At 32.3% G+C, this 58,846-nt stretch overlaps 2 protein-coding genes across 3 annotated transcripts; both read left to right on the top strand.

Moving 5' to 3' along the window:
* The first annotated feature begins 3,669 nt into the window (after positions 1–3,669).
* LOC120336037 (atlastin-2-like) lies at positions 3,670–18,765 on the top strand. The gene is made up of 15 exons (XM_078110062.1): positions 3,670–3,816; positions 8,131–8,262; positions 9,417–9,616; positions 10,041–10,178; positions 10,398–10,553; positions 12,988–13,059; positions 13,169–13,394; positions 13,834–14,018; positions 14,312–14,383; positions 14,823–15,014; positions 15,283–15,354; positions 15,855–16,067; positions 16,609–16,677; positions 16,972–17,051; positions 17,143–18,765. Exons 2-14 carry the CDS (start codon positions 8,175–8,177, stop codon positions 17,035–17,037), a joined length of 1,749 nt encoding a protein of 582 aa, XP_077966188.1. The 5' UTR covers positions 3,670–3,816; positions 8,131–8,174; the 3' UTR covers positions 17,038–17,051; positions 17,143–18,765.
* LOC120335724 (uncharacterized) lies at positions 18,764–50,087 on the top strand. Of its 2 annotated transcripts, XM_078110059.1 has the most exons (44): positions 18,764–18,903; positions 19,226–19,413; positions 19,556–19,696; positions 20,134–20,289; positions 20,672–20,752; positions 21,025–21,250; positions 21,581–21,765; positions 22,169–22,240; positions 22,326–22,520; positions 23,277–23,357; positions 23,566–23,784; positions 24,053–24,124; positions 24,485–24,556; positions 24,642–24,836; positions 25,596–25,670; positions 25,879–26,097; positions 26,366–26,437; positions 26,565–26,756; positions 28,089–28,160; positions 28,756–28,859; positions 29,827–29,956; positions 30,294–30,365; positions 30,494–30,685; positions 31,639–31,710; positions 32,210–32,313; positions 32,819–32,948; positions 33,282–33,353; positions 33,478–33,669; positions 38,567–38,638; positions 39,157–39,260; positions 39,769–39,898; positions 40,235–40,306; positions 40,431–40,622; positions 41,901–41,972; positions 42,456–42,559; positions 43,073–43,202; positions 43,772–43,834; positions 44,240–44,337; positions 47,563–47,674; positions 48,063–48,116; positions 48,320–48,429; positions 48,829–48,943; positions 49,091–49,162; positions 49,558–50,086. In XM_078110059.1, exons 2-44 carry the CDS (start codon positions 19,228–19,230, stop codon positions 49,831–49,833), a joined length of 5,355 nt encoding a protein of 1,784 aa, XP_077966185.1. In that variant the 5' UTR covers positions 18,764–18,903; positions 19,226–19,227; the 3' UTR covers positions 49,834–50,086. The 2 variants fall into 2 exon arrangements, with proteins under 2 accessions (XP_077966185.1, XP_077966186.1); XM_078110060.1 differs by lacking the exons at positions 33,478–33,669; positions 38,567–38,638; positions 39,157–39,260; positions 39,769–39,898; positions 40,235–40,306 and having other exon boundaries at positions 49,558–50,087.
* Positions 50,088–58,846: the final 8,759 nt, after the last annotated feature.

Genomic DNA, 58,846 nt, shown 5'->3' with positions numbered 1-58,846 from the left:
TGTAGAAACGAAGTAACCTCAAATTCAGACTGAAAAAAAATAATTTTAAGAAGGCGGCAGCATTACATTTTATATCGGTCACAAAAGTATGTACTTTTCTTAAGGAATTTTAATATTCCTATACTAGAATATATTTTGAAATTTCAGTTTGACATTGTACTTCATCCAAAGCCATCCTACGGAAATTATTCTGTTTTGTCTCAATTCACTTCTCCTATTTATTACGCATTGAAATCCATTTGTAAATTTATCTGTGACCAACATCAAAATTTTTGCATTTGGAAATACTTTTACAATTCATGCAAGCAGGAAGGGAACTTTTATGTCGAGATATCGGTTTCACAGTTATCTGCTCTTCTGCGAATCAAATACATTGTATTCAAAACATAGGTATGGATTTAAAACAAGGCAAGGGTTGCAATTATGAAATGAACACCTAAAATGAAAAGCTGGTTAACACATTTTGCCTACAGGTCTTTCATTGAAACACTTTTCACGATTCTAGTTTTTCAGCCATCAACACACCTATTGCTAATGGTACGCCATTTCACCTGTATTTACCTCAGATAATTTATTAGTAACATCCACTCTAAAATAAATCATTCACCCTACAAACTTAAAAACAAAGTTGTATTGTGAATGCAACCTGCATCAAATTATTTCACTAGTAGTCGTTTGTTGCAGGTACAAAGCTAGCACAAACATAATATGCTATTTTTGTGAGTGTTGCAACTACGCCAAGAATAAAGCTACGACAGAAGTGGAAATTTCAACACAGAAATCCGAACTATTAATAAATTAGCCACCTATAAACTTTGTGTGTCGCCGGAGTGTGAACAATTTATGTAATATTACATTAATATTTGCATTTAAAACTAATATTTGGAGTAAATATTTAATCTGTAAATCAGTTATATTCGAATTGTTCACCTTGAAAGAATTGGCGCTTTTGAGTTTCTGTAGATGTGTTTAATTGTGAATTTGGAAATAACACGGAAAGAGATTCATATCAAACAAGAATAATGAATGTAATATTGAAATTCTCAGTGATGAATAACTTATATCAATAAAAATAAAATCGATTGCGGGGAACACTTCAATTAACTAAGCATTTGAAGAATGCTTTTACAACTCACGGCATGCTTACTAATAAACATTCAACACATCATTAGATTTGGTCGCCTAAAGTAATGGAATTTTTACCAGTTTTATTTCAAATAGGCAACCAATAACCTAACATCTAAACTAAATCATTATATTTAAAGGATTGGGAATTAGTTGCGCCATACAGATATTCTCCCATACATGTAGATTTATATGAACGCGAAAAAACGTGAATGTTTTTGCAACATTCATCCGTATAATTAATGATGTAGAATTTAAAGTTTTCAATCAAATTGGACCTCAAAAGGGGCGCTAGGGGCACCAATGTTTGATTTTTCAATTGTTGTTTATTAAATTTATCAATTTGTTTTTTATTAAGGGTTTCGCGTTCATATTTTATCAGCTCATCCCATTCGGCGACCTGTATGCTTCAAACGCCTTAACAATATGTGATGTATATATGTATATGTGTATTTGTGTCACACCGTTAAAACCGTAAATAAATGTACTCTACTAATGAATTTGTTTATGTTTTATATTTTGTTAAAAGATAATGAATGAAAAATAAAAAATAAGCGCCCGGAGACAAACAATATGGAATGGAAGTAACTAATTTTGTTAGTCCACTCTAAATGTGAAGGGAATGTAAGCTATGGACAGAGGAATAAGGAATAAAGGTATGGCTCAACTCTAACCCGGTACACATAGTGCAGGATCACCTGATTATAAGATATTTACAAGATAAAATATTATTATGTTCCGTAAATAGTGAGCTGAGTACGTCCTCATGCAGTCCTCCAATGGTTGCAATTACCTTTGCAGGCTCTGCTCCCTTGCTTTCTAAGGATCGGATTATCGTTGGCTGCAATATTTCATACAAATTAATTGCAATTATAACATGTTCAGTGTATATATCCGATCTCTATTGTAATAGTTAAAACATCAATATATATCGTAACATGCCTATGTAGCTAAAAGTATTTTGCGAATCTTAAAACGTCACATTACATTAAAACTCCATTTTTAATTCCTACTCTTAAATGTAATAATTCTGTCTGCACTTTTGTTTAATTTAGTTTTGGGAACTTCTGTAGAAAGCCTCCGCCACTAACAAAAAAAAATGCGAGGACATCGCCGCCACGCTTTATAATAACAAGATGTTAAATTCTCTAGTATGGGTTCGGGTTTGAAATAATTTAATTTATTATTCGGGGGTTTCGTGCGAAACAAATATCAAATATGCATTTGGGGGTGAAATTAAAACATAGCAATATTTTCTATTACGATGTTAAAAGTATTACAAACTTGGGTGATGAGTGTTAAGTATGACTGTTGCTTAATGCAGTGGTTTCAAACTTTTTCTCAAGCAACTCAAAAACCATGTAATGCTCACATACTATGGTATGTGATGCTTATGTTTTATATTGTCACAAAATCAATCAACCAACATTCGCACCTACAGCATCTGCTAAGTTTTATGCATTGTGCAATATTTGATACCAAATATTAAATTTACAATGGAATTTACTAAGATAATAATAGCAGTAATAGATTGTAATAGTAATAGATAGATAGTAATAGTAATAGATTTTTGTTAAAAAACAAACGACCAAAAGCAAATTTTATGCTAACCAAAGATTTATTCCCGAACTATATGTTAAAAAACATTGGCTCAATGCAATTGGTGCCTATATACCTGGCATGGGCAATCTACGGCCTGCTGGACAAATCCGGCCGTTGGTTGATTCAATCTGGCCCGTATGTTGCTTCCACAACCAAACTAAAATCAAATTTTGATGTTTTACTCATAAAATACCTCAAGAATATTGTTGAAGTTCAGATTTGATTCATTTTTGGCACGAGGCTTAATGTTCATTTCTGCTTTTGTAACACGGTAAATATTGTTCATCAAATTTTTACGCCACACTTACTTGGCCAAACATTCTAGGTGGGCAAACATCTTGCGCAACCTTGCTATATACCAAACGCCGCAACAAGATACTTGAATATTTCGAACTTATTCAATTTAATTGAGATTGATGTAAAAGCTTGTATAAGTTTGATTGTTCAAAGATTTCAGATAATTTTCATGACTGATCTATGCACAAAGACCTTTTTTTTACCTTATAAACTTTTTCACCCATTCACGTGATGATAAGATTAATTTCTTGGAATTCGATTATGCCTTAGGCGTGAATTACTAAATCCTCAAAGTGGCGCTATGGAACAGACGTCGAACCAATAATAATGTGCATTTTTCGTTAGTTTACTGTGAATTCGGAAAAGCATATTTCGAGATGTACAGGTAATTGGCATAGCCAAGATTTCATTCATAATGTATAAAGTTTTAGATTTTATTCTTTGGAGGGGGATATTGAGAGATAATGAAATGATTAGAGATGAGATTGTCTAAATTACAATTAATTACAGAATTGACTCCACTTCACCGATATAGATATGTAAGAATGGCCGTGATGAAATTTAATATGGAATGCGGGAAAATACTTAGCTGTTTCATTTTTGTATCTTATATTTTTCCAAATATTTTATTGTTTGACCAGATTATGTATTGAACTAATTTTGATACAAAAGGATGCTATAGAAAGTATATGGTTTTGATGCACTCCACAAATCAGAAGATTATAACTGTTGAATATTATAACATTTTTTATCTTCGTGTGATGGCCATAGGTTTACCCGATTCATATCAAGGTGAGAAATTTTTAAGTTTTAAATTTTGTTCGAGAAATATTTTTCAAATATACGAGATCTGAATCATTCACTTTTTGTTAGAAAGGCATATTCAATAGTGACATTTTGCTTAACGCAATTTGCAAATTATTCTATTAAAACGAATTCATATGTTGTATAATACTACTGGATTTACTGCTGTACTATATTATATGGTATCTGTGCAAATGTACGCATTGTTGGATAGTTAGATGCTCAACCAGACATACAACAACGGCCTTATCAGTGAGGATACTCGACTTTCGTGAATAAAACGTCTTTTGCTGACTATATTAGAACTTGGGTATATAATAAAACTAAAAATAAAATTAAGCATCGTGCATTAAAATCTGTTTGTTGAGATAATATTTTTAAGGCACATCATGAATTATCTGTATGTCGGATATACTTATTACAATCGTATCCATACGTTGTTATTAGGTCTAACCCGTGAGACTGAGACCCACCGGAAAACCTTACTCAATAAATTTTTTGGTTTTTTTGAATAGGTGCTCGATCATGATCGGATAGTAGGCAACGCAAGAATTACTATGATCATATTTTATCAGTTTTTTCATTCCTCGTAACAGTTGCTGTTTTTGAAAGACACTGGGGTTAAGAAAAATGCTACAATTGCCATTTTAATTGTTTTGTAATTGCGACACTTGTTTTGACAATGGCTTGGGCGGATATTATTACGGTGTCTTGAAGTACCCTTTTGTTTCTAAACAAAGCCAAGCAGCTGCCGAAAACAATTCCAATCTCATTGAAATTTTATGCAGCATTAATGCAAGTCAGCAAATATTTGGAATTATTTTATTCCTTTTCACTTCAAGAAATGTATTTCGAAAAAATTATAACAAATTATATTTTTCGGGATTGAAACTAACAGTAAAAAAATCGCTACAAACTGATTCTGAAGGGAAGTTGGGCGAAGTATAACCTTGTTATTCACCTTAAAAATGGTATTTTGTTTTTGCGACACTTGTTTCGACGATGGTACGAAGAAAATCTCGATGTATTAAGTTATCTCTAATAGTTTAACAAAGCAAAGACACAGCTAACGAAATTAAACCTAATCCGTATTGTGATTTGTATGTAGCATCTTGTCAGCAAGCATTTTTAATATATTTTTCGCCATGTTTGCCTTTTATAAAAAAAAAATAAAATATAAAATGAACTTTAATTGAAATATTCGTCATATATTAAAACAAAATTTTCAACAGTTGTTTTTACGATGACCCAGAATATGTCGTTCACCAGAATTTATCTGTCCCTGTCACAAATTGAATATACTTAGGAGTATCCACTGTCAAGTGGGCAAAATTTAAAAAAAAATTATGCTTTGCGCACGATTGTCATTTACAAGTTGTAATAGTGATAACAATAAAATTTTTATCTACATCTCTACAAAATAAATATATAATCTGATATTGTCCATTTTGACTATTCTGTTTCCCCCACACACTGTCTTGCGGCGATTTCAAGGAAACACTTAAATGTGGGTCTTTAATTACCCCTCTTTGTTTTAAAATAAAGCCCATGATATTGCAAGTAAATCCAGTTTATAGTAAGCATTATAGGTAGATTAACGAAAGATAATATTTGGTATTATTGTTCGCTTTTACAAAGTTTTTGTGCATACATTAAATAATAAAATGTAAATTTTCTTATCGTAAGGTAAAATTTTAAACTTCAAAAAACAATTTATTAACATAATATCATTAGAAAAATATTAAGAGCCAAACCTAGCTTGTATTTGGAAGTAAACATTTTTGTCAATAATTGAATTGTGTAAATCATCAGGTATTACATTGTTTGATAGTATAACAAGGTTACGGAAAATCGAATGCTACGAAGGTTATTATATATGGGGGGATGTTTGTCTCTGGTGACTATTGGTTGTGAAGATTGATAAAATTAAAACACGACGGAACAAACAATTATAATAGATTAACAATTTTCCTTTGTGGGAAGAATTCAAACCGATGAACAATAATATTTAGTTGAGTTCAGAGACGTTAATAACAACAAAAAGTATATTGAGACCACTTTATTTTTGAATCACTTCTTTGATGAAATTGTACATCTCGTAGAAATATGTGACAAAGTAATTTGAAATATATGAATTATTTAGTAAATATAACTTTGGAATAATAATAGGTATAAAAACTATCAAAAATTTGATCAAATGACCATTGAAAACTTCAGTATTATTCCGATCGGTAAACTTTATGTAAGTGCACATAGCACCCAATGTTGGGAAGTTATTGAAAGTGAGCGAATTGGGGTAGCGATTTCATGTGTATAAGTGTTTTCTCTTATTGACGATTATTTGGTTATATTTATATATGTCCGAACAACGTTTCATTATACGCAAGAAATATTATGTATAAATATATCTTATTTTATTCACACACCTCATGCTTTACCCTATGTCGATTTCAATGGACATCGGGACAAAGAATAATATCACAATTCTCATTTTGAATATTTTATAATAGGGATACGTAAACGAATATTTGAAATTATTTTATGATTTTTTAGAATGACTAATAATAATACAGTATCACTTGACGTAATAAGTACCTAAATTGAAGCCTAATGTAAATTTTTAAAAGGCATTTATGTATTTGACTGTAACTTTGAAATAAACTATTGACTCATACTTAGCTTTACTAGCATACAAACCATTACAATATTGGCATAAATTCAATGGGAAAACGAACTTGATTTATCCGAATCTTTGTATAAGTAAGAGATTGCCCGAATGCTTATAAAACGCATTTTTTGTGTATTGTGTTTTTCATTTACACATTTTATCTAGTTATACAGAATTTTTACAGCTGTGTATTGGATTTACCTTCACAGTTGCATAATGTATACAATTGTAAGAAATGATGAAAATTAGTGTTTATATTTATGCTTGCAATGATGACATTCAATAAGTTAGTATAGCGATATTACTGGGAGTAAGTACTGGTAGTGTAAACCTGTTTGTATTTATGACATTATTCATGTTTTTAATATTAGAATTCCACTGGACAATTCACTTGCTCTTAAAACATGCTTAATTTGTAATATTGGATGAATTGTATAGAAAAGAATTAACTGAATACTGTAAAAGTAGGTTTTATTGGTTAGGGGATTTTTGAGTTGGTCGGTTTTAGCGATTTCATTAACATACAGAATAAATAAATCCAATGCGCTTGAAGTTGTTATGTTCTACCAAACTAGATGATAGATAGAAAAAAATAATTCTCACCATGTAATAGCATATATTGATATCCCAATACTATTGGTTTGGTTTAGTTTACATATCCAGACAGTATACAATATTTGACATGCAATTATTTTAGTTTGTCACTTGTCCTTTCATTTCACAATGAGTATAATGTTATCGTGTTTCATATTTTAATTCAAGTTTTTTTTAATTAGTCTTAGTGACTCTTGTTTTGACGATGTCAATCGGAAAAATATTACGTGGCTTGAATTATTCATATCTGTTATAAGACAAAGCAAGCTTTGTTGTAATCAATTCCAATCTGCAACGTGCTTAATATGAAGTAGTATCGCTTCAGCAAAAATCTGGAAATATTTCATGCTTTGAGTTCGATTTCCCTTTACAAGTCGTTAACGTAATTATATCAATTTTTCCGTCCTAATATTGACTTCCATACCTGACATTTATAAGCATAGCAATATGATGACAGTTTTGAGAGCTTCTCTTCATATGTATTTATCCCATTATTTCATTAAAAAGTGTGTCTTATAATTTTTAAAAGAAGAGCATTTGTAAATATTATTGCCGATATTAGCTAGTGCATCGTCAGGTTATATTTTCCTCCTTCTTGTAAGATAATTAGATTAGATTATTTCTAAACTTTTACGAAAGTAGCAAATAATATGTGTAGAAATGAAATGGTAACATTTTATTTGTAATCTGAACAGTTATTGAATTAAATCTCACTAGTAAATGGCTGTTCATCCTAAGCTCTAATTGGTATAACGGATTGGAACTTACGAGTTACTATATTCCAAGAACAAGGTAATTGGAGATAATCTCGATTGATTGACCATATGACATTTCTGGGAAAATACCTACTTTGAATATTTCATTCTGATCGTAGTGTGCTATTTATACATATGCTTTTTTCAGTTTAAAAATGAATGCAGAAAATTAATGTTTTGTGTATTTATTTTATGAAAAGAAGAAGTAAAAGGCAGTATAATATTGAAAAATGTATCTTGTTAATTAAATAATCATTTGAAAATATAATATTTTGTTCTGTATAGATACAATTTGAGTTTGTGGATAATTGCAATGTTTATATGAGAAAATGGCATGTGCTGGCAAAACAATTTCAAGCAAGTTATATAATCGAGAAGATCTTAACAGAGCTCAGGGGTCTATTGACAGAAGACAAAGTGAGTTATATACATGAATTAAATAATAATGGATTATTTTGGTTGTTTAAATAAACAAATGAGACATTTCACAGAATCAATTAATTTTGTTTCAAAACACTATCTACATTCTACACAGTGTCTTAACGTATCCCAATCTAAACTAACGTTTCCCAAACTGTGTTCCGCGAGCGTCTCCGAGCGTTCAGAGAAAAATAAATCAAAAATAGGTCTAAATGGGTCGCCATGGCGATCTAGGGATTGTGAATATGTCGCCCAAATGACCGTTGAATATCGCGTCAACGTCGGCATAAAGCGAACTAACTAAGGTAGGGTAGTGGCATTTTCGTTAACCGTCGGCCTAGATTTTTGACTGTTAGATTCATTATCAAGTTTGCAGCAATCCTTTTGGTTTTGCTATAGAGGTATAGACAAACAAACAGGTCTAAAGATTAAGGCATACGGTCAACTCTTCTTTCGCCATCTCTGCCTGGTTTTACTTCGAAATGCTGAAAAAAGTACTCATGTTCGCTAAACTCGATTCAGCAGATAAATAAACTGCAGCTTACGAAGTTGCAGCAAGTACAATCTCTATTAGACGTGACATTAGAGGCAGACACTACGTAATTGAAAGTAAACGACATAGAACTGTAAAATAAATTATACAAAGCATTCAATGAAGGTACAATAAAACATTTATAATAAATGAAATATGTAAAATATTCAATCATATTTTAGGTATGTTTAACACAATTCTGTTAGTTTTCGCGGTGCATTTGGCAACTCTCCATGACGAATTCGTTGGCAACCGCTGCAATTACAACGTTTTTCTTTATCAATTTCACCCTTTCATTTTTTGGTGTTCTGTGGCCGAAAAAGTTTGGGAAACGCTGATCCCTAGACAGACAATGAAGTAACAATATAACATAAGCGTGGCCTTAAAGTTTGAAATCAGACATCACACTCTTTCAGTTCACCATTATCTGTACCATTATAACTATTTCTCCCAGTCATTAATATATTTGTGTTTCATATATCTTATATATGTTTATAACATTATTCGATTTGATCGAAAAATATCTTGACCATATTGAAGTGACTCTGGCTATCCAATTTCCCTTCACTGCATCTGCGATGCAATTAGCGATTTAAATATCACTCAATATATTCTACAGGTAATTCAGACCATAAGCTTATACCCATTGCATATGACGAAGATGGTCATTTACAATTAAATCTCGATGCCTTAAAAAGAATACTTTCAAACCCACTGATAGGTGATAAACCGATATCTATCATTTCTGTTGCTGGGCAATACAGAACAGGGAAGTCGTTTCTGCTGAATTTCTTCATTCGGTATCTGCGAAAAAACGGGGTAGGTTGTTACTTTTCAAATTTTGATTAGTTTGATTTTTCAGTCAGTACTTTATGTCAACTTCATTTAAAATATTATTTTTTTATCTCAGTCAATTTTGATAAAGAAGTGATATAATTTTTATGTGTTTGAATAACAACCCCAATTTTCTCCTATTTATTTTTCGATTAGGTATTTTCCGTGCTAGATTTCGCCTATTTTTGTTAAAATTAAATTGCTCAAATATCTAATTTATTTTGCAAAGGGTGAGGTTTTCTTTTATTTATTTTTTTGAAATATTATTTTTCGTGCTACATTTCGTCTATTTATTTCAAAATTCAATTGCATGAAATGAATGCAAAAAATGTTTTTGCTCACAATTATAACAGTCGACTCTAATCATTAGAGAGAAAAGCTGCTATCATTTTCAACTCTTTATTTTTAGTGGAAAAAGTGTGATTGGATTGGAGATGAATCAACCAAAGTTACAGATGGAATTGATTGGGAAAAAAGAACAGAAGCGCATACGAAAGGAATATTAATGTGGCCGGAAATTTTTGTTGTAGAAGATTGCGGAAATGACGTATGTAATATTTCCGTCATGTAATATTTAACAGAAGAACATTTTTAATACGACCAAATGATATAAAATAAAATTGAAAGTGTCTATTCATCGAAAAATTGAACAATTTAATGTAAGAGAAGAGAAGATCTTTGTTTGAATTGACCTAATTGTAAAATTCTTTTCTTTTGAGACGATAAAAGTAATCACCTGAATATTTTCTGTTTTATTCAATAACAGGTTGTTGTTCTTTTAATGGATACACAAGGATTGTTTGATACAGATACAGGATCGGACACAAATGCAAGAATTTTATCAGTCAGCACTTTGCTGAGTTCACACCAAATACTAAATATTATGAACAGAATTGAAGAAAGAGATCTGGAGCATTTGCAGGTTTGTTAATGTTTTTATTTAATTTATGCACGACCTCGAATTTGTAAGACTGATTGTCAAATACTTATCTCAGTCGTTCATATTAATGAAAACTAGCGAGAACACACTTATATTTTTAATTGGCAATTTATGGGAGCCTTTAAGCATAATTGCAGCAATGTGATTTCCGAATTTTCCAACAAATTTTCCAGCAAATTTTATGTTTTTAGGTTCAACTTTAACCTTCTTTATTGTTGTTTAACTATAAATATTGCATAGACATTCTATCCGTATCTCGAGTGTTTGCACGCATGCGCTGCGATCAAGCTTAAAATGGCTCTCACGAATTTTCAATATAAACGACTGAGACGAGTATTTACCATACGATTGGATTAGCTTGTTTCATTAGCACTGTTTATTAAAAAAGTGAAATATGTCATGTATTTTTTGTAAATGAGATCGGAATGGTCTAAATACAATTTCCTTAATCAAAAAGTGCCAGCTATAACTAAGTTAAGATAGTAATGTTTCGCGAGGTTAATACTGCGTTCAGGTGAACATGACACATAATTGAATCATGTATGTATTTTATGTGGTCTTTGTCTTAATTTAATGTAAGTTGAAAAAAGTAACCGGAATTCGCCATTTACGACGTTATGCAACATTTCGTCAAGCCGATCTACTGTCTGCGGTTTGTATGCCTCATGGTTCACTGGTTCTTGAAACCTGTGGTAAAAACAAGCATTTTCGACTAAATTCCAATCATCCATCACGGAAGGGATATTTTTTAGATAGCACAACAACACAATTTTTTTAAAACTTGTCAATGTGATTTGCTTTAGAAATGTATGTTTTTAAAATGCAAAGATCAACATCTTCAAAATGTGATATCCTTAACGAAGTGCAATACGCAATATCAAATATAGAGCCCTAGCTCAGGCGCTTACTTTAAGATATACGGACCAAATTTTTGTATAAACTTATATCACGAACGTTATTTGGTTTTATTAATATAAACGACTGATACAAGTATTTAACATACAATTGGATCACCATATTCTATCGGCATTGTTTATAAAAAAAAAGGAGGGAAACAAATTCTATATATTTCTGAAAATAAGAAAGCAATAATCTAAACACAATTTTCTTAAACAAAAATTACCTGAACTAGGTTGAAAATGCAAAGTTTAGCGAGATTATTGCCGCGTTGTGTTTAGGTAATTCATAATTGAATCATGTAGGCTATATGTCTATTACGTGGCCTTGTTCGAATATAATCTAAGACAAAAAGTTGTTGGAATTTCCCATTTCGTCAATGCATTATACTGTATGCGCGTACTGTTTATGTTCCATTGATCATGGCGTTCTTGGAACCCATAGTAAATACAAACAGTTTGGACAAAGATTCCAACCATCCATCATGGATGGGTAATATTTATTTTGCAGAACAACACATATTTTTTTTTTAACGTGCCAAGGAGATTTGGTTTCAACAAGTTTTTTTTTTCTAAGTAAGTAGACAACAACATCTTATGCACGTGGTATTCTTGAAATGGTCTGGTAAAGTTTATTTTGTGTATAATCAAAAATCTGTATAGCACTCATGAAACAACGATACCACGAGTCAACCATAATATTAAATGAAATCGCTGAGTATAATCATATTTAACATTCTTTTAAATGCAACCAGTTCAGGATAATTTTACTAAAACACAAAATTATGTCAACTTTTTTATATGTATTGTAAATATTCTTAAACCTACCTTTAACACAAAACACAAGTTTTGAGTAGCGATACACAAATGAAGCAAGGTAGAATTCAAAGCAATAATATCCAAACGTTAAACAAAACGTATTACCAATATGTAATACTAATGACATTTATTTAAATCATAATTTCAGCATGATTTCCGAAGACTCAGATTGATTTGGCGGGAAGTTTTTGATAAATATTGGACACGAAATACACCCATAAATGTTTTTTTTTGCGAATATTTGCTGTTGATGATGTTGTTATTAGTGTATTCAGTAATTGATTTTCCCCCAAAATACTGAACCTATTTTCAATGTTTTAAGATTATTGTTATAGCTGAAAGACTATTGATTTTAGTTATTTTAAAACTTCTTTGAGGATTTATGGTATTGGTTTTGGTTTGTAATGATCTCATCGAAATTTAAAAATAAGCACTGTGTGGTGTGGCGTTCCACGTTTGCGTTCCCGATCATAGCAATGGTCAGTCAGAAACGGGAAAACTACGGTATCGGTATTGCAAAAGACTTTGTTTTGGACTTCGAGTCTCATTATTTTAGCGTTGTTCTACTGTTTGTAATATTTTACCAAAAGATTACTTGTAGCAACATCAGAAACAATGATATTTAACGAAACAATCCTAGATGTGATAAAATACCACGCTGGAATTAATCACATGCAATAATTTTGTTTTATACGTTTTAGTTATGCAGTAATCACGCAAAAGCTGCGACAAGAGACGTAAGGAAAGAAATTGTTTGCAATAAGCCATTTCAGGTATGAAGTTTCATTAATATCAATTGCAGCCAAATAGTGTAGTCAATTGACTTTTTCTATAGAATTCCATTCATTGTAAAGATGAACACTACGTTGTCTCCTCTTGTAGACTTTGTCTTTCCTTGTTCGTGACTGGCAATATGAATTCGAGCACAAATATGGTGATGGCGGCATGGATTATCTCGATGGAATTTTGAATCGAACATCGAGATCAACTGAAGTAAACAACGTGAAAAAATCAGCACGAGAAGTTTTTAGTAACGTTCAATGTTTCCTGATGCCTCATCCAGGAGATGATGTGCTGACCAAAATTAAAATAAATGTTACAAATGAAGGTTTGACTTAAATGTTTCATTATTTTCAAAATCTTTGAAATTTAAATTATTAAGTAGCAGTTTTTTATTGTAGTGACGTGAAATAGGCTGTTCAAGTTGACAAATAAAATTAATAATTTAATTTTGGGCTCATTAAATATGCTTCACTTCATATTTACAAAGATAAATGAATAGTAAGTATAATCTTATTCAAATTTAATCTAACTTTAATTTTATTTGAACAAATTTCATACATGGTTGGGGCAAAATGGTCATCTAATCTATTTTTATTTATTTTAATTGAATATGTTCCTTCGAACTTTTCAAAAATTATTTTTCATAAAGCTGTTCAGCCATTAAACTCGGTTGACTGTGATCTATCACCCGTTTAATATACATATACCAGAATTTTGCATATTCCTGTTCCTGTATCTTTATCTTTTGTTTATTATTTAAATAGACCTTGATGAAGACTTCATGACCATGGTTCAGGAACTTGCCACAAAAGTTTTACATCCAAAAAATCTTGTCATCAAAAAACTTGAAGATGAAACGTTGACTGGAAATCAAATACTTGAACTGATGTCTACAGTTAGTCATTGCTTTAATCAGGGACAACTGCCAGAAATCAGGACATTATATGAGGTGATTAAATGGTTTCAATGTTGTATATTTAAATGAATCTTTGTCTTGATGAAAACGTGACTAGTTGGATTGACTATTTGGGTTAAAAATCTTCAGAAGAAGCTTATCTACTAGAATGAGAAAAAAATTTGAATTCATATTTTACAGTTTTAAACCATTAGATATTTTACGTAGAAAAAATATTGCGTTGATTTCAGAATTTATACAAATGAATTTTCCATCTACATTGATATAGTTTGATATTGATATTTTTCTCCAAATGTGAATTTTTTATACTTATTTTTATCACACAGGAAGCTGCTCATTCATTCAGCACAAAAGTAATGCAGGCATCTATTGAGAAGTATAAAGTTGAAATTGAAAAGGTAAGTTAGGGCCTTAATTCGGTTTTATCCCCCAATAAATCTTAGCACGATATTATTGGACATGCGGTGAGCATATTGATAGTTTTACTTAATTATCGTCTTTACTGTTGTGTTTATGCAAATCTACGAAAAGTAAGAAGCTACTATTTTTCCGGTGCGCATTGCCTATTCAATTTATTCACCTCGTGGAAAAAGGGAATGCTCACGAATATTGTGTTTCTCGGCATATACCAGGACAATACATTTGAAATATTTATTAATTGAAAATTGAAGAACGGTCCCTACAACGCTGTTCCAAATTTTGTTTTTCACTTTGTTTAGTTTAGGCCTATGCAACCCGAAATTTTTTCCAACTAATGTCTGTTGTAGCTTGAGTCATTAAATATTTGCAATTGGTTAGTTATATTGTTCTAACATACTATTCTAATCTGTATATTAGAGTTGCAAGCAAGCTATCCTGGAGTGGAAACTGGAAAATTATCACGAGAAAGCAATAAAAAACGCAAAACGAAATTTTCAACAAAATGCAACATTCGGAAGTGATGATATCGAAATCAATTATTTGAGACAAACTGAATTAACCTGCAATGAGTATTTGTCAGAGATGAAGATTCGAAATTCAAGTTTATTGGTAAGATAAAAACAACATTCCGAAAAACATAGTGCTTTGAACTCAACATTGAGCCAACGATTAAAATACACGAGATAACACTTTTGCACCACTTTTCTATTATCCTAACCACTACTTTATTGTGACTTCATTCTGAAATCTTTTTACACACCACTAATCAAAATTTTATACCTTTGGCATGTTGGTCGTTGCAAACAACGTTAAAAAGCTAAATACGTTTCCCTTATTCATTGCAGTTTGTTCATGTTATTTATCTCACTGTTTGCAGAGAAAACAAACTGAGGTCGTGTCAGGGGCTAAAGAAAGATGTCTGTCTGACTATCAAAGTAACATGAACAAGGTATCTTCTTAGTAGAACTCCCTTGGAATTTTATATTATCTTTTACTATTTTTTTCATATTTGCAAATAATGTTGACACATCAATTAAATCGTAACAGTTTTTTAGGAGCCAGGGTAATCTGATAAGTACAATATGTCATTTCAGAGTGCAGAAATTTAATCCAAATAATCCTGTAGGTTTCAAAATGCGATACGCTGATACACGGTTTTGAAAGCCAGTTTGGGAAATAGATACTAAACTAAAAACATTAATGTTTCATGTTGCACCCTATTTCTATTTATTTTTGTTTTCAAATTATTCTATCTATTTTGGCGAAAATAAATTGCATGACTCCGATGTATTATCCGTTCACTAAACACATATGCGCTTGAGTGCAAACATTTTATTTGTACGATTTTACTGACATACAAAACAATTGATTAGCAATTCAGATCTAGTGCCATCTCGTGGAATAGAATTAAATATTTATAATATAATAGTACAAATTATATTATTTCAGGATTTCAGAGATGAAGCATTGTCTCATCGCGAGCTTCAAATGTTTCATGACAAGCATCGTGAAGCAGCTCCGCAATTACTACGACGTGAAGTTGCATCTTTAAATTCTGATCATGATCAGATCTTGAAATATGATAAGGATCTTGAAAACAAAATAAAACAAAAATATCACGAGTTTCAATTGGAGAATCAGAGAAACCTCGACCTGAAAAGGGTGATATACCCTACCAATCATTTACAGATAACATTTATTCTAGGAAACAATATCCGTAAATAATCTTTAATCTGATATTAAAAATCAGTATCAGTACCAAGTATACATATGAAATACGTGGACTGGAGTAATGGGTTCCCGTTAACCGCTATCATAACTCGTTTAAAATAAGAAATAAAGATAAAAAAAAAGATGCTCAAATGTAATGGCACGAAAAAAAAGGCCAACGACCACAAAGCCCACGTCGTAGGTGGCCACGCTTGGCGACAATGTTCTCGTGAATTCAATAAAATAGAAACCTTTCTGTTGAAAATCCACCGAGTACTGAAAAAAATTTTAAATTTTAAAATCGATTTTTCTTTTACTCACATTGAAATCCAATTTTTTAACAACAAAAATGTCGCCTCTACAACCAATGCCATTTAGCAAAACAGCCCATGTGGCCACTTTATTCCAGTAAGCCCAGCAAAATCTGAGAATAAATCTTATTTTATATCTTGACTTTGAAACACATCTTATATTAGATTATACTTTATTGTAGCGACAACAAGAATTGACTTTTAATGAACATGAACAGACGGTAGAAGAATTTTTACAATCGATTTGTGGGGTAAGTTTCGGTTATTCATTAAGACAAAATATATTCGATTATCTGAGGCTGATCACGTGATAAAGGGGGGGGGGGGGGGGGGGGGGGACTCGGGCACGTCATCAACAAACCGCCAGAGAGACAAGGCTCAGTGATAGACGCGATTTTGGGTTCGCACTTGCAAATTGAATGGCCCGCTAATCGACTTGGCTTGCGACTCGGGGGTTACTTACAGTCCACCACTGTAACTTAATAGACGTTGAGTTGTTATTATCATAGTTATTATCACACGTGTAATTTTTTGTTAATACACAGTATTATCAAAGTGACCTGGCAGAGTGGGAAAGACACATAAAACATCAATTTAATCGGAATTTATAGAAAAAAATGAAGCGGTATGTATATATATAACTCTATTTTAGTCTAGTGTTACAGTGACTTTTCTTCTTTGGTAATGTTAATGCAAGCATATATATATAATTTCAGTTCAACTCCACGACGCACGAAGTGGTCGAACTTTCTCTTCCATTTATGTGGATACTGCTCACCAAGATGATATGAGAATAAACAATATATATATGTTATAATTTCAAACAGATAATTTTAAACAACTAAATTCTACAAGTTTAAGCCCTAAACAATCTCATATAGGTGCACGTAACAGGTAGTTTACCCGTTTTGCGCATTTAACATTCCTACAAGCGCTGAAGCGTCTATCTAATTTGCTTTCTATTGGTTCTCTATCACACGCGCCCCTTTTTAAAGCAAGGTCAGGAGCACACACTAAAATACAAATAAAAAGAATACCTGAGCGATAATACCAGCAATCACTGAAGTGTAAAAAACAACAGACACTATAAAGAAATATAGACATATAAACTACGTGTTAACAAATCCCGATTGACGTAAGCATATATGCAGTTAAGGTCATAACAGCAGTAAAACAGATATAATGTGTGCTACAAAACTAGAAAAACTTCCGGTTTAGAGTTATTGTTTTCTGGATAGAAGTCCGACGATAACATATGGAAGCCTATAATCAATTGAATGTCATGAGCTGATAATTTTTTGTAGTTACAAATGTTGAACGTTTCGAAAAAATACACCTAATTTTTACATCTGTAAATATACCATGCAACACTTAGACAAAATATTGAGCTAAATTTTTGATCAAGTCATTTGCTACATTTTTTTCTATCTATCATTGTTCGTGCACTTTATATTATTAAATTTTACTTTGGAGATTAAATTATTTCTCCCCCAAACAGCGGTCACTAATAATTAAGTAGCTATGCTATTCGGAAACGGTTAAATATTTTAATTCTGAATTTGGCATTGCCTACCCAATTATTCTCATTTCGGGAAAAATGATAAACATTTCTTTCAAATTATGGATCGTTAAATCAGTGGTGTCAAAATTGCAAGATTTATTACTCTTCTCACTGGCCCCATGTTGTCGGCTTTTATACAAATTCGTTCATTCTATTCGGCAGCTTTACATCTGAATGCAGCTCATTTTACTTTATCTTTTAAGTTAAAACTAATTTTATTATTTTGCGCTGATTGTATTTTATAAGACTTTATATACATAAATATGTATACTTTAAAACTACAATTCGTGCATAAGCTCAACTTTAAAAACATATTTTTTCCATTTATACTTTTTGTATATTGTTTTTACGGCGCTCCAGTTGTACAGGTACCAATATGGAGATAACTAATTTCGTTCACCTATTTTAAATCAATTTGTGTAAAGGGACTGAAACCCATGGACAGGAGGTATATTCACTTGGCTAACACAGACAGTCCAGACTAGTAATAGAACTAAAACAAGGAAAATCGGAATAAACTTAAGGCCTAATCCCAACCTGGTACACATACTACGGGAGCACCGTTTTCATTAAACATAACTTCTATTTCAATTTATATAATTCATAGCATATTTTCCAACATTTCACATGAGTTTAAAAATCATAGCATCTGTATAGTTGATGTTCAATTTTTTTCTCCAAACATAGGTTAAATTGGTCACAGTTATGTAGTAAAGTATTACGCAATACTCTGATTATGCGATATTCATTGCAATCTAACTTGTATTATTGTTTTCAGTTTCCAGGTTTACTTTTCATATATTCTAGTAATGGTTAGAAGTTTTTTTGATTGGTGAACATTCAGTTGACGTTAAGTACAACCAGGCGTTTGATCAAATTCTACGACTTTGCAAACTTCCGTTTTTGATTTCAATAGGTATGTAATTTCAGAATAAAATCACCACAATCATCTCTTACAATTACCTAACAAATTCGACTAATTTCAATTCTAAGATATGATTGCTGATGTTCGATAAATACAAATATCTACAGCTATCAAAAGCTGCATGAAAAGATTTTTTGCTTTACATATGTGTCTTTGGGCAAGCTCAATGGCACTTAGCTGATGAATGCTTAAATGATATTATATTGCTAATATTCTCCATTTTCTTTCATAGGCTTCCCATATAACTCTATCATTTACAATATTTAAGCTCACTAATTTTTTTAGTTAACCATACTCACTTTATTTCATACAGAAATGGAACCCGTAGCTATTGCCCGAATAACAGATCAGGGAAAATTTATTGTTGATAATGATAAACTGGTTGAAATATTCGGGTCACTTAAAGATAAAGATCTATCAATCATTTCTGTCGCTGGTTCATACAGAACTGGAAAATCCTTCATGCTGAACTTTTTTATCCGATATCTTCGTGAACACGGGGTGAGTGCAAATACGTACGTTCACTATAAGAAGACTATCACAAAATGTTTTGCAAAATTGAGATTAAAAAAAATAAATTTACCCATGTAGTAAAGAAAAAACTGCAAAAGTTTCACTTTTATTAATTTTAATCATTTTCAAGTGGGAAAATAGCAATTGGCTAGGATCTGATGATAAAAAATTACAAGATGGATTTGATTGGAAACGAGGTTCACATCCTCATAGAAATGGAATCAATGTTTGGCCAGAGATATTTGACGTTCCTTTGGAAAATGGAAAAAAGGTAGATTATCATTTAAAATAATAAATTGTTTTATCACACATTTTTAGTAGAGGGTTAATAAAAATTGATAGTTTTTTGTCATTAAATGAGCAGGTTATATTTAATTGCTTTAAAGTGTTATACACTTTGAACCACTCCCACTGGAATATCTATAATTTAGAAAATTCAAATTCACCTTGAATTTCTATGCCTGAGCATGTTAAGGATTAATCCACTTAACAATGTCGGATAACTTAAAATCCCGACCGAAACCTGATTCTGTATCTATAGCCATTGAAAGACACAGTTTTAATATCCTCTTTAGCTTTACCACTTTTTCAATTTTCTAAGACTGCATGTATAACAATGAATTAAACTACATTTTTGCATGACCAAGTTGAAAATGTTATTTTTCAAGCAAATTTGTTTTATTTTTTCATTTGATCATTTTTGAACAGATTTCGGTGATGATTGTGTACACTCAAGGTCTGTTTGACAATAATAACACGCCAGACACTAATGCTAAGATCATGTCAATCAGCACTTTACTTTGCTCGCATCAGATTCTGAACATTCAAAACCGGCTCCAGGAAAGAGATCTGGAACATTTGCAGGTAAATTAAAGTAAATTGTGCTTCAGTTAAACAGAATTAAATTAGAAGATCCTGTGTGGCTTTCGATATTTTGAACCTTATAGAAATGGTTGTCCAGAAATTTGCACAACTTTTCGTTGTCTAGTATTCACTGACTTGAAATCCGAGAGACGCTATGAGTTGCGAGGCAATAAGATAACATGATGAACTACTTACCTTCTTACTATCTACCAGTAGCTATTTACCTGATCTACTTGATTGAATATAATTTTTACAAACATCTGTACGCAATATCCGTTCAGTCAATGGATCATGGCCTATAAACCTGTTGCTAATTCAGATTTAATATGTCATTTTTTTGTCATTACATTGCAAAGTTATTGCAATGTCTGTAAATTTTCAGCTTTCTGTAGAATACGCCTGTGTCGCTGTTGGCCTCCAGGAAGGAAGAGATGAAAGAGGAAAACAAAAAACAACGTTTCAGGTCTTTATAAATTATAAACATATTTTTCATTACCCTACTTTGCTCTATAATATTTTTCTGCTCAGGCGTTATCACACACCACCAAAATTACTATAGAAAATGTTACATGATATGGCGATATAACGATGAGCAAAACAACGTTAGAATTCCATATACGTCTTTGTAGTTTAGTACACTACACACTGTTCATTACCATATTGTAGTATTAACATGATATCTTTGATATGGAACAAGACTAAGTTATTGTTAAACTTTGTGATTTTTTTTGATAGAAATTGACATTTTTGATACGAGACTGGGTTAATGATGATGAATACCAATATGGGAATGGAGGTGACGAGTACTTGGATAGAATATTAAAAGTCAAATCAAAATCAAAAACCGTGAATCAAGTGAAAGAGTCAGGGCATCGCGCTTTTAACGAAGTCAAAGGTTTTCTCATGCCGCCACCAGGAAAAGGAGTTTACAAAGGAGAAAAGTCTACCCTTACAAATGCAGGTGGGATTTCTACTTGCTATGTAGGGTTGTATTTAATAAAACCTTTATTTAATACCATTTGCTATTTATAATGTCATGAATAACAAACGTAGTGGCTTAACGGTATAATACAGCTGTATGTGTGCCACATGTCTAAAAAAATGCATATTTTCTTATTCTATTTGCTATAGAATAGATAACATGAAGCATATTTAGTAATAAAGAAACAATAATTTCAAAGAAATTTGAGAATAGTACCCGTTAAAACAGTTAATTATCAGAGGTATATAATATTATTTTTATCAGTCATGCTCCTAGTAATTCCTTATAATAATTTTTTTTTTTAAAAAGATATTAAACCCATTTTCCGTGAGTACACAATGCAACTCACTGAGACCGCATTGCATCCAAGGAATCTGATTTCGAAACAAATGTTTGGAAAGCCTATCTCTGCAAGTGCGTTGACGAATCTTCTTGCAGCAGTCAGTAAATCATTTAGAGATAGAAAACTTCCAGAAATCGGAACAATGCTCGAAGTATGCATTACAGTAAATAAATATATGATTTACAACACAATCGAAAGCCGTTAAAGAGAATGTAATTAATCCAAAATATGGAAAAAACATTTTAAACTTTACAGATTGAATCAAAGCAATCAACTGTAATGATGCTGTTTACCACTTTGCATTTGCCTTGAGCTAAGTTTTTAGAATATCACTAGTAATCGATTAATAGTAAATGTTTTGTTCCAAAGATAAATAAATTCAAACAACACTCTATTATAACCGAATGGTCGTTTTTATCTGTCATCTTTGCAATACAAATTAATACATAAAGGTAATCAAGTGTTTATAACGTCGTGCATAGTACTTCTGTAATGTAATTCAAACTCAGCAAATAAATGAAACTATAAATATTGCAAAATTTGTAATCTTTCAGAACACAGTTCGAGCTTATAATGATGAAGCTGTTCAAAGAGCTGTACGCAGATACAAAGAAGTGATGACAGAGGTAATAGAAATGTCTGATAATCCAATTGGGAACCAATAATATATAAAAATAGTAATGCAATTGTTAACTGTTACCGCGTTTTTAGCTTGTTCACGAAGAAATTGCCGACACCGATGTTCTCCGTGAATTTCACGATAATGCAGTTGGCGAAGCCACGATAACATTTTATGAAATATCAACATTGGGAGAAGAGAGTGACAGAGATAAAGCACATCAACATGCAATAAAAGAATGTGAAGATTATTATAGAATTGTGGAGCAGGAGAATGAAACAAGAAAGGTGCTAAATTCAATTTTCATTACTTTTTTATCTTAGAAAAAAGGTTCTAGTGAATCGACTATGTTATGTATTTTTTAATTTTTTATTTTGATTGTTTTTTTATGTATTTACTATGGTAATACAACATACAGATCTACTTTTGAAAAAACGTGTGGCATTGTGAGGTCACATGATGATTGTTGATACCGTACCCGAAACTGAATACGTATTCAAAAAACTTTGTTCTATTCTATCTTGTATCAGGCGTAATATTTAGAATGGTTTCTAAAATGAATTTATAAAAAAAATAATTTTTTTTTCAATTTATCATACCATTTCTGTAAGTTGAGTGGAATACGACAGAATGTTTTTGACAGTTTCTCTATTGAATCAATATTGCCAAGATTAGATTTCAAATACCGACCTTTGATTTGATTTTTCTTTAGACTTTGGTCAAAGCGTAAGCCCCGATCTTGGGGTTAAACATTGTTTGGGAAGGGAAATTTGTTTTAAATTCATACCTACCCGATCGCCCAAGTTGTAACAAATTGGTTAGAAAATGTCAAAAAGAAACATTGGGTATTTCCAAAATATTAGAAACATACGCTTGAATGACTGCCAATACATAGCCTTGGTATTTCTATTTATTTCATTTCACAGTCACAAATATAAAGAATAATATACTTTTTATAAATATCAGTGGTTTATCAAGATTTATTTATTATTGATGATTAAAATCATTTGATTTTGAATAAAAAAATTTCTGTTGTAATACAGTCCAACTCCAAAGTAATAGAAGAAATCAACAACTTATCATCCGCCACGGAAACTCAGTACATAGAAACAATGAGAGAACATGTGAGTAGCGAATATGGCGATTGCCAATTAAAATTTTATGATATTCTTGATGTTATTTTTAATCTATTGTCACTGAGTGACACAAAATAATGCATAATACATTTAATACGCGGTATAAACACCATCTGATAACTCATTAGTAATGTCGTGTTATCTAATAACCTTTAATCAAGGATAAACATTGCTATAAAGTAAGTTTTCAATTCAGGATCTCACGAAACTCTCGAAAAAGGATCTTGAAAGAATAAACAAGACATTGAGTGATTCAATAGTGCTGGAATTTGATAGGCAAACTAAAGACTGGATACGAGTGATGCCGAGTGTGATCAAAAACAAACGGAAAGATTTAGAACAACGTTTATCTACTAATTACAAAATATTTGAAAAGAGAAGATTATACGCGGAAGAAAAGAAAGAATTGGAAAAGGTATGATGCGTTATTAAAATATCAATTTATTCTAGCTCGAATCTTGTCAGCATAGATTAACCTAATTACTCGACTCCGCCGCATTGGGGCATTTTACTATCGGCGTGGGTGAAAATGTGTAACTAAATTGCACAAGTATATATTTGCGCAAACTCGGCATCACCTTTGAAAAAGATTGATGATTTTTAATCGAATCACATATTTACAATACATCATAGTTACATATTTGTTGAAAATACATTAACATACATGTCTCCATATTTTTCAGCGAATTGATAAACTTAATATCAACGAAAAAGCAAGTGACGTTTTGTCCAAGTTTCAAGAAACGTTTTCTCAGGTAAGTGTTTTGCTTGGTGCTTCAGAAATTTAAAAAAAATACTAAAAAAAATCGAAAAAGAAATAAATAACAAACGTAGACAAATCTCTAAATCCTAAATTTTTGGAACATTTTATATTTTTTCAAGTATGCAAACGCTTACTGCATGGACATTGAAAATCTTCAATAATAATAAATAAATAAATTCAAACAACACTCTATTATAACCGAATGGTCGTTTTTATCTGTCATCTTTTCAATTCAAATTAATACATAAAGGTAATCAAGTGTTTATAACGTCGTGCATAGTACTTCTGTAATGTAATTCAAACTCAGCAAATAAATGAAACTATAAATATTGCAAAATTTGTAATCTTTCAGAACACAGTTCGAGCTAATAATGATGAAGCTGTTCAAAGAGCTGTACGCAGATACAAAGAAGTGATGACAGAGGTAATAGAAATGTCTGATAATCCAATTGGGAACCAATAATATATAAAAATAGTAATGCAATTGTTAACTGTTACCTCGTTTTTAGATTGTTCACGAAGAAATTGCCGACACCGATGTTCTCCGTGAATTTCACGATAATGCAGTTGGCGAAGCCACGATAACATTTTATGAAATATCAACATTGGGAGAAGAGAGTGACAGAGATAAAGCACATCAACATGCAATAAAAGAATGTGAAGATTATTATAGAATTGTGGAGCAGGAGAATGAAACAAGAAAGGTGCTAAATTCGATTTTCATTACTTTTTTTTATCTTAGAAAAAAGGTTCTAGTGAATCGACTATGTTATGTATTTTTTAATTTTTTATTTTGATTGTTTTTTTATATATTTACTATGGTAATACAACATACAGATCTACTTTTGAAAACACGTGTGGCATTGTGAGCTCACATGATGATTGTTGATACCGTACCCGAAACTGAATACGTATTCAAAAAACTTTGTTCTATTCTATCTTGTATCAGGCGTAATATTTAGAATGGTTTCTAAAATGAATTTATAAAAAAAAATAATTTTTTTTTCAATTTATCATACCATTTCTGTAAGTTGAGTGGAATACAACAGAATGTTTTTGACAGTTTCTCTATTGAATCAATATTGCCAAGATTAGATTTCAAATACCGACCTTTGATTCGATTTTTCTTTAGACTTTGGTCAAAGCGTAAGCCCCGATCTTGGGGTTAAACATTGTTTGGGAAGAGAAATTTGTTTTAAATTCATACCTACCCGATCGCCCAAGTTGTAACAAATTGGTTAGAAAATGTCAAAAAGAAACATTGGGTATTTCCAAAATATTGGAAACATACGCTTGAATGACTGCCAATACATAGCCTTGGTATTTCTATTTATTTCATTTCACAGTCCCAAATATAAAGAATAATATACTTTTTATAAATATCAGTGGTTTTTCAAGATTTATTTATTAATGATGATTAAAATCATTTGATTTTGAATAAAAAAATTTCTGTTGTAATACAGTCCAAAGTAATAGAAGAAATCAATAACTTATCATCCGCCATGGTAACTCAGTACATAGGAACAATGGGAGAACATGTGAGTAGCGAATATGGCGATTGCCAATTAAAATTTTATGATATTCTTGATGTTATTTTTAATCTATTGTCACTGAGTGACACAAAATAATGCATAATACATTTAATACGCGGTATAAACACCATCTGATAACTCATTAGTAATGTCGTGTTATCCAATAACCTTTAATCAAGGATAAACAGTGCTATAAAGTAAGTTTTCAATTCAGGATCTCACGAAACTCTCGAAAAAGGATCTTGAAAGAATAAACAAGACATTGAGTGATTCCATATTGCTGGAATTTGATAGGCAAACTAAAGACTGGCTACGAGTGATGCCGAGTGTGATCAAAAACAAACGGAAAGCTTTAGAACAACGTTTATCTACTAATTACAAAATATTTGAAAAGAGAAGATTATACGCGGAAGAAAAGAAAGAATTGGAAAAGGTATGATGCATTATTAAAATATCAATTTATTCTAGCTCGGATCTTGTCAGCATGGATTAACCTAATAACTCGACTCCGCCGCATTGGGGCATTTTACTATCGGCGTGGGTGAAAATGTGTAACTAAATTGCACAAGTATATATTTGCGCAAACTCGGCATCACCTTTGAAAAAGATTGATGATTTTTAATCGAATCACATATTTACAATACATCATAGTTACATATTTGTTGAAAATACATTAACATACATGTCTCCATATTTTTCAGCGAATTGATAAACTTAGTATCAACGAAAAAGCAAGTGACGTTTTGTCCAAGTTTCAAGAAACGTTTTCTCAGGTAAGTGTTTTGCTTGGTGCTTCAAAAATTCTAAAAAAATACTAAAAAAAATCGAAAAAGAAATAATTAACAAACGTAGACAAATCTCTAAATCCTAAATTTTTGAAATATTTTATATTTTTTTAAGTATGCAAACGAATACTGCATGGACATTGAAAATCTTCAAAAGACCGAGTACAAAAAAGGCTTGAGACAGTATGATTCACTAACCAGGAAATATGATGACGTTGCTACAGTGAAAAATACTCGTGAAAAATTGTCTAGAAACATGGAACAGTACTTTACAGATCATGTGAAGCGTTTTAATGAAAACAACAAGGTATTGAAAATTAGGAAATTAATATTTGTTTTTCTACATACATGTCATTTTTAAAATCTCATTGTAAATTTCGATTATGTTTGAGTTTTCAAATTAATTTTAACGTAAAGAAACACAAATATACAAATAAATTATCTGAACCTCAATCTGAATCTATTACTTTACCCTAATTTGAACCATCGTATATCACTTTCCTGTTTCAGACATATTGTTCAATCCAGTGCTTCTCAAACGTACTTCTTTCGTGGCCCATTCTCATTACGCCGAAATTCTTGTGGCCCGTTGCCTTTTTAATATAAGGAGTAAAACTACAAGAAAAATCAAAATGTTTCTGCGAAAATATAGATACTTTCCTTTTAATAATTAAAATGAAAATTACCCTTCAGTAGTAAAAAACAGCATCATTAATCATTGGTGCTACAATCGAAATTAGGGATAGTGATTGTCTCTCTGTTTGTCTGTCTGTCTGTTTGTCTGTTTTTCTGTTCGTCTGTTCGTCTGTTCGTCTGTTCGTCTGTTCGTCTGTTCGTCTGTTCGTCTGTTCGTCTGTTCGTCTGTTCGTCTGTTCGTCTGTTCGTCTGTTCGTCTGTTCGTCTGTTCGTCTGTTCGTCTGTTCGTCTGTTCGTCTGTTCGTCTGTTCGTCTGTTCGTCTGTTCGTCTGTTCGTCTGTTCGTCTGTTCGTCTGTTCGTCTGTTCGTCTGTTCGTCTGTTCGTCTGTTTGTCTGTTTGTCTGTTTGTCTGTTTGTCTGTTTGTCTGTTTGTCTGTTTGTCTGTTTGTCTGTTTGTCTGTTTGTCTGTTTGTCTGTTTGTCTGTTTGTCTGTCTGTCTGTTTGTCTGTCTGTTTGTCTGTATGTTAGATGCACGCGATATCTCACGGAGGCGTGGTTGAATCTGCTTCAAATTTGCATGTGCATTCATCATATCTCGGACCAGAAACCTATTGATTTTAGATAAATTATGTCGTATAATTAGCGAGTTATCAATTAATTAGTGATGGGACACGCAGTGTCACTATAAGGTCATGAATCGAAACCGCAGTTTGGATCGATAAGTCTTCGGTCTCCGACCAATTTTCTCGTTTTAATATTAGAGTGTATCTAAGCTGTTTGCAATCTGTTTTGAAATTTGTGAATTTGTGTAGTATTGCATATATTATCAACATTCTGGTGATGAACATAAAGTATTATTGCTACTAAAATTAAGTGTGATATGCCTGGATGTAATTTCAACATTTTTGTTAATTTTATATTTATTGTTGTTGACAGAACAAAGTTTGATAAAAATAGTTTATTGTAAATATAACTGAATTATAACCTATTTTATTTTTTCTAGAGAGACTTAGGATTGAAATATGAACAACACGTTGAAATAGCAGTGAATGAATATGATCGACTGATGAAACAGGTAATTTAAACACAGATTCAGATATGAATGGTCACTTTTAAAAAGAAAAAATGTCACACACAGAGTCGTATTTTCCAAAATAATATTTGCATCATGCTTTGAAATCGTCCTGTCGCGCTCTCTACTTCCACCCCCAGTCTAGTTTTTAAGAATTGGTAACAAGGTAACAGATATGTAAAAAAAATTAATTGGCTGATACATGAATTGTTCTAGGTTAAGTGTGGCTGCATCAATATATTCTGAATATATTGAAATTTTTAAAATCTTGGTTGAATAACCTTCGAATTGAAAATTTGTTATTTGTACAAAATTTTAATAGAAAAAAAAAAAAAAAGACGAAGATGGAAATTTTGATAGTGTTTGTTTGTATTTATTATTCGTGTTGTTCATTATTTGTTTAAAAAAAAATTGTATGTTAGTGTGAACTCAACCTTTCTATTAATTATGATTATTTTCTTATGATATATTCGAATAGAAATATCACATTAAACTCGAGATTTATGTATCAAAGATGCCTAAAACTGATGAAAATCTTGTGAGCAGTTTTTTTTTCATTTGAAATTTTTTGTGAACTATAACATTTGATGTATTTCAGATTACTTCAGATGGTAAATGGGAAATGAATAATGACTTCATACGCAAACATAAAGGATACAAGGAAGAAGCTGCGAAAGGCTTCAATAGATTAATTGCAAATTTGTAAGTTTAATGGTTGTGGACAAGATATCGTATCTTTATCAGAATGCAATGAAATCTATTTGGGAAATAAAAATGGCAGTAAAAAATAATTTTGTTAACTTTTTAGGGCGTATACTAAAGTTCTATTCCGCGAGATGGCGCCAAAGAGCGCGTTCCCAATCTTATTTGCGATATGCGTCCCAATGACCAAAAATTTGTAGAAAGCAATTTTGTACTTTAGGGTTGTTGTGTTTAGCGGAGGGTTAAGCACTAATTATTGCTAATTGATATTATGTTTATCGTTTTCTTCCGTTATTTTTCAATAAAATAACACCACGACCAATTTTGTAGCTTCAATAGTTACCGAGACATTCTTAATTGTATTTACGGAATTTGCAAAATCAACACTTCACTTAACGATTTCATGACTTCACGCCCTAAATATTTATGCATAAAAACTTTGAAAAGAATTGCCGACTATATTAGGCGCAGCAAAGCGACCTCCGCCATGCATGGTGGAGAAAAATATTCACATTTTTAAAAACAATATTGTGCAAAGGATGTGGTGGATTACTAAAAATACATTCTAAGCAAACTTAAACTCATTTATAAGAATTCACGGCTGTCATTTAATTATTATTAATTTTATTTATTTGTTATTATTAAGTGATTCATACCAGCTTTCAAAGTTCAACACTTCGATGCTATTTATATTCCGGACAGTTTCTGACGATGCTAATTTGTTTACTTGTTTGTGTTAACTACAAACGTGTACGATAAGGATATACTTATAAGATAATAGCTTTTATTAACCATTCAAATTGAAATCATACATTAATAAACAAACACCTTTAAATACGGATCCTTTAGTTTTAATCTGATAAATCTACGCTCAACCAAAGCTGAATTATATATACCTGCGTTTACTTATGAAACGTCATTGCCTAAATACTTGTTCATTTTTGTACAACTTTAAATACTGATTCAGAAATCCAAGTCTTCCTCACGAAGATGTGCAAGAGTACAGACAAAAATTAGATGATAAAATTAAAAAGAGATTCAACGGCATTCACAAGCAAAGCAATGACAATAACAGACATTTACAAGAAGTGAAGGAGGTAGAACATTTTTTATTTAAAAATTTATCCACTGGGTAAAATTCAAAGAAATACACTAATTGTGTATCATAATTTTGTAGCAAACAATCAATATTGAATGGCACATCATTTATTGAACGATGTCATATATCATTAGTATAATTGTGACATAAGAAGGGTAACTATAACAATTGCATACTCCTGCACTTATGTCATCGTATATTTCCTCATTTAGGAATTCCAAAAACAAACAGAAACACTGAATGAAAATGAATCAACATAATTACCCAATTCAACCGCACAGGGGCACTTTTACTATCGGTGTCGATTTTAACATGAATGTCCTAATATTTTTCAGCAAATGGATAAACTGGGAATTAATCAAGAAGCGAGTGAAGTTATGACCAAGTTTCAAGAAGCGTTTTCCCAGGTAAGTGTTATGCTTAATGCTGCAAATAAAAATATAATGATCAACTCACAAGCGCAGGGACATCTCGAAATCCCCAAATTAATAGGTTTAGCGAAGATAAAAATAACATTTATCATATTTTTTTCAAGTATGAAGACGAATACTGCATGGACATTGAAAGTCTTCGAAAGACCGAGTACAAAAAATGCTTGGAACAGTTTGATGCAGAAATAGCAAAATATGATGATTATGCTACAGTGAAAAATACTCGTGAAAAATTGTCTACAAACATGGAACAGTACTTTACGGAAAATGTAAAGCGTGTGAATGAAAACAACAAGGTATTGAAAATTAAGAAATTCATATTTGTTTTTACAGATACATATCATGGGTCATACGTTATGTATAACTAACTCACTCAAGTTTTAAAAAAAAATTTTCAACAAACAATACCCCAACGGTTATTATAGCTAAAACCATTACCGAGTAATTCACAATTTTGTTTAAAGAGTTTGCAAATTTCATACTTCACTTGACGATGTTGATAATATCTCCACTGACACTACTATAATGCTTTAAAATACAACGAATGCAATCATATTCTATAAAAATAGGCGCGGCATTTCGTAAAGAGCCAGTGTACGTTGTTAGAACGTAATTGTTTTACGTTCTACTCTTGTTTACAATTTAACATTCTACCGGCCATGCATGGTTGAGTAGGATGTTTACATTTTCGAATCATTACTTGTTCATGGGGCGTATCCAGAAATTTTCAAAGAGGGGGGGGGGGGCTGAAATTTTTATTTGTCAAGTTAGATCAAAACAGGTCGCGGGTCCGATCGAACGCTGGAATACGCGTGTTTTAGCAGTCTTGGGGGTCTAAAAAGCATTACATGCTACGGAAAATTGCTATCTATGATACAGAAAAAATAATTTTATTTTTTTAATTACATGTCACCGGGCATACGAGATTTGAAATCAGGTAAATTTTTATTTAAAATACCTTATTTGGTTTGACGTTTCTAAATTTACGAAATGGTCCGTGCGTTATTTGCAAAATAGGGAATGAAACGATTCGTAATACGTCAAATAAAATAATAAAAAATCACCATAACCCAAAGACAACGACTTCTCAAATGTGTCTGTTTTGGTCTGTTCGCGAACGCTGAGGGTGAATTTTCAGCAATTTCAACCCTTTCTTTGTACTTATATTATTCTTGTTGACAGCCCAAAGTTTGATACAACTGGTTTATTGGAAGTATAATTGAGTTATATTCTATTTAATTTGATTCAGAGACATTTAGGATTGAAATATGAACAACACGTTGAAAATGCAGTGAATGAATACGATCGGCTGATGAAACAGGTAACTTAAACAAAGATCAAACCAGTTATGATAGTTAAATTTTGGAAATAGGTAAAGACAGAACTGTAGTCGTAATATTCAACTTAATATCTGCATTATGCTGTAAGTTCAAAATCTTACTGATGCGCTCTTTACCCCCGCTAGCTGTCCCGTTCATTTCAGTAATTGCTAACAATCTATATGTTCCAGATTCGAGGACCTAGATATTGTAACAAAGATTTAATTGGCCACTAGGTGAACTGTTCTAGACCTCAAAAATGTTGAGTTTGATTGTATCAAAAGAATCTGAATCTTAATATTGGAAAAAATAATAATTTAATAGATGAAATTGTATTGAGATAAAAGTTTCGATAGAGTTTGTTTGTAGTTGTTATTCGGGTCGTTCGTTATTCAAATATTCATAAAAAAAACTTTTCCAAGTAAGTGTCAACTCATCTTTTACAATAAATGATTCTTATTTGAACTTTTTAATAAACTATTACATGTGATTTTATTTTAGATTACTTCAGATGGTAAATGGGGGAAAAATATTGATTTCATTCAAAAACATGACGAATACAGAAAAAAAGCTGCGGAGGACTTCAATAGATTAATTACAAATTTGTGAGATTAAATGGATGTAGACAACATATAGTAGTTTTAGCAGAATGCAAGAATATTTTGGTCATAAAAATAAAAAATAGAAAAATGTTTTTAAATTAGTCATCCCGATATAGTTGCCGCTGGCAGTAAATGGGCGAGATATTCCAGATGTTTAATTTGTGATGTTATGTTTTGAACTCTACAAAGCCGAGTGTACTAATTCAATTTCGTATTGTCACTTTACAATTAGTTTTTCATCGTCAACCAATAAGCCCTAAAACGTCACTCATAGCTTTATAAAATCGTATGCTAAAGTTCCATTCAGCGTATTCAACGAGGTGATGCTAAAGGGCACGTCTCCACTCCTAATTTAGATATGCGACCTAATGCCCTAAAATTTGTAGAAAACAACCTTTTACTCAAGTGTTATTGTTGCCAATAAAGGGTTAAAGACTAATTATAATCAATCAATATTATATTTATTATTAGTATTAGTAACATTCGGGCTCTTTAAATACTGTTTCAGAAGTCCAAGTCTTCCATCTGAGGATGTGCAAGAGTACAGACAAAAATTGGATAATAAAATGGAAGAGAGATTCAATAGCATTCACAAGCAAAGCAATGACAATAACATACATTTACAAGAAGTGAAGGAGGTAGAACATTTTTAATTTAAAAATTTATTCATTGAGTAAAATTTGAAGAAATTCATTAGTTGTGTATCATAATTTTGTTGCAAACAATCAATATTGAATGGCACATCATTCATTGAACGATGTCATATATCATTATTATATTCGTGACGTAAGACGGGTAACTATAACAATGGCATACTCCTGTACCTCTGTCATCAAAAATCCTCATTTAGGATTTAAAAAAAAAAAAAAATAGTGAAAAAAAATGAATCAACATAATTACACAATTCAACCGCATAGGGGCACTTTTACTAACGGTGTCGATTTTAACATGAATGTCCTAATATTTTCCAGCAAATGGATAAACTTGGAATTAATCAAGAAGCGAGTCAAGTTATGACCAAGTTTCAAGAAGCGTTTTCTCAGGTAAGTGTTATGCTTAGTGCTGCAAATAAAAATATAATGATTAACTCACAAGCGCAGGGACATCTCTAAATCCTCAAGTTAATAGGTTTAACGAAGATATATAACATTTATCACACTTTTTTAGTATGGAGACGAATACTGCATGGACATTGAAAGTCTTCGAAAGAGCGAGTACGAAAAATGCTTGGAAGAGTATGATACAGAAATAGCGAAATATGATGATTATGCTACAGTGAAAAATACTCGTGAAAAATTGTCTACAAACATGGAACAGTACTTTACAGAAAATGTAAAGCGTGTGAATGAAAACAACAAGGTATTGAAAATTAGGAAATTCATTTTGGTTTTTACAGATACATTTTCAACAAAACAATACCCCAACGGTTATTATAGCTAAAATCATTACCGAGTAATTCACAATTTTGTTTAAAGAGTTTGCAAATTTCATACTTCTCTTGACGATGTTGATAAAGTCACGGCTGACACTACTATAATGCTTTAAAATACAACGAATGCAATCATATTCAATAAAAATAGGTGCGACATTTTGTAAATGAGCCAGTGTATACGTTATTACAACGTAATTGTTTTACGTTCTGCTCTTGTTTACAATTTTAACACTCCCACTCAATCATGCATGGTTGAGTAAGATGTTCACATTTTCGAAATATCGAAACATTTCTTGGTCAAGGATGGAAGGACCTTTGCAGAGCTTATAGAAAGTACATTGAAGGGAGCATGGCTTGTCATTTCCTATCCGGTTACAACTCAATAAGTGTTTTTCACACTCATGTAACTAATACCAGCTTTTGAAAAAACTTTGACTGGTCATTTTGAAATCGATGCTATTTATATAACTCTAATTTTCTGATGATATAAAATCGCCTTTTCCAATGTATGATCGATCAAAACGTCATTTTAAATCCCAATTTAATAAATTTAATGTTCCGGTCATGCAAGAAACGGTTAATTACATATCACCGGGCATAGGAGGTTTGAAATCCAGTAAATTTAATTAAAATAACTCATCTGGTTTTACGCTTCTTAATTCACGGAATGTTCGGTTCGTTTTTTGCAAAATACGGAATGAAACGATAAGTTATACGTAAAATAAAAAAATAAAAACCCATAACGCAAAGACAACGACTTCTCATATGTGTCTGTTTTGGTCTGGCAGCGAACGCTGGGTGAATTCTTGCAATTCAAGACTGATTCAAAGACGCGCGAGTTCGTGTCCAAGAAAAGCGGCGCAGGTCATGTAATACCGGATATTCGAATATTTTTATATTCGATTTGCTATCCGTTATTCGAGTTGCTATTCGTTATTCGAGTAATTTTGCCAGCACTCTAAGAAATATTTACCGGCAATCGCCTGGCATTATATATTCAGGAATATAGTTGTGAAATTTTAATATGATTTTAGGGTAAAGATTACTCGAATTTTCGGTAAAAACGCTGTAGATCACCTGTGAATTTTACAGGGTACATCTAGTAATTCTTACATTTTTTTCCGGTAATTTTCACCGTCAATACGCAGTAATATTTACCGACGCTAACCTGTGAATTTACATTTCAAATTCGGTGAATTTATATTGAGAGCCTGGTAAAAATTACCGTAAATATCCTGGCTTTTTTACACTTTACAGGACAAGAACAGTAAAATCACAGACTATTTTATAGGTAACAAGATTTATTTATAAAATAAATCTGAACGGGAAATGAATGATAAAAGTTTGAAAAATGATAGAATATGGAAAATTGTATAGTGAAACTATAGAAACGCGAGGTAGGCAGGAACTTCTCGTTTAGAAGTTTTTGCTTGCAGGGTGTCCATTTACATAGCCACTTCAAACAAGTTTCTATTGACAGCCCCTGAAATCCAAGAAGAGAATGGTTTTCGCAGAAGAGGAGTTTTTTCGGGTTAGTGTTGTCCGTGCTGAACGTATTGCACTATTCCATTGCTTTCACAAAATCATGGCATTTTCTTCTTCATATCTTCAAGTTATCTGAAATGGAATGTACAAGAAGTTTCAATAAAAAAGGCAAAATTTGAAAATACTATTCGATTTGCGAATAAAATTCAACATTTTTTAGTATTCAATCAACCAATCCAGTCTTTTTGCAACTTCTGAAAATATTTAATAACGAGTACTAGCATTCATTACAATATCCAACCTTTCTGTAAACTTTCATATTTGTTTTTCTCCTTCAGTTGCCAAAAATCAAAGGCCAATCAATCGATACAGAGTTTTCCAGTAAATTGCATAACTTTGTAGATCAGATGGAAGCGGTATCTGGAATTATATTCAGAAGAAATCAACAATTTAATACTCCCTGAAATTACACCCCAAATACATATTCCCAAAGCAGATGACAAAGTATCTCTTTTTGCAATTTAGAATTAACATTATACCCAACCTCAAATATTTCTTTTTCCTTGAAATAACATGTTAGTAAATCCAATAATGTCAAATTTTTTGAAGCCTAAGCCTGGAGTTTCCCATAGTCAAGTGCTGTGGCAGACAATTTGTTCATGCCTTCCTAATTAGATTCTTCAGTTTTCTAAAGGGAAACCACTGTTGTTGGAAATGTATACATACCCAAACTTTATTATACTTGTATAATGAGTAATTTATGTGCATTTCTAATTTTACAAACTCAAAGCATGTATGTACCAGTAAATTGGGCGGGCCTAAATCAAATATCGGAATATCTAATTATTTCCAATAAAGCTTGAAACAATTTTTAAATATGTAATATAAAATATGCTCAAATTCTGTATATAAATCTAATCAGTAAATAAATATATAGGCATATAATTAATTGATACCTGTATATTTCAAAGCCATATTCTTCAAGCTACAGTCCATTAATGCTGCAATGCAGTAACAGATTAATGGTTTAACATCACCCCTTCTCCTAGTCTCTTGTTCCCCGTAGATCTGCGATCGACACGAAGCGTCTGTTGATATTTTCCCCTTATCTTAATTCCGTAATTAGATACCAAAAAAATCCAGAAAGCCTAGATCTGTATAGACTGAGCGAGGGAATACTGTATTTATATTTCTGCATTCTGGCATTTGTCAGTGTACTGCAGTAATGACAAAAATCGAGAATTGCTGGAAATACGAATCAAGTTTATGCTGTGTTATGTATCCATAGACATAACAGTGTAACATGGATGTAGCCTACTTACGTCAGTACGTACGTCGTACGATGGTCTAACCAAACTTGTACTGCTATACTGGCAGACTGCTGGACTGGTATAGCTTTAAAGCAGAATATATTAATTGGTACGGTAGATCATGCCCTACTACAATCACACTAAACAATACAATATTCAATACAATACAATATTCAACGCTAAACAACACATCTCCTACACTGACATTATTGACTCCAAGCTGCATTGCCTTACAGAAATACTGCCAACTCAGTAATAACAAAGGCAACTAAGGTATAACTGCTGTCGACTGACGTAAATATCGTCATATCAAAGTTCAATAGTCTGGTATTCGTCAATCGAACGGACAAATTATGGAGTAAAGCAGCGTTTCCCAACCTTTTTTGGTCGCGGACTATTTTCCCACCGGCGAAACCCTCTGCGGACTCAAGGTGCGTTTATTGCAACCGTATACTCTGTGTGAACAGGCAATAAAACCGAACACAACAGAATTTTAACGAATTTCAACAATGGCCTTTTCTGTCGCACAATATTCGATCCATGACAACGACGAGAATTTAAGATGTATTCCTATTTTAACTTAATTGTGTTCATGATAATTCGCGGTTGCGTTGAATTACGACAAGATGAAAGCATTACTTCTCTAAAATAAAAAAAATTCAATGGCAATCTGTGAACATAATAATGTGAGAATATATTGTTCGATTATATATACTTAGTTTTGATACATATTTTTTGCGATCTTGCGAATTTGTTATAACCGTTAGAAAAATCCTACTATCTGCTATAAATTTTTAGAAAGTACAACTTGATTTAGTACTTATTAAAAATATACTTAAGGTATATTAGTAAATCAAAAATACATATTAATCGCCATGGTTTATTATTAATTTTATTGTGATCATTTTAATCTGCGGTTGTGTTGACGAAATGAAAGCAATACTACTCAGAAAATATGATGACAATCCGTGAACACCAAAATGCGTGGTAAAGTGCCCGATTATATTTTGTTTTGATTCGTATTTTTGTGAATTTGTCAAATCTGAGCTGTTCGTACAACACCTACGCCAGTACTGTACGTACCAATGTGGAGGCAGTAAAGCAAAGAATCCTAAGGGAAATTGCCCTGGTACGGTAGCAGCCAAAATTTTGCGATTTGCAATGTCGAAAAAGCGTTTTTAATCGGTCGCGGACCATCATAAAACAAAACTTATCGTGTTCTTCGTTTTATTCTTAGTATTTTGTATTGCCGCTTTTCAATTTAGGAAATTTGGGTTGCCACCATTGACGTGTTTTCGTCGAAAATCCACAAGTGAGTTGTGAAATCCGGTTCTATTACATTTAAACCCACGTACATTTGAACCCACGACAATTGCACTTGTATACTATTGCACCTATGGAATTTTTTATGTTTTGTTTTACGAATATTTGAACCCATACTAACCCTAACCCATGGGTTTTAGCAACCGCATATAGATTGAACCCGCGGATATACACATGGCTTTTTATGTTTTGTGTACATTCTAACGTAAATCGCAAAGTGGCTGAATTTCTGGTTCGTTGCGGACTCATTCGAACGCTCCGCGGACTCATTTGAGACCGCGGACTCGGGTTGGGAAACACTGGAGTAAAGCAACAAAAAATCGCGCGTAATAATTTCCTCGTTTGAAATGTATCGTCTGATTGGCTGCTCTCCTTTACCATAGTTCGCGCGCAACATCGACTAACGCCACGCCTCCAATATCGGTGAATATTACCGACTTTAGTCGGTGAATCGGTTTACCGACACGATTCTTTAATTTTTTACCCCTAAAATGACAATAAAATTTACCGAGTGAATGCAGATATTATCGACAATAGGGTGATAAACATAAAGTAAAATTGAGCCAAAATTAATTGTGATAAGCCCGGATGCAATTTCAATCTTCTCGTTGTATTTTTTATATATTTTTTTGTTGACAGATCGAAGTCCGATATAACCGGTTTATCAGAAGTAAAATCGAATAATGACCTATTTAATTTTTTTCAGAGAGATTTAGGATTGAAATATGAACAACACGTTGAAAATGCAGTGGATGAATATGATCAAATGATGAGACAGGTAATTTAAACAAAAATCAAAACCAGTTATGATAGTTTAATTTCGGAAAAAGGCAAAGACAGAACTGTAATCGTATTATTCAACATAATATCTGCATTAAACTGTAAATTTAAAATCTCACTGTCGCACCCTTTACCCCCGCTAGCTGTCCCGTTCATTTCAGTAATTGCTAACAATGTATTTGTTCCAGATGCGAGGACCTAGATATTGAAAGAAAGATTTAATTGGTCACTAAGTGAACTGTTCTATAGGCCCCAAAAATGTTGAGTTTGGTTCTATTAATAGAATCTGAATTTTGATATTGGCAAAATAATATTTCAATAGATGAAATTGTATTGAATAAAAAAATTTCGAGAGTTTTTGTTTGTAGTTGTTATTCTCTTTGTTCGTTATTCAATTCATTAGATTCTTTAGGTTTTTTTCATTAAACTTTTCCAAGTAAGTGTCAACACATTTTTTTTAATAAATGATTTTTATTTGAATTTTTCGATAAATTATTACATATGATTTTATTTTAGATTACTTCAGATGGTAAATGGGAGAAAAATATTGATTTCATTCAAAAACATAACGAATACAGAGAAAAAGCTGCGGAAGACTTCAATAGATTAATTGCGAATATGTAAGATTGAATGGATGTAGACACATATAGTATTTTTAGCAGAATGCAAGAATATTTTGGTCATAAAAATAAAAAAAAGGAAAAAGGTTTTTAAATTAGTCATCCCGAAATAGTTGCCGCTGGCAGTAAATGGGCGAGATATTCCAGATGTTTAATTTGTGATGTTATGTTGTGATGAACTCTACAAAGCCGAGTGTACTAATTCAATTTCGTATTGTCACTTTACAATTAGTTTTTCATCGTCAACCAATAAGCCCTAAAACGTCACTCATAGCTTTATAAAATCGTATGCTAAAGTTCCATTCAGCGTATTCAACGAGGTAATGCTAAAGGGCACGTCTCCACTCTTAATTTAGATATGCGACCTAATGCCCTAAAATTTGTAGAAAACAACCTTTTACTCAAGTGTTATTGTTGCCAAAAAAGGGTTAAAGACTAATTATAATTCATCAATATTATATTTATTACTTGTATTAGTAACATTCGGGCTCTTTAAATACTGTTTCAGAAGTCCAAGTCTGCCACACGAGGATGTGCAAGAGTACAGACAAAAATTGGATAAAAAAATGGAAGCGAGATTCAATAGCATTCACAAGCAGAGCAATGACAATAACATACATTTACAAGAAGTGAAAGAGGTAGAACATTTTTAATTTAAAAATTTATTCATTGAGTAAAATTTGAAGAAATACACTTGTTGTGTATCATAATTTTGTAGCAAACAATCAATATTGAATGGCACATCATTCATTGAACGATGTCATATATCATTATTATATTTGTGAGGTTAGACGGGTAACTATAACGATGGCATACTCCCGTACCTCTGTCATCAAAAATCCTCATTTAGAACCCCCCCCCCAAAAAAAAAATAGTGAATAAAAATGAATCAACATAATTACCCAATTCAACCGCACGGGGGGCACTTTTACTATCGGTGTCGATTTTAACATGAATGTCCTAATATTTTTCAGCATATGGATAAACTGGGAATTAATCAAGAAGCGAGTGAAGTTATGACCAAGTTTCAAGAAGCGTTTTCCCAGGTAAGTGTTATGCTTAGTGCTGCAAATAAAAATATAATGATCAACTCACAAGCGCAGGGACATCTCTAAATCTTCAAATTAATATGTTTAACGAAGATATATAACATTTATCACACTTTTTTAGTATGGAGACGAATACTGCATGGACATTGAAAGTCTTCGAAAGACCGAGTACGAAAAATGCTTGGAAGAGTATGATACAGAAATAGCGAAATATGATGATTATGCTACAGTGAAAAATACTCGTGAAAAATTGTCTACAAACATGGAACAGTACTTTACAGAAAATGTAAAGCGTGTGAATGAAAACAACAAGGTATTGAAAATTAGGAAATTCATTTTGGTTTTTACAGATACATTTCATGGGTCATACGGTATGTATAGATAATTCCCTCGAGTTTTAACATTCTTTTTTCAACAAAACAATACCCCAACGGTTATTATAGCTAAAATCATTACGGAGTAATTCATAATTTTGTTTAAAGAGTTTGCAAATTTCATACTTCACTTGACGATATTGATAATGTCACGGCTGACACCACTATAATGCTTTAAAATACAACGAATGCAATCATATTCAATAAAAATAGATGCGACATTTCGTAAATGTGCCAGTGTACGTTGTTACAACGTAATTGTTTTACGTTCTGCTCTTGTTTACAATTTTAACACTCCACCAACCATGCATGGTTGAGTAAGATGTTCACATTTTCGAAATATCGAAACATTACTTGTTCAAGGCTGGAAGGACCTTTGCAGAGCTAATAGAAAGTACATTGAAGGGAGCATGGTTTGTCTTTTCTTATCCGGTTACAACTCAATAAGTGTTTTTCACACTCATGTAACTAATACCAGCTTTTAAAAAAAAAAACCTTGTCTGGTCATTTTGAAATCGATGCTATTTATATAACTCTGATTTTCTGATGACATAAAATCGCCTTTTCCAATGTATGATCTCTCGAAACGTCATTTTAAATCCCAATTTAATAAATTTAATGTCCCGGTCATGCAAGAAACGGTTAATTACATATCACCGGGCATAGGAGGTTTGAAATCTAGTAAATTTGATTAAAATACCTCATCTGGTTTTACGCTTCTTAACTTACGGAATTTTCGGTACGTTTTTTGCAAAATAGGGAATGAAACGATACGTTATACGAAAAATAAAATAAAAAAACTCCATAACGCAAAGACAACGACTTCTCATATGTGTCTGTTTTGGTCTGTCAGTGAACGCTAGATGAATTCTTGCAATTCACGACTGATTTATAAACGCGCGAGTTCGTGTCCGAGAAAAGCGGCGCAGGTCATGTAGTACCGGATATTCGAATATTTTAATATTCGATTTGCTATCCGTTATTCGAGTTTTTATTCGTTATTCGAGTATTTTTCCCAGCTCTAGTAGTAATGCAGATATTATCGACAATAGGGTGATAAACATAAAGTAAAATTGAGCCAAAATTAATTGTTACATGCCCGGATGCAATTTCAATCCTCTCGTTGTATTTATATTTTTGTTGTTGACAGATCGAAATCCGATATAACCGGTTTTTCAGTAGTAAAACTTAATAATGACCTATTTAATTTTTTTCAGAGAGATTTAGGATTGAAATATGAACAACACGTTGAAAATGCAGTGAATGAATATGATCAACTGATGAGACAGGTAATTTAAACAAAGATCAAGACCAGTTATAATAGTTTAATTTCGGAAAAAGTCAAAGACAGAACTGTAGTCGTATTATTCAACATAATATCTGCCTTATACTGTAAATTTAAAATCTCACTGTCGCGCTCTTTACCCCCGCTAGCTGTCCTGTTCATTTCAGTAATTGCTTACAATGTATTTGTTCCAGATGCGAGGACCTAGATATTGAGAGAAAGATTTAATTGGCCACTAAGTGTACTGTTCTAGGCCCCAAAAATGTTGATTTTGGTTCTATTAATAGAATCCGAATCTTGATATTGGCAAAATAATAATGCAATAGATGAAATTGTATTGAGTAAAAAATTTCTATAGTGTTTGTTTGTAGTTGTGATTCAATTCATTTGATAAAAAACTTTTCCAAGTAAGTGTCAACACATTTTTTTTAATAAATGATTGTTATTTGAATTTTTCCATAAACTTTTACCTATGATTTCATCTCAGATTACTTCAGATGATAAATGGGAGAAAAATAATGATTTCATTCAAAAACATAACGAATACAGAGAAAAAGCTGCAAAAGACTTCAATGGATTAATTGCGAATATGTGAGATTAAATAGGTGTAGATGACGTATGCTATTTTCTACAGAATGCAAGGAAATTTAGGGCAAAAAAATGAAAAAAAATTGAAGAATGATTTTAATTAAGTCATTCCGATAAAGTTACCACTGCCAGTAAATGATATTTTGAGATATTTCAATGGCTTAATTTGTGATGTTATATTCTGAACTCTACAAAGCCGAGTTTACTCATTCAATTCTGTATTGTCACTTTAAAATTAGTTTTTCATCGTCAACCAATAAGCTCAAAAAGATCACTCATAGATTTATAAAATCGTATGCTAAAGTTCTATTCAGCGTATTCAACGATAGGATGCTATAGGGCACGTCTCCACTCGTAATTTAGATATGCGATCTAATACCTAAAAATTTGTAGAAAACAACCTTCAACTCGAGGGTTATTGTTGCCAATTGAGGGTTCAAAAACTAATTATAATCAATCAATAATATATTTATTATTAGTATTAGTAACATTCGGGCTCTTTAAATACTGTTTCAGAAATCCAAGTCTTCCATCTGAGAATGTGCAAGAGTACAGACAAAAATTGGATAATAAAATGGAAGAGAGATTCAATAGCATTTACAAGCAGAGCAATGACAATAACATACATTTGCAAGAAATGAGGAAGGTAGGAAATTTACAATTTCAAAAATTCATTCATTGAGTGAAATCTGATACACTAAGAATACACTAGTACACACTTACTAAAATGTGTAGCAAACAACCATGTAGATAAATCCTTATCTTTATTTATTACTTTTTTGGCAAGATGGTATATTTTTGACCAATCAAGAACTGGTTCGTTTCGTTTTTGATAAGATAAATTTTAGTTGAGCAAGATTAATATTATTGCCGGTTTATACCATCGGCGCAGTAATTAAGGTCAAATGTATTGTACATATATTGTAAAATAAATTGGAATGGCATAGATTTCGCAGGAATATCAATGATCTCATTGTCTCGAGAATATGAGATCATATTTTTATGCAGATAGAAAAAATACTTGTGTTCCTCCAAGGATTAAAATTCACATTCAACAATTAGTTCAGTACATATTCGATAATTTTGCAAAGTAACAATTGAAATTTTGTTACAAACAATGGCATACTCCCTTATTTCTGTCATCGTATATTTTTTCGATCAGGATTTTCAAAAAAAAACAAAAATAGTGAATAAACATTGTTTATTTATTTGCAGACAATGATATCTGGTCAATTTGTTCAGGAAGCATTAGATATTTATGAAACGGAAATGAACAAGGTAATCAATATCAATACGAAAGTATAAATTCAGTCATTTAACTTCTTGGCTGTTTACTATTTACTTTTTAACAAAGCTGCTCTCCTCTTGACTCATTGAGTTTCAACATGTGTTTAATCAAAGACATTTGAAAAATTAGACGATAATTTCTAAAAATATTTATTGTAAATTGTTTTTTTTTAGAGAAATGGAAAAATAATGAATCTGTAGTATTTTACAGACCTAAATAATATTACATGGCAACAGTAAAATATAAAAAAAAACAGCAATTATTTTTACAATACCTTTTTGAGAGCTATGTTGTTTCGCCATGTTCTCTTGTACAAGGTTCGTTTGCTGAAATAAAGTGCGACAACAAGTAATAGTTATGAATCACACTGTTTCATTCATTATAAAATAATTTAGCTTTTAATCAATGGTGCAAGCTGCGATAATCTACAAGCAGAAAACTCAAAATTCCAAAAGATGGCTAAAGACAAATTCAAGGAGCTTTGTTCAAGCATGTGAGTGGTGAATGAATTATTTTTATACGACTTATCCTCGCTTATGCTTTGAACAAGGCAGTGGTTCCCAACCTTTTTGCACTCGTGGCCCCCGTTCGCCATTCCAAAAAATACACGTGTTGAATAGTACTACAGACAAAAAGAGTTGAAGCTTTTTAAAAATATAATCATTGGAAATCTTGCACTTGGGACCAACTGACGACGTTTCTTATATTAGGCACCCCCTTTGATATAGCCTGACAAATTTCTCTGTCAACATCAAGACGGTTTCTGGATCTAGTTTCCTCTAAATCTAACTCGCTTGACAACCATGAAACTGATGTCAATGCCTTCTACCTGCTGGGGGCGATGTTTGTCGCGGTGGTTTTGGAGTTTAGATGGACGTAATGATTCATTGCTCATTACATACGAGCAATGCAAGTAATTCTCTCTCATCTCGATTTACTTATTTAAAATCAACATAACCGTAGTTTCATTTTCGTATTTTGGGCATTAGGACTTTACATTTGGATTTGTGCGTCTATAATACGATTCTGAAGATTGTCTCGCAGTCTAGCGAAACCGTCCATCTGCAGGTTAGACGGCCTACCCGTGAACTATTTTGATTGGGAGACGTTAAATTCCCTTATGATCAAACAATTCAGAAACAGAATACACCCTGTGATCACAAATAATCTATTCAGGTAATAAAACTGCGGTGAACGCCTGAACGGGACTAGCCTTGTGCCGAAGCCCCCCTTGAACTGCTTCGTGGTCCCCTTTAGGGGCCACCGGTCTCCGTTTGAGAACCACCGCTCTATAGTCAATAACAGCCATTGTTGGAAAACAATATGGAGAAATATCGGTTGGTGATATTGAAGCTACAACCAGTGTTCGACGAGAGGCGGTAGTTGCGTCACAATTATATATAAACGAGTAGATTTTGTAAAGTTTCATGATTCTGAAATTCCTTTGTACGAGACACTGTATATGTTAATGGTGGTACCTAGATGCACAATGCTAGAACTAGGGAGTCGTGAAAAATATTTAAAAGGAATTAAGGGCTCTAAGTCACAAATTTAGAGTTTTGGTGATTCCATACAATGGCTTGGAACAATGTCCGGAATTACGTCACTTCTCAAAAGAGAAAACTTTTTTGCGAAGAATAATTGATCTTCTGCGCAAAATCTTTGAAACTCTAATTGCACTCACTTATGATGAAATGAAAATACAATAAATTTTTGTCTTCTTATTTAATTTGTGGAAAAAATAATCTCAAAAATGATAAACTCATTCCTGATAGTAATTTTGTCTCAAAACAATGCCGTGGTCTAAAGGTTTGCTACTGATAATAATTCATCCAATTTAGAATAACTTTCAAGACCATGAAATATAAACGTATTAAAAAAATCAAAAAGTTGAGTAGCGTTACGACGTGCTTTGAGGGGGTGGTGTGGGCTAAAACAAGTGTACTTATTGTTTTTGCCACCCGCAAGATTCAACAACGGGTTTGGGCGACGTATCAAAACGGGGACATCGAAATTTGTGATTACTCGTCGCCAAGACGCCGTCGGGGAAATTTATATCACACTTATCAAACACGCAATATGACGGCAACTCCACCATCAATTATGCAATAACTACACCGATTTTAATTGTCATTTTCAATATCAAATTACTCACCAAACATTAGGGCCACTTTTACTCGTAGATTTTTAGAGACGTATGATTTGTTCTTTATCGCGAAATGATGCTGCGGTGTAATCTCGTTGAATATCGCTCTCATTTGTGATGCAATACCAGGTCATTAGTGAATAGAATATTTGTTAGTCAGTAAACACAGGCCCAAAGAAGGATTAAGTTCTGGTTTTGAATAATTATTTTCAAGAATACAAACGTATTCTTGTGTGAATTCCGTACAAAGCGATACCCTACAGCTACAACCGCTGCTGAGTAATTCCAAATTGTATTTAGGAAAATATTTGTCATGCTTGGCGCGTTGGGTGACTTACAATTTGGTATTATTAACACAATAGACATCAAAATGCGTATAATTATAATACGAGTATAACAGGCCACAATAAGTAGCAACAAAGCAGCTTGTGGGTCTATTCGTCAGCAACTCTGCTATGAAGTAATTAATATTTATTTAAATTTTTAAAAAGGGATCGGTGATTTGATTATTTGATAATTATTTTATTCAATGGTCGATGAATGCTAGAATTGAATTAGCTGTTTATTCAAGTTTGCTATTATTGTTTTTACTCGTATCATATCGTATAATATACAGATTGCTCCACTTCCTTCGTCGTCGATGCGCGTTGACGGGGGTAGCCTTCGGTATTGCTAATAATATATATAAGCGTTTCATATCAACGAACAAGACAAGGCATGAATGAAACCCTCGTAAACATCTTGAATTGGCCCTCATTCTGGTGTATATAAAAATATAAAATTGGGTATAATACGTTTGAATTCTTTATGGTTGCTTTACATATATACTGATACCGTATTATTATTATCAACGATTAATTTTTTTTTATTATTTGATAACGTCTACGAAACACAATGGGAACAAATCTAAATATGGCAGTGTTAAAATTAAATGACTAAAGGCAATAATGTATGGAATATCCAACAGAACGAGCCACTTATATGCATATCTTCCAAATCGAGAGCCTCCTAAAAAAAATTGTCCTGTCATGCTATACTGAAATCGGTCGTATTTATAAAACGATGAATTCTAGACGTTTAGCTAAGCGTTTTTCTCGAAGCCCACTCGTGTGACTTTCTTGCTAATTCAAACAACAGATATCAATCCAGTGTTGCTAATGTGGTAAAATGAGCCGTTTAAAAGCAGTTAAGTGAGCATTGAAAAAGATTAACCGCTGTTCAAAAGTTTTTATAAATCACCGCAAGATTTTCTTTTCGGTAACCAAGCGGTTGCCTGGTGACTATAAACTGCAAAACAACATATTTCACCAGGACCGCCTTAAAAGCTTCGCGGACCGGCATAAATACCTTTTGGAGCTTCACCGGTCTGCGGACCACAACGGTTAGGAACCACATCAGATAGCCCAACGCCACTGATGAAAAAAATCGGAGATTTTATGAAAATATCCTCAAGCTTGCAAGCTTTATTAAGACTTTTCCGGTTGGCCAGATTGATCACTGCTTAATGGTATTTATACTAAAATTTACTCAATTTCAGTGTTGTTTAATATTTCTTGTGTATGTTTTGTGCAGAAATTGTGACACTGCAAAAGATCTCGAAAAACTGGTATCATTGATGAATAATAGATTTGAAATATTCAAGACAATAAATAAAAACAACGAGGATGCAGATTTTGAAAAAAAGGTGAATATAGATTGTCTTTGTGTTGCTTAATCGCTGCAAACAATAATCAATATCGAGGCATAGCGTGCTTTTGGAAATTCAAAAGCAGAAGAAAACATGCGTTCGTCTAAGCGTATGTATAACGTTGCGATTTGGTTAATATTGCAAATAAAACGAGATATTACCTGAATTTAAATTCACAGAAATTACTTACCGGTATGTCACTCGCCAAAAAATACGAAAAGTTATATTTTTTAATCTCATTGTTCAGTCAATTTCTTTATAACTTTTAGATATTCCTATTTGTTCAATGTTTAAAAAATCTTGTGAAATTGGCTAATTTTCCTCCTGCGTTATCAACTGTTGTTGTTGTTGTTAAATCTGCTGATAGAATATTACGTGTTTTTAGAAACGCAGGGAAACAAAGAAAGTAGTGAAAGATTATTGCGACAGCATGGAAATGGTAAGTATGTTCATTGGAGTTAATTAAACATTAAATTGATTAATCTTATAAAAAATTATTAATGAAAAACCATTTTTTGTTAATATTATTGCATAAACCATTTTCTGACATTTGTTATGTTTTAATATTTCAGTTTTACTGATATGAACAAATAATATTTAGGTGATTGTCATTATTAAAGATGTGTAACTGTTTTTCTACAGCATATATCTCAATACTCTTCTCCTCCGAGCGACACAAATCTCATGAAAAAGCACACAGCGCTCAAAGAGAATGCTTTTACAAGCTTTGAAAGAGCTTCAGGCAGCGACAAGTATGCTTTAAATGTCTTAATAAGCTGCAGCACAGGTTTGCCCAAAAAATTTATACATTTGGAAAATTGCAATTGTGGGCAGCGATCCATCAGTTTAGGGAGTCATTCAGTAAGAAAATAAATTATTTATAATTCAACGTGTCTGCCTCATTTTTATCATTTTAAACATATCCTGAATTATTTCCTTTGCTACTTTTACCAAAAACTTTATTTCCACATTCCTAATTTTCCTGATAAAATATTCATGCTTCAATCGACGATAGAAACTAACATTTTCACTTCTTCCAATATTAGATATATCACATTTGCATAATACTTGGGTAGTATACAATTAAATTTTTCCATTAGCAGTGGCCAATTACTAGATAACTTCAGTATGCTTCTAATTATTTGTAACAGTATCACCAAGGATAATAAAGAGGAATTGGGACAAGAAATAGAGAATAAATTTTCAATATTCAAGAGTAAGAACAAGACCGAACAAGCTAGAGTACAACTCGAGAAACAAGAGCATGTGTGTGAATATTTGTTCTACTTTTGACAAACTAATGATGGGATAAAAGAAATTAAACAACTAACTTATATAAAATAAAAATAGATGGTAGATGTGGCTTCTCTTTGTATTTTTTATAATTCTTTTTGATTTTTATTTTTAAATTAGGAGACAAACAAATCTCAAGTTAAAACAGCGAGAAGCGAAGCATACAATCTTTTTGTGAACAAAATGCGAAATGTAAGTAGGACAAGTCTCACTGAAAATTCTATATCATAGTTAAAAATATACATTGATTTGTTTATTCTGTAGAAAAGAAAAAAAAAAATCAAATATTTTATATGTTTACCACTTATAATCATTTCTGACTTGAATGGGCCAGTTAAGTTTCACTAATTATCTAATTGGCAAAAATTGGCAAAAAAATCATAACACTTATCCCCCAGACACATTAAGTAATAATTGAAATTCCAAAAAAATCGTACTACTTTAATTAAACAATGTTATAGCGAACGTTTTTAAACAATGACATCTAATCGTATGCCTTCTTTCGTAATTTTGATACATACCGCCTTAAGCAATATATGGTAACTAACATACCGTGTTTTATTTGTAATACCATATTTATATTTCAGCATACTCAAAGATATGATTCTACAATTCAAAACTTGTGTAATCAGCATAAAATAACAGCAATGGAAATGTTTGATCGAAAGACAAACCTATTGAAGACAAAAATGTCAGCAATTGTGCAGCAAGAACGAAACAACCTGAGCAACGAGATTGAAGATAATATCAAAATTGTGAATGAAGAAAATAAAGTACGTCGTAATTTTCTGATACTGGTAGTACTTGTATTTGCTTTGGGACTTATAAATGTGTTTGAGGTATTTAATTTTTGTTTTGGTTAAATGTTGGTCATTTTTAAAGATGTTGCAAACTGTATGTATGTTATTTTTATTTAATAGGAATATTAATAATTTAATAGTTGTTGGCCTTGTTTAAGCACTGTTTATTTAACAATTCTATAACGTAGAGTAATAAAACATATTAACAGAAGTTTGACTTTTCTTGTACAGTTTTTATGCTAGTCTAAAAGTGAAATATAAACATATATCAGGAAATACAGACAAGAGCATTCAGGAATTAAAATGAAAATGTGGGGTTAATTCATGTACATTCACAAATATTCTCGACATCTGGAATATATATTTGAATTAAAGAGCACCAAGAACTACGTTATTTTAGATTTGAAGATAAAATACTTATGTACATTTGTAAGCAAAACAAATTATGTTGATTTTGTCTTCGTCATGTTTACAACAGTGGCTTAACATAAATGAAAAAAGATCTAATAATAGACCGTGCAGCATGGTCATATTTTATCAGCAAAAATTCGATATACTCTTAAACATTAATATATAATCCATTCATACTTTGCGAATATAGCACAATCGTTTGTGATCGGGGTTTGCACTGATGCTTGTTGAATTAGTCTTGCTTCTTGTTTAATACCAATTGGTTACATGTCCATTCAATTTTCATTCACTCGGTAATTAGTAATTTAATTTTCCACCATACTAATGTTCACTTTATGAATAAACAATATAAAAGAATTAAAGAAAATGGTACTTTAGGGTGAAGGAAGGCGCGAGTAGAGACACCCGTGATACAAGTCTGAAAATGTAGTAGAAAAATCAAACGTATTTATTCAAAGAAGTATTTGTAACTGGATACCCAGAACACGCTCGATCAATCAGGAAAGAAAACTTGCTGATATAAATTGATGTCCTATCGGATTTTTGATTGCTTGCTATATCATAGAATAGCTGTGGCTGCGAGAGTTCTCGCACAAATTAAAATTCGGTCGCGTGCGATGTAATTCAAATCTATAATATTAAAACACGACGGTACAGGCAGACAACAATAAAAGGCTAAAGAAAGATATTGATATTTGGTCTAATTTTGGATTGCGATATCATAGAATGGTTGTGGCTGCAATTTTGGGGCTCCCGAAGTATGCGAACCAAGATGGCGGACATCGGAATGTAATATGTGTACTAGGTTAGGGTTAGGCCATAATTTCAGCTATAAATACTACGGGAGGCTCTTGGCTAGTTTTCGAACTGATAATTAGACTAAATTAAGGAAAATTGAAAAAAATTATCGCCTAACCCTAACCTGTTACCCATGTTACGTTCCGATGTTCGCCATTTTGGTTCGCATTCTTCGGGAGCACCGAATTTTAAATTATTATTTCAACTCTTGGTTCTTTGAATTCTGAGGTTCAGATTCTCAACTAAATCTTACTCGGGGTGAGCAAAATGTTTTTTTCATTTATTCATTTTTCACAAAACTAACGTAGTATCCGTCATTTCATATTGTATCACACCACACAGTTTAATTTACGCCACTGGTCATACTTACCGGGATGGTTATAGAGTTTTAGAATATTTAGACAGTTGTGTGAAAGGTTTCTCAAGATGAAAGAAATGTTTTTCTCTCCGGTGAGCAATCAATCATCAATCAATTATCGGCGTGATAAGCGAAGTAGAAAATTTAAAATGTTAGTCGGACTGCTGTAATTCTTGTGATTGTAATAAATTCAGCATTCGGTATCATCAGCGCGTGTATATTTATTAACATCTCATCAAATGTGACAAATATTGAATGATCTGTAAAGAACAATTAAAATTATTTTGTTAATACATTACTAGCCTTTTATTAATTTACATTGGTGTTACTGATTTTCATCGTTTATATTTTGGTTAAAATGTTGAATGTTTATTTTATCTAAATCGTTAAGAATGAAGATTGTAGTAACCGTTATTGATTTGCAGAAAAATACAATTGACAAAGCTGTTTATATTTAGTATTTAATTTCTGATAGAATTACCTTGGTGCCGGATACACTAGGCGAAGATGTAACTTCGTATTTATCGCACGGGGTGTAACCCAATACTGAAATGTCATTATGACCATGATAAAATTGAAATGGTCCTATTTCGTTTCTCCCATAAGTTAATATACTCGAAACAGAATGCGGGTAGCGCGACATCATCCAAGTATCTTACTTACACAATTTTTTAAAATCATTCCTTAGCAAAACAGACTTAGATTATTTGACCGTGATTAATTTGGTGTCTGATATGATCTCCAATGGCGGCATGTATTTGTAAGCTGATATTTCAAAGGTAAACTGTGAAAAAATGATCAGTATCAATAAGACTTCGGAGCTTAGATTTTTTTTCAGCTATGCTAATTAAATGCAATTTATCAAACAAAGATTGTTTGCACAAGGTTGATAAACGTACTGCTAAATGTATGTCTGTATCTGCCTCAAATCATTTATTACAACATCCAATATCTGGTATTCACTCAACAACTCTAAAAATAAGTTAGATTGTAAATGCCACTTTCAGCAAATTACTTCACCATTCGTTGTTTGTTGCAGTTATACAGCTAGCACGAACATAAAAAAAAATTTCGTGACTGTTGTATCTATGCCAAATATATAACAACGTCGGAAACCATGCCGTCGGAAACCATTTTAACACTTTAACTTTAAATGAGTAGCCAGAAGCTCAACGGCTAAACTAAATCATCTTATTCGCGGGTTGGGAATTTAGGTGCGCCATGCAGACATGATTACATATAGATTCATAAGAACACAAGGAAATATGAAATTTTTTTTTGAATAAATTGCACAAAAAAAAATAATTTAAGTTGTGAGATTCTAAATCTGGAGATTTTACTAAAATATAATTTCATGACGGAGGGGCATTTTTCATTCACGTTTAAAGTTAAAAAGTTAAGTTCTTCTCTGTGGAAAATCTAAACTTTATATGGAAATGTATTCGAAATGTAAATGATGAATTAATTAAGACTCAAAAACTCTTGGTTAATTTTTTATCTGTTTTTTATTTTATAGAAAGCAATTAAATGTTTTGTATTCATATTTTATCTGGGCATCTGTTTTAACGACCTATATGTACACGTGCATCGGCAATGTCATCCAGAAATATTGCTTAATTAATACGTAACATATAAACTATATATTGGTTATACAATGTTTGTTGAATTAAGAATGGACTCAAAATAAAGTCAACAATTGCGGCTAATAGTTAATCGTTGAATAACGACTTAACTATTATAATTTCAGATTGTTAGCTTCGTTCACCAGGATCGATTGTTGTGTTCGAAACGCATAACACATTTCTTCTTTCACTTGCCATCTTGTGCAGTTTACTCAAAGCGTGGAAAATACGGCACAATATTATCAAGATATAATATTACTAATGTACGAAATGGTTCTCCCGTAGTATGTGAAACAAGATGGCGGACACCGGAACGTAATATGTGTACCAGGTTAGGGTTAGGCCATGATTTCACTCCGATTTAACTTAATTTAGTTCTATTACCAGTTCGGGGACTAGCCAAGTGACTTCCGTAGTATCTGTACCAGAAATTATGGCCTAACCCTAACCTGATACACATACTGCGTTCCGGTGTCCGCCATGTTGGTTTACATACTACGCGGAAGCACCTACAAAATATCACTCAACACTACATACCAATGCAATTCTATTAAACTTGCTTGTTAACTAACTAACACTCGATCTAGGAGTTTTCTTTATTACACACATTTGTACACGCACCAGTACCAATTGATATCTCATTATATACTCTGGCATGGATTTTTGAGCGTTCTGACTGAGTGAAAGTCATGATAGCAGAAAAACCTCACTACACTACACAGATAGGCATATTCGCACGATTAGTATATTTTAATTGACATGAGAAGATAATTTGGAATCAATAAATATAATCGGAAAAAATTCAATTTGTGATTTTTAAAACTAAACAAATATTCCATATTCCGTTTATCTATAAACGGCCGATATTTGCTACAAAAGCAGACAGACACGCAATGTGAATGCTGTGAATAACTATATATGTTTATTCACCGGAACAACGTTTTACTTTCCTGGTTTATGTAAAATGTTGTCATAGCCAATTTGTGTTCTTGCTCAATTAAGCGCCCTTCCAATGATTATATACATAAGCATGCAAAAAGAATTGAAACTTTAGTAGACTGCAAAAATGTGAGATTTGAGAAAAAGACCTCCGCACGTTTAAAATAAAAAATTAGTAATTATCAATTAGGGTTCGGGTTAGGAATGAATGACTGGATAATGAATATTTTTTTTTATTTTGAGTGGCGGCGGGGTGGCTTTTTTCTGCAACAGATCCAAATATGTATTACTCTAAAATAGTATGCTGTTGGTAATAAAAAACATGAAAACTTCCGTTTGATTTATTTTTAGTTTATTTCAAAATCTGCTAAAAAATTAATCATTCCTGTCGAGACAAATGTCAACGATTGAAGCTGTATTGACATGAAGGTTCATAAAACGATACGTGTATTTACTAGGCTAGATTAGCATTTTCATTTTCATCTTGTTCTTTTGTTTCTTTATCCGCTCAGTCAATGGTGCGCTATACCATCATTTTACAAATAGAATCCATGGTAGAATCAGCCAGAATACTCTAGCACATGTCGCACCGAATGCGCCTCCGAATCTTGCACACAGAGAACCTATGCGAGGAATATCTTCCAGTTTTTGTCTTTGTTATAAACAGCGTAGATTATGGCTGTGGCAAGATCCATGGAGGTGAAATTAAAATAGATTTTTCAATTATATCATTTGAAATTACTCTCATGAATTAGAAAAGAATGTCAATCAGAAACCTTTGCATTCGAATATTTTCGTCTAGTTTTTTGTTTCGAATACATTTTTAGTGAGTATTTTTTTTATAATGACAAGCATCGAGTTTGTGGGGAACATTTGAACTCGAAAATCTTTATTTAATACGTTTTATTACGATGACCAATTGGCTTTAAAACGTTGAATAGATTGGAGAGATCCTAAACTCTTCATAACCAGCTACGATCATAGTCGATGAGCTCCAAATATTAATCGTAAAATCATTTCAAAAACGTATGGTGTCTATATATTACTATCTCTAGTATCGCGCAGTCGAACTTTAAGTTAAGTCATTATAATGTTTTGAAAAAACTGATAAGTTGAATCGAACTAAAAATTATTTTAAAACCGATAATACATGAATAAAGACTTGATAGAAATATCATACCGTAGAAAATAAGCAAAGTAGAAAATAAGCACCTGCAATAGACTCCAATGTAACAATGGTCACAAAGTGCGGTCTCGAACATTCAGAGCAACACTTTTTGATGGTGAAACCAATCAACAACGTCAGAAAGTCTGCAAGAAATGAAACGAAGTGATGCAGAGACAATGGACCGAATGCAACTTTTTCGTCGATTCCACGTTCTGAAATGAATGGAATGAATTATAAGTGGTACCAAAAAATGGAGTGCGATGAAATAGGTGGTTCATAAACTTTTGCATTGTAGAATTTAGTAAGTGAGGTGTTACTCAAATTATACCAAGCGTTTGATATTATATTGTTTGTTTTTTGCTATGCCATTGTCAAATATATTTTAGAAGTTCACTGTTTCGTATTCTAATTCTATAACTACTCTTTCAGCCAGTCTGGGCAGTCTGAAGACCGATGACCGACAAACATCCTATTTATATTTATACTTACTAAATGATTTGCAATGCGTCTCTTGTTCAGTGTCATTGCATTGTATACAACTAATTGAGCTTGTGCAGTTGACTTCATTTCCAATACCGCATAGCTATGATAGCCCTTGAGATGCACTTTCGTTGTTGCAACGAGCCATCTGTTCGATATAATGGTCACAATTGTCGATAACAAGCTGTAAATCGAATACCCCCCCCCAATAATACTGCACAAAGCTTGTCGAAGCCTGTTCTTTCATTACATTTGTTAACATTACAATCAGCTTCACAACAATCGTCGATTTTCATTTTTTGCAGAAAGACACTGAATATTGTACAAAAATAATAATCTGTAGAAAAAGAATTAAAAGTATTTGGGGAAATAATCGAATCGACGAATTCATAAAAATCAAAGATACGACAAGTACCCGAAAACAAGATTTCATTACATATTTATTAGGCATTGGTCGCAAAATTTCTTTACCATTTTAGTAAAACTTCTGGCCTTTTTTCTATTGCACTCATATTTCTCGTTAAAAATATATATTGTTTTTATTTAGCCAATGAAGGAGTATAACCCTGTTAATTTTGATTAAAAATCCGAAAATATAAATGGACTCAAATCGTAAAAATTTAATAACGTTGAGGGAAGTATGGACCCTTCATATGGAGTATTCATAATCCTATACTGGAATTCATTTTGGAATTTCATCTTGACATTGTAGTTCATTCAATGTCATACAACGAAAACGATTAGGTTTTGGATCAATGCGCTACCCTCATCCTTTACGCATTGAAATCCATTTAAAGATGAAAGATTTCATTGAGAGCCTGTATTATTTGCATTAACTTTTAGCCCCAAAACATTTCAAATAATCAGATACTTTCAGTTATGTGGATTTATTTGTGACCAACATTACAATATTTGCATTTGGGAACACTGTTACAATTCATGCGAGCAAGGAGGAAACTTTTATGTCGGGACTTTGGTTGCATTGTTTGCTGCTTTCGTGCGAATCAAATACAAAATATTTAAATGCATTCGGAAGTGAATTTAAAACATAGGGCATTGCGAATTGAGAAAATATGACAAAATTGTGGTGATGCGTGTTTAGTGTGATAATTGTGGACAAGTTTAATTAGTTTGCTTTTTATTTTCATTTGAAACAACGTCTTAATTATTAATTATCTACATATGACCATACAAAAGTATATGAATTAAAAATGAGTTTTGAAAAATTTCTGCTTTCCTAGCTCTCATATTTCAAATGAAACTACGATGTCTATGGATCACACGAAAAGATAAATACAATTTTGTCGAAAATAAGCTTATTATTTATTACAACAACGATGTGTAGGGACAGAGAATATTTATACCTTAAAAACAAACAAAATGTGGGAGTGTAAAAACATTTATTTTTCGCTCATTCCCCATTGCCGCTTACCACTTTTTGACAATTTTATTCGCTTTCTGCTGTGTATATGAACATTTGCCATTCTGTAATGGCTCGGACAACAAATCGCTATGAACGCTTGCCCAAAGGTGTGGTAGATTACTATTATTTAGTCCGTTCGAAAAAACAAAGAATAATACCACTGATAAGTGTCTATAACTACCCAGAAAATCTCGGAAAATATTAATGCCTCGACTCGCTTTCTAATGACTCCACTATTTAATGCACATGACATATGAGCTAATTATAAATATAATGATAAATGTATATGTGAAGGCTGCATGTCTGATCTAACCGCATAGACCATAAATGGGCTTGGAGAAATTCCGTTGCTCTAGAAGTATGTGTATCAATATGAAGGTAACTAATTTTGTTCGCCTATTTTACATAAATTGGTGTTCGGGGACTGCAGCCTATGAGCAGGGGATGTATTCACTTACCTAACGCAGACAGTCCTGAACTCGTAATTGAATTAAGAAAATCGGAATTCAGGGCCTAACCCTAACCTGGTATACATACAATGGGAGTACCAAAATTCCCAGCAAAAAAAGTACACAAAGATTCATCTGATTTCAGTATTAAAATGTCCCTGCTTTCTAATTTAGCCAATAGGAGTGTTCAGGCTAACATAACCAGTCTTTTCAGGATAAATAAGAAGCTTTGCACCACTTTCATCGAATAACATCATTATTAGGCGAACTCTAAAACAAATGTTTTCACTGCTACATGCTAAATTATTCATTTATTCATGTTTTATTTCGGTTCACATTGGTATCTCAACATACCTTTGTCGTTTTATGCATTTTGGGCAAAAAGGTAATGATCGTCATATAAATGTGTCTCAGTGTTCAATAAGCACAGTCAGTAGCGGGCAATTTTCGATTGTCTGTGGATACTGGTTTTGTATTCGGTATTACTTATCGATCCCGATCGGTAGATATGTTGATAGGTATATGTTTTTCTGTTAGACATTCGCGATATCTCACGAAAGCTAGGTTGCATGTGCTTTCATCATATCTCGGACCAGAAGTCTATTGATTTCGGATGAATCATTTGTATAATTAACGAGTTGATAATTAATTAGTGATGGGACATGCGGTGTCGCTAGTGAGTCGAAGCGAAGGATACACGCCACAAGATCGATAGGTGGGCGGTCGCCGATCGCTATATTGTGTGGAGGTCTGTCTAAAACAATGTTCGTCATCGAAGTGTAGCACAACCTTTTCGGTGTGTCCACGGGTGTATAGGGGTATACCGGTACCGAGTATTGTTAGGTAGACAATTACGCTATTTTCATATGTATTTATACAGTTATAGAAAATTGGCAACCTGTTAAAAATAAAACAAAAACATATGTGTTTAACCCGTTCACATCGAATCTGCGTATCATAATGTCAAATTTAGTTTTTACAAAATTGTAATGTGATGTGATTCAAACCCACCCGTATTATAATCATATAAATGTGTCTGAACGTTTAACAAACACAATTAATTTTTAGTAAGCAAATTTCAATCGTGGGCGTATTTTAGTTTCGCATTCGTTATATAAAGGTTTGTCTCAAACATTGCTCGGCAACTAAGTGTACATCATACCCCGGATGTACCACATCTATAGGGTGTACAGGGTTTTATTGTTATCTGATTGTAATAATAGCTTTGTATCGTTTCGATTCATTTCAAGCATATCTTTGTCGTTTTATGTATTTTTTACAAAAGGATAATGTGATGCGAACAATTCTACCAGTATGCCAGTCACAACAACATGCCTCAATGTTTACCAAACACAATTTGTTTTTAGTGGTCAATTTCGATCGTGGGCGGATTTTATTTCGCATTCGTTATTTGAAGGTCTGTCTCGA

This window comes from Styela clava, chromosome 2, assembly GCF_964204865.1.
Source record: "Styela clava chromosome 2, kaStyClav1.hap1.2, whole genome shotgun sequence".
NCBI lineage: Eukaryota > Metazoa > Chordata > Ascidiacea > Stolidobranchia > Styelidae > Styela > Styela clava.
This window is presented reverse-complemented; position numbering and strand designations above follow the sequence as displayed.

Coding starts and splice junctions, on each gene's coding strand:
- LOC120335724 (XM_078110059.1), top strand. CDS start 19,228: ATGGAACCCGTAGCTATTGCCCGAATAACAGATCAGGGAAAATTTATT. Junction 20,290..20,671: donor GAGATCTGGAACATTTGCAG/GTAAATTAAAGT, acceptor GTAAATTTTCAG/CTTTCTGTAGAATACGCCTG. Junction 23,785..24,052: donor AAAAGAAAGAATTGGAAAAG/GTATGATGCGTT, acceptor CATATTTTTCAG/CGAATTGATAAACTTAATAT.
- LOC120336037 (XM_078110062.1), top strand. CDS start 8,175: ATGGCATGTGCTGGCAAAACAATTTCAAGCAAGTTATATAATCGAGAA. Junction 9,617..10,040: donor GGTATCTGCGAAAAAACGGG/GTAGGTTGTTAC, acceptor CTTTATTTTTAG/TGGAAAAAGTGTGATTGGAT. Junction 16,068..16,608: donor GAAACCTCGACCTGAAAAGG/GTGATATACCCT, acceptor ACTTTATTGTAG/CGACAACAAGAATTGACTTT.